Here is a 71,321-nt window from a genome sequence, read left to right on the forward strand (position 1 = left end):
TGAAGGAAGGGAGATACAGAGAAGAATCATAGTTTAGACTATTGGGATTAACCCACATATCTCATATTCCCCATAATATCCCTTCTCCTGGTCAGGTAAAACGCTGGAAGCTAATGGGTTAGCGCAGTGCTGCCATTGCCATGTCCATTACACATCTACTGTATGACTCAGTGGGTTCTTTTTGCTGCTTCTCAGAGTGTCAATGAACAAGAGCTCTGGGGGACTATGGAGGGCCATTACTGACATCTCTATTGGATTTTATTGGTGCGCTATTGGATTACGTGTGATTTGTAAATGATTTCATGGGCTCCATTTTATCAACCCTAACGGAATGGTAAATCTGAGCGCAGGCGGGAGCGCTATATGTTCAGGGATGTGTCAGAAATATTTTTGCTATTTTCACTATCACAATTATCTGTGCACTCTCTGCCGTTGCCGCGAAAGGCCTGGGTTTTGATGAATAAACAAGTTGTGGGTGTGTGGAAGCCTGGCCCCTCACCGTCCAACCAGAACGTGCTCCATAAGAAATATGTGGTTGCTTCAAGTTGTGTATTTACGGCCTTTTTAGTTTGTTAAATGGCTTACAGAAACGAAATAACAACATGTAAACCTATCTTTCCTAGACATATTAACTTAAACCTATTTGCCGTCCACATTGCTGTAAGCAAGCGAATGGCTTCAACAGCGTTCACACTGATAAATGGGCTTAGCCTGTTGTAAATTGCATTATGGCTTAGCATGGCCATGCCAAATATAGGGAATAAGCAATATTAAAGTAACTGTTGATAAGGACTAAAAAGATAATGAATAATTATAATCAAATTCTAAACAAACAATTTCTTATCATATTAAATAAAACAACGCAGACTATGGAGCGTTTTACGCATGTCCAAATCTTTCACAGTAACTGGACAACGATCCATCCAATATAAAGAGAAATGGAGAATGACCACTCACCGTTATACTGCTCCCAAATAGGCCTATGTTTTATGAACATAATCGGAAACCATTTTACAGATCAGATCGCATTCACACATCTCCATAAGTTGCATTGCAAGCGCGCCATGGACATTGTCACCATAAAACCAGTAAGGTGAATCATTCTAATACGTTTGGTTGTAATAAAATTAAACGGAAAAACAAGCCGTTTTTTTAAACAACAATAAATGCATTTAAAATGTAAAGATATCATAATAAAAAAAGACAAACATTGCTGTTGAACCAGCCTTTCTTAAAGTAGGCCTAACGGAGGGCTTGGGTTTTGAACATATGAAACCGAAAATAAGCACTTATTACAGGTTACAGATAAAGTCTAAATAGGAGCTTCGCCGGTATTCACCGAGGTTCTCATCGCTCGTTTCATGATGGCCATGGATATGTAGCCTTCATTATGGAGGGGGTTTTACACAAGTCCAAAACGGGACCTGCATGTCTAAAATAATGTGGGCCTGCCTACAAGGGATAGATACAAAGGGGATGTCAGCTCACTGTTTTACTCCTCTCAAACTTGATGTTTTAATAAAGCTTTGGTGTCCAAGTGATCTCAGGAACCAAACCCTTATTCGACAGACTATTTTGGATTTCATTGGGCAGACAAAGAGGAGGGGAGGCTATGCTTGGAAAAAATAAAGAAATGAGAAGAAACATAGTTTTTTTATGTTTCTAAATACGAAGTATATAGGCACCAAAAGCATATTGGGCTACTGTTGTTCCTTGAGCATATGGGCAGTGTGCGTCCCGGCTGGATAGGCTGCCTTCCCGCTGTCAAAATTCATGCCTTAACCGACTGCTAAAACCAGCTTTTGGTTGGTCTTTTCAGCGCTGCCTGAAATTAGGATTTTGGATCATGTTTTTAAGGACACTCCTCAAATAGTTCCACCCGCCCATCGGAGCGCAAGAGAGTTTATATAAATTGCAGAACTTGGCGTTAGGGCTGGGAAATGGCAGTGCGCCATTTTTTACATAACACAATTGCAAACTAACATGCATTTGACAGTAGTGCCGCCTTAACTCCTGCCGAAAATAGAGCCCCATATCGTTCTTATAATAGACATGATCAAATGCATTATGTGTTATTAAGGTGAATTGGATGGTTAATAGAGGGAAATCCGTCATCATAATCAGGTTTCTGAGTTGAAATGGTCAGTCGTGGTGCATTGTTTTTATCCTTGTTGGTACTAAAAACATTGCCCAACAAAGATTCACAGAGACCTTATCCATTCACTTGTGTTTATTACATTTTCAAAGAGCAAAGACAAAGAACGAAAAATTATTTAAAAATCTATTTGTACCTACTGCATCACAATAGAAGCTTTCAGGGCAACTGTTTTTTTTTCTGCCAGTCGCCTTATTATCGGAGCATTTTGTCTTGCAGCTGCTGCAAAATCACCTACGCATCTGTCTGTACATATGAATCGGAGCTTAATGTTTCATATTTATTACATTTCAAGTTCCTGTTGTATTTTGCTCATCGGGTGTTGCATGATATTCATGTTCTAATGTCTACAATGAGTCTCTCTTTCGCTGTCTCTTCTTTTCACTTTCATTCTCTCCTCACTGACCACTAGAGAGAAGCAGAGTAGCAGATGTAGTATGTACACTGAGTGTACAAAACATTAGGAACACCTGCTCTTTCCATGACATAGACTGACCAGGTGAATCCAGGTGGAAGCTATGATCCCTTATTGATGTCACTTGTTAAATCCACAAATCAGTGTAGATGAAGGGGAGGAGACAGTTCAACATTTTTGCCTAAAATTACATACCCAAATCTAACTTCCTGTAGCTCAGAACCTGAAGCAAGGATATGCATATTCTTGATATCATTTGAAAGGAAATACTTTGAAGTTTGTGTAAATGTGAATTTAATGTAGGAGAATATAACACATTAGATCTGGTAAAAAATAATCAAACGAAAAAAACAAGCGTTTTTGGTTGTTTTTTTGTACCATTGTCTTTGAAATGCAAGACAAAGGCCATAATGTATTATTCCAGCGCAGGCGCAATTTAGATTTTGGCCACTAGATGGCAGCAGTGTATGTGCAAAGTTTTAGACTGATCCAATGAACCATTGTATATCTGTTCAAAATGTTGTATCAAGACTGCCAAATGTGCCTAATTGGTTTATTAATACATTTTCATGTTCATAATTGTGCACTCTCCTGAAACAATAGCATGGTGTTATTTCACTGTAGTATCTACTGTAAATTGGACAGTGCAGTTAGATTAACAAGAATTTAAGCTTTCTGCCCATGTCAGATAGGTCTATGTCCTGGGATTATTTGTTGTTGTTACTTACAACCTCATGCTAATCACATTAGCCTACGTTAGCTCAACCGTCCCGCGTGGGGGACACCGATCCCGTAGAGATTAAAGAAGGATTTTTAAGCCTTGAGACAATTGAGACATGGATTGTGTATGTGTGCCATTCAGAGAGTTAATGGGCAAGTCAAAATATTTAAGTGCCTTTGAACGGGGTATGGTAGTAGGTGCCAGACACACCGATTTGTGTCAAGAACTTCAACGCTGCTGGGTTTTTCACGCTCAACAGTTTCCCGTGTGTATCAAGAATGGTCCACCACCCAAAGGGCATCCAGCCAACTTTATCACAACTGTGGGAAGCATTGGAGTCAACATGGGCCAGTATCCATTTGGAACGCTTTCAACACCATGTGGAGTCCATACCTCGACAAATTTAGACTGTTCTGAGGGGAAAAGGGCGTGCAACTCAATATTAGGAAGGTGTTCCTAATGTTTTGTCCACTCAGTCCATGTCCGTATACTGGCTTCTGCTATGAATCAAAATAGCTCTTCACTTCTCTGTCTACTTCTGTCTATCTGTGCAGTGTTAAGTTGTTGCATTAACATATTGCTTGTAATAACAAAACCTGCCTTTCTTGTTCTCCATAAACCCTTCACACATGGCTCATAGAAACAGAAGTGTGCTGAACTGCCATGTAGTGCTCCAGATGGGATCGACCACACACACACACACACACACCACGCATGCACGACACATACACACACACATGCACACACACCTTCCCTCACCTTGATGCTGGCGACACAGAGGACACCTAAATTGATCTCTCGTTCCTTCTCTATCTGACACAGCCGGAGTTCTGCGCCTCATCGTAACCTTCTTCCTGGTCACCATTTCCTCGCTCTCTTCCCAACTAATCACATTTCCACGGGTTCCTTTAGCTAGCTTCTGGTTGAGCTTTGAATCTTCATTGACCCATCGTGCAGCCGTGGACTGTGGAGACAGTCCTAACATAAGGGAAGTTATCTATAGTATTGACCCCTGTTCTCTCCAACATGTTTGTATCCTTGGTGTACCTCAAGGTAATACGTGTGTGTGTGTGTGTGTGTGTGTGTGTGTGTGTGTGTGTGTGTGTGTGTGTGTGTGTGTGTGTGTGTGTGTGTGTGTGTGTGTGTATGTGTGAGAATACTGTGCTGTATCCTTGTTGATAGGTCATGGATATGTCACGATGTAGTGTGACAGGCATCACTTGAACTGCTGTCTTTCCCATCACTATGACACTATCCCATCAAACATGAAGAACAACAACTATGAAAGGTTTGGAGACAGGGGAGAGCCTTGATGACTGGGGCTGTAAAACATGGCTATTTATAATGTGTCATTTAACATGTGAGAGTTGACTTCATGTTGATGAATTAAGTGTCCCCAAAGCTGCAGCAGTTGTTCCTCTAATCTCTCTCACCCTGATCTTATCAGCACGGGCACAGAACAACAAGAACAGAACAAGAACATAGATATTAGATTAGACCATTTCTGCTGTAGAAGGATGTTCTTTCTCAGAATTCAGTAGGAAACACGTGTCGGTGAGGAGGTAATTCACAGTAATGGTTTACATTGTGTCCCTTTCATGTTGAGCGTCCACTTATAAATCCAGATCACATGTTTGTTACAGACCAAGAACAGGTTGTTCTTAGCCAGTTGCGCTGATCTTCTGTTTGGCAAGGATGATTTTCTTTTAACATTTAAAGCTAGAGTCCTTTAATTGAAACAATAGCAAAGCGGTCACTCTCGCCTCTGTTTTGGTCAAAAGCTGAGGAAAGGGCCTGGAGAAATGTAAACCCTCTCAAATGCATAGACATACACTACTTGACCAAAAGTATGTGGACACCTGCTCATCAAACATCTCATTCCAAAATTAATGGGCATTAATATGTAGTTGGTCCCCCCTTTACTGCTATAACAGCCTCCACTCTTCTGGGAAGGCTTTCCCGCTAGATGTTGGAACATTGCTGCGGGGACTTGCTTCCATTCAGCCACAAGAGCATTAGTGAGGTGATGTTGGGTGATAAGGCCTGGCTCGCAGTCGGCGATCCAATTCATCCCAAAGGTGTTCGATGGGGTTGAGGTCAGGGCTCTGTGCAGGCCAGTCAAGTTCTTCCACACCGACAAACCATTTCTGTATGGACCTCGCCATACACAGGGGCATTGTCATTTTGAAACAGGAAAGGTTCTTCCCAAAACTGTTGCCACAAAGTTGGAAGCACAGAATCGTCTAGAATGTCATTGAATGCTGTAGCTTTAATATTTTCCTTCACTGTAACTAAGGGGCCTAACTCGAACCATGAAAAACAGCCCCAGATCATTATTCCTCATCCACCAAACTTTACAGGGGCTCCCGAGTGGCTTTAGGGCGACGCACAATTGGCCCAGTGTCGTCCGGGTTAGGGTTTCGCCGGGGTAGGCCGTCATTGTTAATGAGAATTTGTTCTTAACTGACTTGCCTAGTTAAATAAAGGTTAAATAAAAAATGAATACAGTTGGTACTATGCATTGGGGCAAGCAGCGTTCTCCTGGCATCTGCCAAACCCAGATTCTTCCGTCGGGCTGGCAGATGGTGACGCATGAATCAACACTCCAGAGAACGTGTTTCCACTGCTCCAGAGTCCAATGGCGGCGAGTTTTACACCACTCCAGCTGATGCTTGGCATTGCACATGGGAATATTAGGCTTGTGTGCGGCTGCACGGCCATGGAAATCCATTTCATGAAGCTCCAGATGAAGAGTTATTGTGCTGACGTTGCTTCCAGAGGCAGTTTGGAACTTGGTAGTGAGTGTTGCAACCCAGGACAGATGATTTTTAGGCACTACACGCTTCAGAACTCGGCAGTCCCGTTCTGAGCTTGTGTGGCCTACCACTTTGCGGCTGAGCTGTTAGACGTTTCCACTTCACAATGACAGCACTTACAGTTGACCGGGGCAGCTCTAGCAGGGCAGAAATTTGATGAACTGACTTGTTAGAACTGTGGCATCCTATGACGGTGCCACATTGAAAGTCACTGAGATCTTCAGTAAGGCCATTCTACTGCCAATGATTGTCTATGGAGATTGCATGGCTGTGTGCTAGATTTTTATACTCCTGTCAGCAACAAGTGTGGCTGAAATAGCTGAATCCACTAATTTGAAGGTGTGTCGACATACTTTTGTATACAGTTGAAGTCAGAAGTTTACATACACTTAGGTTGGAGTCATTAAAACTTGTTTTTCAACCACTCCACACATTTCTTGTGAACAAAATATAGTTTTGGCAAGTCGGTTAGGACATCTACTTTGTGCATGACACAAGTAATTTTTCCAACAATTGTTTACAGACAGATTATTTCACTTATAATTCACTGTATCACAATTCCAGTGGGTCAGAAGTTTACATACACTAAGTTGACAGTGCCTTTAAACAGCTTGGAAAATTCCAGAAAATTATGTCATGGCTTTAGAAGCTTCTGATTAGCTAATTGACATCATTTGAGTCAATTGGAGGTGTACCTGTTGATGTACACTGCTCAAAAAAATAAAGGGAACACTTAAACAACACAATGTAACTCCAAGTCAATCACACTTCTGTGAAATCAAACTATCCACTTAGGAAGCAACACTGATTGACAATACATTTCACATGCTGTTGTGCAAATGGTATAGACAACAGGTGGAAATTATAGGCAATTTGCAAGACACCCCCAATAAAGGAGTGGTTCTGCAGGTGGGGACCACAGACCATTTCTCAGTTCCTATGCTTCCTGGCTGATGTTTTGGTCACTTTTGAATGCTGGCGGTGCTTTCACTCTAGTGGTAGCATGAGACGGAGTCTACAACCCACACAAGTGGCTCAGGTAGTGCAGCTCATCCAGGATGGCACATCAATGCGAGCTGTGGCAAGAAGGTTTGCTGTGTCTGTCAGCGTAGTGTCCAGATCATGGAGGTGCTACCAGGAGACAGGCCAGTACATCAGGAGACGTGGAGGAGGCCGTAGGAGGGCGACAACCCAGCAGCAGGACCGCTACCTCCGCCTTTGTGCAAGGAGGAGCAGGATGAGCACTGCCAGAGCCCTGCAAAATGACCTCCAGCAGGCCACAAATGTGCATGTGTCTGCTCAAACGGTCAGAAACAGACTCCATGAGGGTGGTATGAGGGCCTGACGTCCACAGGTGGGGGTTGTGCTTACAGCCCAAGACCGTGCAGGAAGTTTGGCATTTGCCAGAGAACAGCAAGATTGGCAAATTCGCCACTGGCGCCCTGTGCTCTTCACAGATGAAAGCAGGTTCACACTGAGCACGTGACAGACGTGACAGAGTCTGGAGATGCCGTGGAGAACGTTCTGCTGCCTGCAACACCCTCCAGCATGACCGGTTTGGCGGTGGGTTAGTCATGGTGTGGGGTGGCATTTCTTTCGGGGGCTGCACAGCCCTCCATTTGCTTGCCAGAGGTAGCCTGACTGCGATTAGGTACCGAGATGAGATCCTCAGACCCCTTGTGAGACCATATGCTGGTGCGGTTGGCCCTGGGTTCCTCATAATGCAAGACAATGCTAGACCTCATGTGGCTGGAGTGTGTCAGCATTTCCTGCAAGAGGAAGGCATTGATGCTATGGACTGGCCCGCCCGTTCCCCAGACCTGAATCCAATTGAGCACATCTGGGACATCATGTCTCGCTCCATCCACCAACGCCACATTGCACCACAGACTGTCCAGGAGTTGGCGGATGCTTTAGTCCAGGTCTGGGAGGAGATCCCTCAGGAGACCGTCCGCCACCTCATCAGGAGCATGCCCAGGCGTTGTAGGGAGGTCATACAGGCACATGGAGGCCACACACACTACTGAGCCTCATTTCGACTTGTTTTAAGGACATTACATCAACGTTGGATCAGCCTGTAGTGTGGTTTTCCACTTTCATTTTGATTGTGACTCCAAATCCAGACCTCCATGGGTTGATAAATTGGATTTCCATTGATTATTTTTGTGTGATTTTGTTGTCAGCACATTCAACTATGTAAAGAAAAAAGTATTTAATAAGATTATTTCATTCATTCAGATCTAGGATGTGTTATTTTAGTGTTCCCTTTTTTTTTTTGAGCAGTATATTTCAAGGCCTACCTTCAAACTCAGTGCCTCTTTGCTTGCCATCATGGGGAAATCAAGAGAAATCAGCCAAGACCTCAGAAAAAAAAGTGTGGACCTCCACAAGTCTGGTTCATCCTTGGGAGCAATTTACAAAAGCCTGAAGGTACCACGTTCATCTGTACAAACAATAGTATGCAAGTGTAAACACCATGGGACCACGCAGCTGACATATTGCTCTGGAAGGAGACGCGTTCTGTCTCCTAGAGATGAACGTACTTTGGTGCCAAAAGTGCAAATCAATCCCAGAACAACAGCAAAGGCCCTTGTGAAGATGCTGGAGGAAACAGGTACAAAAGTATCTATATCCACATTAAAACAAGTCCTATATCGACATAACCTGAAAGGCCGCTCAGCAAGGAAGAAGCCACTGCTCCAAAACCACCATGAAAAAATCCAGACTACAGTCTGCAACTGCACATGGGGACAAAGATCGTACTTTTTGGAAAAATGTCCTCTGGTCTGATGAAACAAAAATAGAAATGTTTGGCCATAATGACCATCATTATGTTTGGAGGAAAAAGGGGGAGGCTTGCAAGCCGACGAACATCATCCCAACCGTGAAGCACGGGGGTGGCCGCATCATGTTGTGGGGGTGCTTTGCTACAGGAGGGACTGGTGCACTTCACAAAATAGATGGCTTCATGATGAAGGAAAATGATGTGGATATATTAAAGCAACATCTCAAGACATCAGTCAGGAAGTTAAAGCTTGGTGGCAAATGGATCTTCCAAATGGACAATGACCCCAAGCATACTTCCAAAGTTGTGGCAAAATGGCTTAAGGACAACAAAGTCAAGGTATTGGAGTGGCCATCACAAAGCCCTGACCTCAATCCTATAGAAAATGTGTGGGCAAAATTGAAAAAGTGTGTGCGAGCAAGGAGACCCAAGTTAAACAATTTAAAGGCAATGCTACCAAATACTAATTGAGTGTATGTAAACTTCTGACCCACTGGGAATGTGATGAAAGAAATTAAAGCTGAAATTAATCAATCTCTCTTCTATTATTCTGACATTTCACATTCTTAAAATAAAGTGGTGATCCTAACTGACCTAAGACAGGGAATTTTTACTAGGATTAAATGTCAGGAATTGTGAAAAACTTAGTTTAAATGTATTTGGCTAAGGTGTATGTAAACTTCCAACTTCAACTGTTTATAGTGTAGCTATGGATAACATCCATCCAATTTTTTGACATTTATTTTACTAGGCAAGTCAGTTAAGAACAAATTCTTATTTTACAATGACGGCCTATCCCGGTAAAACCCAGACGACGCTGGGCCAATTGTGCGCCGCCCTATGGGACTCCCGATCATGGCCGGTTGTGATACAGCCTGAAATCGAACCAGGATCTGTAGTGAGGCCTCTATCACTGAGATGCAATGCCTGCTCCACTCAGGAACCTAATATCAATATCAATATTCTATATCAATATTCTGTTTTTAACCATTTTTTGAGGCTATACAGTGTTTGTTTACATTTAAATTGTTTACAAACATTGGCGTAAAACAAGCTTATATTTTGGAAACTGATGGAGTATGACAGTCGAACTAAGCTTATGAGGCATTTATTAGTTACACTATATATGCAAAGTATATGGACACCTCTTTAAATTATTTTATAATAAGAAAAATATAATTTCATTTAGCTGAATTTAATAGAAATTAAATTTTTCCCATTCCGGAGCTAGTGCACATAGGATGTGGCTAAGTTGAGTGTAAAAATTATAATTTGAAATAGTAAATTTAGAGTTATTTGGCAACTTTTGTAATGACACAAACCTCAGAATGCCTTAGAAATCAAAAGATACTGTATATAGGCCACATTATGCGGCTATACGCTATTGATGATTTGAGAAGGTTGCCTCAGGCTGCACAGCTGTTCTCTCAAGTGATCATATTTTCACCCATCAGACTATTCTCAATTTAATCTTATGTTTACTAATATGTAAAAAAAAAAAAAAATTTTAAGATTTAAAATGGCCCATTATCAAAAGAGCAAGAACAGGGGCATGGGAAAAAGACATCTTTATGCACCGGAATAGCGTATGGAGGACACACTTTCCCGCAGGGCGGTTTTTCAATGATACTGGGTAGGCTACTTCGGGTTTATAGTGAAGCATGTGCTTAATATGAGTAGCTGAGAAATAAATATAAGAGAACTTATTTCACTCCACGCATCATCACTGTTTGAGGAGCATGCTCTCGCTGCCTGACAGGTGATATTCCACCCCATACTCTGTATGCCATGGGCTCTCCAACCATGTTCCTGCAGCTACCCAGTGCTTCATTTGGGAAACCAAGTGAAATGTGTTAAGAAACATTGATAGTAACATGTTTGTGCAACTTAACGTATTTCACTAAACTGTTGCCAGCCCCTCTGCATGCTGGAGAAAGGAAAAAAGGAGAGAGAGCAGGAGATTAGAAACACATGGAGGTGAGAGATTATGTATAGCTAAAGGTAATGTGTCACTCAATTAATTAAGAAAATATAAACAATTCCCTATTAATAGGCTATTCAACATCAAATACAAATTCACCATAATTGTAGGCTAACTGTAAGCCACCCGGCACAATCAATGAACCAACAGCATCGCCTAGGGCTATACGTTTTCTCCCAGACTCATGGATAGACATTTTGGAGCGTAGCATAAGGTAACCAGTCCATACAGTATGCATAACAATACAGTCCACACTACTCAAATTTGTTTAATTTTGGAGTATAGGCTAGCCCAATTATGCACCAAAGACATCTTAAATCAGTTGTATTTTTTTTTTTTGGGGGGGGGGGGGGGGGGTCTGCCGTGCATAATATGCGGTAGGCTAATTATTGTACAGCAGCACAATCATAATTTGAATTCAGGTCATTTTAGGGGGGCTTGTGCCCATATAAGCCTATTCATATGCATAAGCTCTAAGATGCATATGGATGTTTTGAATTAATTATCACCTTAGAAAAGCTGTCCATTTTGTTGTGTTAGGCTTTGAAACAACATCCACAACGACCATGTTTTACGTTCAGTTTCAACTTCTTTCTTCAAATTGATCACAGTGAGGTGTGTTTGAAATGGACCATACCGTTTTGATGTGATTTTGATTGCATTTTCATTCATGTCAGAGTGGTTGGAGGGACAATAGAGCCCTGAGTGCCAGGTCATTAGGACCTGTTGGTCATTATCAAGTTTGGTACTACCAATGCATGTCCAGAGTGCATAAGAGGAGATTACCATGACTCACTGGTCATGTGGAATTGTACTGCGGTCATGACTCATGACTGCCGGTGTGGCGGTAATACAGTCTCCGTAACAGCTATACTCACCAGACATATCGCCCATTGAGCACGTTTGGGATGCTCTAGATCAACGTCTATGACAGCGTGTTCCAGTTCCTGCCTCATATCCAGCGACTTTGCACAGTCACAATCAACAGCCTGATCAACTCTATGCGAAGGAGATGTGTCGCGCTGCATGAGGCGAATGGTGGTCACACCAGATACTGAATAGTTTTCTGATCCACACACCTACTTTTTTTTAAGGTATCTGTGTCCAACAAATGCACATCTGTATTCCCAGTCATGTGAAATATTTCTTTATTCAATATTAGAGCCTAATGAATTGATTTCAATTGACTGATTTCCTTACATGAACTGTAACTCAGTCAAATCCTTGAAATTATTGCATGTTGCATTTATATTTTTGTTCAGTGTAGCAACTAAGGATTCTAGCTTTAACAGGTCATTTTATTTTTTGTATCATTTGTTAGTGCTTTGAACTCTCTAAAAAATCCAAGTGATATCTATCCTCAATGTATGAGCATCAGCCACAGGAAGACTGAAAGACGTCTATTGTTGTTTCTGTGCAATTTATAACTCTGGAAAGACGTAAGAGATGTGCCAATGTAGGATTCTGGAAAATGTATGTATAGCTAGCTGGTCATTGGTTCAAACTGACACATAAGGATGTTTGTTTTCCTCCAGTTCCGTGAAATCCATGAAACACAACGAGGTTGGTTATATCACCGTTTCATAGAAAATACATTTGGTAAGTGACATCCTGCTGGTAGACATCAATGGCTCACCACATGTCTGTCTCACACAATGCCACAGAAAACAGGTTGACTCCTCTGTCTCCTCTCTGTCTCCTCTCTCTCTCTCTCCTCTCTGTCTCCTCTCTCTCTCTCCTCTGTCTCCTCTCCTCTGTCTCCTCTCCTCTGTCTCCTCTCCTCTCTCTACTCTCTCTCTCTCCTCTCCTCTGTCTCCTCTCCTCTGTCTCCTCTGTCTCCTCTCTCTCCTCTCTGCCTCCTCTCTCTCCTCTGTCTCCTCTCCTCTCCCCAAATTCCTATCTCTTCTATTCTAATGGGGGGGCGGGGGGGATATTTGGTTATTTTAAAGAAAATGTATGTGTGACAATTTTCCCTTTAACTTCAATATTGTTTCTCAGCCTATCAAAAATAACAGAGAGTTTGTGATGTCATGTTGCAGCATTCCTATCAATGATTTGTTCCTGTTCTGAACGAATGAATGTCCGTCCCGTATTGCTCTTAGAGCATATATGTGATCATATTTTTGTTGAGAACAGTCAGGTACATTCATACAGGTACATTCATACAGGTCAACATTTCTGTTGAACACAGACAGGTACACCATTCAGAGGGTGACTACCTGGAGGGGTTGGAGACAATCACACAAACACATCATTTTTCTACACTGTTTGGACAAAAAAAAAGGCTTAATGCTTTAACGGCAGACAAATCCCTAGGATACACGTACACAGAGTGACGTAAGTAAAATTGGCTTCTGGTGAAGAGTCCACTGTAAAAAGTTCATATAATGTAAATAATAGTTAATGTTGTTGATTGGGTCCAGATGTTCAGAAGAGGCTGTAATAGGTTAAAGTGGTACTTCTGACTATTCAAAGCAGATTCAAAACTCTTCAACAGCTCCTTGATGGTACTGGCTGATCAGGGTAGATATTCCTTACACGCAATGACTACATCAAGCTTGTGACTCTACAAACTCGTTGGATGAATTTGCAGGTTGTTTTTTATGTGTTTTGGGTTCTGTTTTGCCCAATAGTAACTGAATGGTGAATGATGACTTCAGTCATTTTCTTTCTAAGTGAGTAGATAAGATGTTTGTGAACACTTCTAAATTCATCCTGATAATGCCATGATTAAGAAAAATCCTGAATGAATGCTGAATAATGATGAGTTAGATGCCATTCAGAGGTTACAACAAAACATGTTTTGAGGGTATGATGTGCCTCTGTAACTTTCTCACTTATCATAATTCACGATTCATTCATGATTACCCATAGTTGTGGTAGCATCCACATGAATTTAGAAGTATTCAGAAACATATTCTATTCTTACTTACATAAAAAGGACTCCAAAATGGCACCATTCAGTTCCTATTGGGAAAAGCACAACCAAAACAAATGCATTTAACACATTTGTAGAGTCACAAGCTTGATGTAGTCATTGCCTGCAAGGAATATGGGACTACTAAACTTTTGACTACTTTAATACACTATAAATACCAAATACCGATGACTTCAAATGTGGGGACTAGATACACGAAGTGCTTTCATTTCTAAACAGTAAAACAGATACGTATGAAAATTCCCTCAGATAAAAGGTGACATTCTGTACTGTACCTCATATGAAACATCTCAAATCTCAAATCCTGGAGCATAGAGCAGAATTAAAAGATTTAGCTTCACTGTCCAAATACACACACACGCACACACACACACACACACACACACACACACACACACACACACACACACACACACACACACACACACACACACACACACACACACACACACACACACACACACACACACACACACACACACACACATCATAAATCCACCTGGAGACATTATGGAATCAGTAATATTATCAGAGATATTGAGGCTACATTCTACCACATACGACCACTAGGTAGGAGTTAGCAGGACACTTTTTATCAGAGAAACATTGGTGTAGTACGCCAGCTTTATTATGTACAGTACCTGAGCTAATTACAGCCTGGTAATAAACAAGGGTTGATCGAGAAGTGTTATTTTACCGCAACTCTCTCAACCTGCCCCCACTTTTACCTCTGTTCTCTTTAAAAAATATCTTCTTTTTTTTTACTCAATCTCTTCATCTACCCCTCTCTTTCTGTCTCCCTCCATCAACACAATCGTCCAATAACAGTGCTCAGGGATAGGAAATGGAGGGTGATGCTATATTTAGAATCAGGGAAGGAGGGCAGACTGAGGGAGAGAGGGAAGGAGAGAGAGAGGGAGGAGATAAATCTGCAGTCTACTGCTGCCTCAGGACAGACACAGTCAGAGACAGTTAGAGCCACAGAGCGCGCTCAGAGACCAGCGTCGCTGCTTCTCTTTTTTTAAAGCTACTCAGCCAGATCTTATCTGCACAGACGTTCATTCACAGATTCTCCTGAAGAGTTAACGAGAGAAGCCAATCGCTACAGGAGCAGAGAAAAGACTTGGATATATACTACACCTTTTATTACAGGTGAGTCTGCAAAGCAGTTGTGCTAAATACCATTAAACTTATAGGTTTAACTACTGTATTAGGTTATACACATGATGCTAATATACAGGTAACTGCCAAAATAATGGAAACACTTCAGTAAATGAGAGTTCTGGCGGCTCTGTTATGGTGGATTTTCTTTGCATGGTCACTCAGCCCCTACAAGGACATGGTAAACGCCAATAAATACACAGCCATTCTGAGTGATCACCGCTGCTCCTGAGTGGCACAGCGGTCTAAGGGACTGCATCTCAGTGCTAGAGGTGTCACTACAGACCCTGGTTTGATTCCAGACTGTATCACAACTGGCCGTGATTGGGAGTCCCATAGGGCGGCGCACAATTGGCCCAGCGTTGTCCGTGTTAGGATTTGGCCAGGGTTGGCCCGTCATTGTAAATAAGAATTTGTTCTTAACTGACTTGCCTAGTTAAATGAAGGTTAAATAAACAATTAATAAATAAAATCACCTTCAACCTATGGTGAAGCACTTCTATCCTGATGGGAGTGGATGACAATGCCTCCGTCCACATGGCATGAGTCATCACTGAATGGTTTGATGAGCATGAAAACTATGTAAACCATATGCCATGGCCGTCTCAGTCACCAGATCTCAACCCAAATGAACACGTAAGGGAGATTCTGGAGCGGCACCTGAGACAGTGTTTCCCACCAACATTAACAAATCACAAAATTATGGAATTTCTCATGGAAGAACAGTGTGGCATCCCCCCAATAGAGTTCCAGACACTTGTAGAATCTATACCATGCTGCAATGAAGCTGCTCTGGCTCGTGGTGGCCCAATGCCCTATTAAGACACTTTACGTTGGTGTTTCCATTATTTTGGCAATTACCTGTATCTTTGCTATGTATAGGAAGGATGCTAGTATGGTTCAGAGTCACTGTATACCAGCTAGGTGTGGTTCTATATTTAGCAGTTGTTCCAACTTGAAGGATACTGACAGAGGCTGGCTTTAGGGTTTGGCTGGAGCTATTTTTGACATTGAGGTTGGTATTGAAGTACTCTCTGGGCTGCATTTAGGGCTGAAACAATATGGGTGGCATAAGAAAATATAGGCTACAGTATGTGGTTCTGGCTGGCTCTGGCAGGTTCTGGCTGGCTGGTCTGGTATCTATGGTATTTATATACCAGTGTGTTTATGTAGCTATGGTCATGGTGTGTTTGTCTCACAGATCTATTTACACAGCTCCTTCTGAGAAAACAGAGGAGAGAAGAGGAGAGCGGGGATAAGTGTAAAGAAATAGAAGGATCTGTGGGGCTTAGGTTACCAGGTATAGAATGGTGTTAGTTACCAGGTATAGAATGGTTTTAGGTTACCAGGTATAGAATGGTGTTAGGTTACCAGGTATAGAATGGTGTTAGGTTACCAGGTATAGAATGGTGTTAGGTTACCAGGTATAGAATAATGTTAGGTTACCAGGTATAGAATGGTGTTAGATTACCAGGTATAGAATAGTGTTGCATAAGATCTTATTGCATAAAATACCCATTTCCCAAATGTCAGACCCCACGTCCATGAGGACAGTCACTCCGATATTATTCAAATATTATCTCTAGGTGACTAACGTATTTCTATGTCCGTCTCTCCCAGCAGCCAAGAGTCCCATGTCCAAACCGGTGTCCCAGAAGAGGAGATTACAGCTGCCCACTATCAGCGAGGGCTACGAGGACCTGGTCAGAGACATGAACCAGACGAACCAGTCCAACACCCTTCACTCTGCCCGGCCTACCGCCCACCCAGGGCCCTGTCCACACACCCTCTCCTCAGAGGACTACCTGCTGTCCATCTGCCACCTGGCTCACCCCACCTTCCTTCACACCAATGACATCATCAACCCTCGCCAGCAGGTATCGCTGCACCAGAGGCCAAGGCTGCCAAGGCTCGCTGTGCAAGATGAAAACTCTCCAAAGACCACTGCACTTAGTCACAGGGAAAAGTCCCATGGGAAGGATAGGCCTGGGATGTACTCTGACTTCATCACTGTATGCGGCAGACAGGGGAAAGATTCCAACTGCGATGACCCTGAGTTTGGTTGCCTTGGTGCGTCAGACCCCTTAGAGTTCCTGTATGGCAGCCCCGCCCACTCCACCTGTCAATCAGGGAATTGGGTTTAAGGAGACATGGGGTGGTGTCTGAGGGCCAGTCCCACCCACGGGCACACAGTTACCCCTGCTCTTGCCTCTCTGACCTGCCCTCTGACTTCCAGCAGAATCGTAAGAGCAGCTGCCCTGAGTTCAGTGACACAGCAACCCCTGACTGTGGCCGCTACCCCTCTGACCTCACCACACAGCCCCCACAGACATGCACACCTACAAAGGGATCTGCAGAACAGCTACAGGCTAGGATAAGTAGCCTATTATTAAACTAAAAAAATAACTGGGACCAAGAGAGGGAGAGAGGGAGTAAGGAGGAGAGAGAGAGGGAGAGCTCTACGGTCAAAACTTCTCTGATCTCTCAGTGGATCTCAGATTGTTGCTGTGTCTGGAAGGAGGCCCGTGTACGAGTTTGCATCCTCGCAGGTATATAGAGCTACCAGACACTGAACTTCATCAACAGACTATAGATCTATATGACAGGAGATGTGCAATGACAAGACACCACAGTTTCACTATAACAGTAGATGCCTGCTGAATCGACACAATGGCAAATAGATGCTGATCTATGACAAATGGCACTGAATTATAGATATAGATCTAGCCAACAGACTGTTCATTCACCATAATATGTGAGATTGAGCCAAGAAAACAACATGATTATGTATTGTTATTCTTGAAAATTACTGTATTTTCTCATCTATGGTGTGCTTAAGGGCATTTTCGTGTTGCTGTATACAATTAATACATGACTGATCATACCTGCACACTTTTTTATACCTCTCTGTGTATCTGTATAGTGAATTGATAAAAAAATATGTTTTTAATAAACCTAAGACTGTTTTCAGTGCGTGATCATTTGTTTGTGGGAACGTGTCAGAAACCCAATATTCTCTGGTTTCTATGGCAATGGCTGAGTGATTCCGAAGAGGCAAACAGAGGCATTTTGATTCCAAGAGTGAAGAGGACAAACAACGTCTTGCTATATCAAAATACAGACAAAAAGGCACAAAATAATTTGGAAAAGGGGTTATTTCAGATTAAATAATGCAAACAAAACTCTCTTTACATCAGTGATGATCAATCTATAAGTGTGTGCCTGCTTTAGTGTTAGGGTTATGGCTAGTGTTAGAGTTAGGGTAATGACTAATGTTAGTGTTAGGGTTAGGTTGTTGTTCGGTGGAGCAAACAAAGAGACAGACACGCACGCAGGAAGGCAGGAGAAAGAAGCTATGAACAGCAGACGAAGACGTGACTGTGGGCTTTGTTCCAAGCTGAATATCGTGCGGATAGACCGACATTTCAAGTCTGTCCATGCACTTAAGTCTGATACTATAGAATGGAAGCGTGCTATGCAATCTAGCCGGCGTTCGACTGAGAGACAGCAGCCCGAATCAGGGCAGTATATGCAGCCTAACAACGGTGTTGTACCGCGGCTGGAGCCCTGGGAGAACCCTGGGTTTTTGCAGTGTGTTGAAAGTGAGTTGTCCGTGGAGCAGCAGCTGGTGGACGAGGGTGAGCAGGTGGCGGTGACTGCGGCGGTGCAGCCAACCAGTCAGATCCGTGGTGAACCGAGGCTGTCGGGGAGACTTCCACGGAGAGCGAGAGTGATGAAGGCGGCGGTGTGTCAACCAGAATTGAAGATTGGGGGAATGGAATTTTGACTGAATATGAACACTTTGCTATGGGTAAAAACCCTTCAGTTAAATGAATTGACAATAGTCGCACCAGTCTATCCCGTGTACGGGAATTTATTTGAAATTCACCCTTGTTTTTGTGTGTCATTTGGTCACGGTTGAGAATGTATGGAGGCCTGGGGGTCTGAATGACCAGGGTGTTATAGGGTACCAGGTGTACCGAGCTGAAGTGACAGCCCGAGATAGAGGGCAGGCAGGTGGGCAGGCAGGGCAGAGAGAGTAAACCCAGAGGCATGGAGATATGGAGCTCCCTTGGTAACCAGTTCAATCACCAGGTACACATGCTGGACTTAGTGCAATGAGAGAAAAGTATGACCCCATTACATTAAAACCTCCATAAATCACTAATGCCGGCCCCCATTGACTTGGGTCCGTAGTAGGGTGCTCGCATAGCGGGCATGGAGTTCTGGATGCCCCCTAAATGCATTTTTAAACCATTTTGAAAATCTAGTCTTGGTTACCCTAAAATTAATACCAGGCCCACAGTCAAACATAACCTGATTTCTGAGAGGTGGGGACTTAGAAGTCTTTCAGACTTTTTTTCCCAAACCTCCATAAATCACTAATGTTTTTCGGCACCTGGTATTATTTTTGGGTTTACAGGACCAAATTTTCAAAATGGTTTTAAATGCATTCAGGGGGCATCCAGACCTCAATGCCCACTCTGTGACCACCATACTACGGGCCCAAGTCAATGGGGGACGGCATTAGTGATTTATGGAGGTTTGAAAAATCAAATGTGTGTCCACCACTGTGTGGGCCTGGTGATTGAAAAGTAACAACATTTTCAAAATGGTTTTAAATGCATTTAGGGGGCATCCAGACCTCCATGCCTACTCTAGGACCACCATACTACGGGCCCAAGTCAATGGGGGCCGGCATTAGTGATTTATGGAGGTTTGAAAAAAACATAGTCTGTCAGTGTCCACATACTTTTGTAGGCCTGGTGATTGAATGGTAACTACATTTTCAAAATGGTTTTAAATGCATTTAGGGGGCATCCAGACCTCCATGCCCGCTATGGGACCACCATACTACGGGCCATTGAGTGCAATGAACAGAGAAGTGGGGACTTAGTCGTTTTTCTGAAGATTTTTTCAAACCTCCATAAATCACTAATGCTGTCCCCCATTGACTTGGGCCCGTAGTAGGGTGGTCCCATAGCGGGTATGGAGGTCTGGAATCCCCTTAAATGCATTTAAAACCGTTTTTAAAATCTTGGCCTGGTTACCCAAAAATAAAACATAGTGCGATTTCTGAGAAGTTGGGACTTATACGTTTTTCTGACTTTTTTTTCAAACCTACATAAATCACTAATGCCAGCCCCCATTGACTTGGGCCGTAGTAGGGTGGTCCCATAGCGGGCATGGAGGTCTGTATGCCCCCTAAATGCATTTAAAACCGTTTTGAAAATTTCGGCCTGGAATCCCAAAACATATACCAGGTGCCCGAAAAACAATGCAATGAACAGAGAAGTGGGGACTTAGTCATTTTTCTGAAGATTTTTTTCAAACCTACATAAATCACTCAGGCTGGCCCCCATTGACTTGGGTCCGTAGTAGGGTGCTCCCATAATGGTCATTGAGGTCTGGATGCCCCCTAAATGCATTTAAAACCGTTTTGAAAATTTGGGCTTGGTAACTCAAAATAATACCAGGACCACAGTTGGACTTAGTCTCTGGAGCGAAAGGAAAAAGTGGGCACTTTGTCACATTTTCGACCAATTTCTGAAATGTTCAAATAATGATTAAAAATACTTCCCGAGGGGCTAGAGGTCCCAGAGGTCCCAGAGGTCCCAGGCTCATACACTCTCCCTTTTACCCCCTGTTTAAAAAAGTTTGCATCCATAGGAAGCTATTTTTTCCGCCACCTACACTTTTTTCACCAACTTAAAAAACGATTTTCTATTATACATTTTTATTGAAAAACGGTTTTAATTAGATGGAAATGCTCATCTATGTGTGCCCTTTCGTGCAAACAAACCCATCCAGATTGGAGTTGTACTTTTTGATTTATTAAAGGTTAAAGTTTATTTTGGTGTACCGGATTTTGTCCCCTGACAGCGGAGTACACTTGAAACAGTGTGAGTGACAGAGTAAAGATCGGTAATTCTACCTGTCCGGGGTTTACACACTCAGGCCCGGGTGGACCAGGCGTGTACCGGCACAAAATCAGAAACCTGGTTTTTGACAACAAGACTTCCATGTCCTAGAAAGACGGGGGCGGTGGCAAACTACTCAGCTGGTATAGAAAATGAGAAACGGACACTTCTGAGGGTTGTGGGCCCCTCAGAACCATGGTACTTTGGACCATATCCCTTCGGCGACCGATTGGTGGTTTGACCAGCCCCTTCGGCGACCGATTGGTGGTTACTACTCAGCCCGTATAGCAAGTGATATATGGAAACTTTTGAGGGTTGTGGGCCCCTCAGAACCATGGTACTTTGGGCCATATCCCTTCGGCACCCGATTTGTCCTAACTTTTGATCCGAGTTTCCCAGCTTAGTGGTGGGAGGATATTGAGCTCTGTCCTGGGCAGGTGCTCTATCCCAGCTATCACCTTGTGGGTTTGGGTCCTCCATGACCATGGTTCTAGTCCTATCAAGGTGCCCGTCCCTTCGGCAACCGATCGGTGGTCGTTTATCCCCGGTAAGGGCTGGCTCTCTCAGGGCCTCCCGCTGGGCGCATGGCGGATTGTACCAGGGCCTCCTCCCCTGACGGGATAGGACCGGTCCCTGGTCGTTCTTCGCTTAGTGTGCCCAGGTACAACCTCTATGTTGTGAGTGGCTACCTGGTTAATCCTGCCAGTAGCATATGCTTGTCTCAAAGATTAAGCCATGCAAGACTAAGTATACACGGCCGGTACAGTGAAACTGCGAAATGCTCATTAAATCAGTTATGGTTCCTTTGATCGCTTCAATGTTACTTGGATAACTGTGGCAATTCTAGAGCTAATACATGCAGACAAGCGCTGACCTCCGGGGATGTGTGCATTTATCAGACCCAAAACCCATGCGGGCCAATCTCGGTTGCCCCGGCCGCTTTGGTGACTCTAGATAACCTCGAGCCGATCGCACGCCCTTTGTGGCGGTGACGTCTCATTCGAATGTCTGCCCTATCAACTTTCAATGGTACAATAACAGGTCTGTGATGCCCTTAGATGTCAGGGGCTGCACGCGCGCCACACTGAGCGGATCAGCGTGTGTCTACCCTTTGCCGAGAGGCGTGGGTAACCCGCTGAACCCCACTTGTGATAGGGATTGGGGATTGCAATTATTTCCCATGAACAAGGAATTCCCAGTAAGCGCGGGTCATAAGCTCGCTTTAATTAAGTCCCTGCCCTTTGTACACACCGCTCGTCGCTACTACCGATTGGATGGTTTAGTGAGGTCCTCGGATCGGCCCCGCCGAGGTCGGTCACGGCCCTGGCGGAGCGCCGAGAAGACGATCTACTTGGATACGGTGGACCCGAGGAGGGAAGCGTGTGCGCCCACCGAATCAAATGATCGCGAAAACCGAGTGGAACGTACTTACGACCCACTGGACACTGAGGAGGAGTAGGCTCCGTCCGTAACGCCCGCTCGATGTCCGTGTCCACCTCCCAGACCACCGGTGCCACCAGGCTGGAGGCTGGAAGTATGGGAGTGGGATCGGTGGACCGTTCCTCGGTGTCATGGAGACGAGACAGTGCGTCGGCCTTAGTGTGGAACCTGAGATATACGAGATTGTAAACTGAAATCTAGTAAAGAACATCGCCCACCTGGCTTGACGCGGGTTCAGTCTCCTCACCGCCCAGATGTACTCCAGATTACGGTGGTCAGTCCAGATGAGAAAAGGGTGACGCGCCCCCTCAAGCCAATGTCTTGACACCTTCAGGGCTCTGACCACAGCCAGCAACTCCCTGTCTCCCACATCATAGTTACGCTCCGCCGGACTCAATTTCCTAGAGAAGGCACAGGGGCGGAGCTTGGGGGGGGTGCCCGAGCGCTGGGATAGCACGGCTCCTACCCCAGCCTCGGACGCGTCCACCTCCACTATGAAGGGCAAAGAGGGATCCGGATGCGCCAGCACTGGAGCGTCGGTGAACAAAACCTTCAGACGACTAAAGGCCCTGTCCGCCTCAGCTGACCACCGCAACCGCACCGGGCCCCTCTTCATCAGTGAGGTAACGGGAGCCGCCACCTGCCCAAAGCCCCGGATAAACCTCCGGTAGTAATTGGCAAATCCCAAATACCGCTGCACCTCCTTCACCGTGGTAGGAGTCGGCCAATTACGCACGGCTGATATGCGGTCACATTCCATCACTACCTCGGATGTGGAAATGCAATACCCCAAAAAGGAGACGGCTGGCTTGGAAAACTCACATTTCTCAGCCTTGACGTATAGGTCATGCTCCACCAGTCGCCCAAGCACTTTACGCACCAGAGACACATGCTCGGCGCGTGTAGCGGAGTAGATCAGAATATCATCGATGTACACCACTACACCCTGACCGAGCAGGTCCCGGAGAATCTCGTCCACAAAGGATTGGAAGACTGCGGGAGCATTCTTTAACCCATACGGCATGACGAGGTACTCATAATGGCCAGATGTGGTACTAAATGCAGTTTTCCACTCGTCCCCTCCTCGGATACGCACCAAATTATATGCACTCCTGAGATCTAATTTTGTGAAGAAGCGCGCCCCGTGAAATGACTCTATCGCCGATGCGATGAGAGGTAGTGGGTAACTGAAACCCACTGTGATGGCATTTAGACCTCTATAGTCAATGCACGGGCGCAGACCTCCCTCCTTCTTCTTCACAAAAAAGAAGCTCGAGGAGACGGGTGAGTTAGATGGCCGAATGTATCCCTGCCTCAAAGACTCAGTGACGTATGTTTCTATAGCCACTGTCTCTTCCTGAGACAGGGGATAAACGTGACTACGAGGAAGTGCAGCGCCCACCTGGAGGTTTATCGCACAGTCTCCTCGTCGATGAGGGGGTAATTGGGTCGCCTTCGTTTTACTGAAGGCGATAGCCAAATCGGCATACTCTGAGGGAATGTGCACGGTAGAGACTTGGTCTGGACTCTCCACCGTAGTCGCACCGATGGAAACTCCTATGCACCTGCCCGAGCACTCCTTTGACCACCCCTTAAGAGCCCTCTGTCCCCACGAAATCTTAGGGTTGTGAGTGGCTAGCCAGGGAATCCCTAGAACCACTGGAAACGCTGGGGAATCAATGAGGAAGAGACTAATACGCTCCTCATGACCCCCCTGCATTACCATGACCAGTGACACAGTGACCTCCCTGACCAGCCCTGACCCTAGTGGTCGACTGTCTAGGGTGTGCACAGGGAAGGGTTGGTCCAACTGGACCAGGGGAATCCCTAACTTAGCCGCAACCCCACAGTCCATAAAACTCCCCGCCGCGCCTGAATCGACTAGCGCCTTAAGCCGGGAGTGAGGAGAGAAACAAGGAAAATACACTGACACATACATGTGACTGACAGGGGGCTCTGGGTGAGGCTGGTGCTGACTCACCTGAGGTGTCAAAGGAGTGCGCTGCCTGCCTTCTGGACTCCCGGGTGAGCTTCTCCAGCACCGGTCCACAGTGTGCCATCTGCGACCACATGAGGTGCAGGAGCGAACTCTCCCTCCAGTCTTCCTGCCTGCAGCCTCCCCATCTCCATAGGCGTGGGAGCAGGAGGGCAGGAAGGTGGAATGAGCAGGGCCCGGTTCAGACGCCCGTGGACGGCCAGCAGATTGTCCAGTCGGATGGACAGGTCAACCAGTTGGTCCAGGGTGATGGTCGTGTCCCGACAGGCTAACTCCCGGCGGACGTCCTCCCTCAGACTACATCGGTAGTGATCTATAAGGGCCCTCTCATTCCACCCTGCTCCCGCGGCCAGGATCCGGAACTCTAGAGCAAAGACCTGCGCGCTCCTCATCTCCTGTCTCAGGTAAAATAGCCGCTCACCCGCCGCTCTCCCCTGCGGGGGATGATCGAACACTGCCCAGAAACGGCGGTGAACTCCGGGTAGTTGTCCCTGGCTGAGTCTGGACTGTCCCACACGGCGTTGGCCCATTCCAGGGCCCACGAGGACGCTGACGCTCTCCTCCCCCCGAGGGAGGGGGGCGAACGGTCGCCAGGTATAACTCCAACTGGAGTAAGAAGCCCTTACACCCAGCGGCCGTCCCATCGTACTCCCTGGGGGGGCGAGTTTCACCCCACTGGTACTGGGTGCTGTGGGTGCTGGTTGGGGCGCAGGCTGTCGACCTGCCGCGTTCGTGGGGCCGAGAGCGCTTCGGTCCCAGCTCTCCATGCGCGCCAACACCTGATCCATGGCGGTACCCAGACGGTGGTGCAGGGTGGAGTGTTGGGCAACTCTTTCCTCCATGGACGGGGTTGGCGCTGAAGCTCCTGCTGACTTCATCAATTGGGGTGCGTGATTCTGTCAAGGCTGGCTCAAGGAAGCAGGAGAGGTAGAGTCAAGCGCAGGAGACAGTAAATTCTTGAACACACTTTTAATCCGTATGCACAAAAATAAAGAAAGTCCAAACACGGCAGGGCAGGGCGCCAAACAGATACCACGCTCCAAAACTCTTATTAGACGTCCAAAATAGGGACGCAGCCCATAAATACCTCTGCGATGATAAAACACAAAACAACCACAGGCAGAGGGGAAAAAAAACACACGTTCCTCAAGATTCCACAAACCTGACAAGGAACAATCACGCACAAACACAGACATACCTCGCTAGACTAAATAACCCCCCTACTAATAACTAAACCAAAACAGGTGCGTGCCTAACCTAGACCTAACCAACAGAAAGTGAAACAGAGGATCGATGGCAGCTAGTAGGCCGGCGACGACGACCGCCGAGCGCCGCCCGGTCGAGGAGGGGCGCCACCATCCGTCGGTGTCGTGACACTGACGAAGAACAGCAAAGGTAATCCAATTTTTCTAATAGTAATTCTGAGTTTAGGCTGCCCCGATGTTGGCGTGTCTGAATAGCTAGCCTTGATGGCCGAGCTTTGTACTCAGAATATTGCAAAATGTGCTTTCGCCGAAAAGCTAAGGAGTGTGTAACAACTCACCTGCCGAATCAACTAGCCCTGAAAATGGCTGGCGCTGGAGCGTCGGGCCCATACCCGGCCGTTGCCGGCCACGAGAGCCTCGAGGGCTATGCCGCGACGAGTTGTGATTTTCCGGTCACAACTTGCAGACTTGTTTACGTGCTGCTGTGCGTTTTGTTGCCAACCTTACTTTGCTAACTGACAACTTTACGGTTTTTACTTTTTAATTACCATTTATATTTTTAGTTTTTCCCTCACTCAACTTTTTTTCATTCAGCTTTTTCACTCCGGATGTTTTATCTGGACATGGTTCGTCAGGACTTCCAACAGCCGAAGCTAAGTAGTAACATTAACATGATGCCTTCTAATTGCAGTCGCTGTACTCATAATATACAGGAGAACGATCGTCTTACGGCGAGGATAGCTGTGCTGCAAGCCCAGCTTCAGACGCAATCGTTAGGCAAGGGTAATTTCAGTGTAGGAAATAATAGTAAATTTCACTGCTATGCGGATGACACACAGCTGTACATTTCAATGAAACATGGTGAAGCCCCAAAATTGCCCTCGCTAGAAGCCTGTGTTTCAGACATAAGGAAGTGGATGGCTGCAAACTTTCTACTTTTAAACTCGGACAAAACAGAGATGCTTGTTCTAGGTCCCAAGAAACAAAGAGATCTTCTGTTGAATCTGACAATTAATCTGGATGGTTGTACAGTCGTCTCAAATAAAGCTGTGAATCCCCTCGGCGTTACTCTGGACCCTGATCTCTCTTTTGAAGAACATATCAAGACTGTTTCAAGGACAGCTTTTTTCCATCTACGTAACATTGCAAAAAATCAGAAACTTTCTGTCCAAAAATGATGCAGAAAAATTAATCCATGCTTTTGTTACTTCTAGATTGGACTACTGCAATGCTCTACTTTCCGGCTACCCGGATAAAGCACTAAATAAACTTCAGCTAGTGCTAAATACGGCTGCTAGAATCCTGACTATAACCAAAAAATGTGATCATATTACTCCAGTACTAGCCTCCCTACACTGGCTTCCTGTTAAGGCAAGGGCTGATTTCAAGGTTTTACTGCTAACCTACAAAGCATTACATGGGCTTGCTCCTAGCTATCTTTCCGATTTGGTCCTGCCGTACATACCTACACATACGCTATGGTCACAAGACGCAGGCCTCCTAATTGTCCCTAGAATTTCTAAGCAAACAGCTGGAGGCAGGGCTTTCTCCTATAGAGCTCCATTTTTATGGAGTGGTCTGCCTACCCATGTGAGAGATGCAGACTCGGTCTCAACCTTTAACCTCTTACATCTAGATGTTCCGCTAGCAGAACACCGCTCCAATATCCAATGATAGGGCGTGGCGCGAATTACAAATTCCTCGAAAATCCGAAAACTTCAATTTTTCAAACATATGACTATTTTACACCATTTTAAAGACAAGACTCTCCTTTATCTAACCATACTGTCCGATTTCAAAAAGGCTTTACAACGAAAGCAAAACATTAGATTATGTCAGGAGAGTATCCAGCCAGAAATAATCAGACACCCATTTTTCAAGCTAGCATATAATGTCACAAAAACCAAAACCACAGCTAAATGCAGCACTAACCTTTGATGATCTTCATCAGATGACACTCCTAGGACATTATGTTATACAATACATGCATGTTTTGTTCAATCAAGTTCATATTTATATCAAAAAACTGCTTTTTACATTAGCATGTGATGTTCAGAACTAGCATAACCACCGAAAACTTCCGGTGAATTTACTAAATTACTCACGATAAACGTTGACAAAATACATAACAATTATTTTAAGAATTATAGATACAGAACTCCTTTATGCAATCGCCGTGTCAGATTTTAAAATAGCTTTTCGGCGAAAGCACATTTTGCAATATTCTGAGTACATAGCTCGGCCATCACGGCTAGCTATTTTGACACCAACCAAGTTTGGGGCTCACTAAACTCAGAATTACTATTAGAAAAATTGGATTACCTTTGCTGTTCTTCGTCAGAATGCACTCCCAGGACTTCTACTTCAACAACAAATGTTGGTTTGGTTCCAAATAATCCATAGTTATTTCAAATAGCTCCGTTTTGTTCGTGCGTTCAGGTCACTATCCGAAAAAATGTCAAAATATTCCATTACCGTACTTAGAAGCATGTAAAACGCTGATTAAAATCAATTTTTATGCGATTTTTCTCGTAAAATAGCGATAATATTCCAACCGGGCAACGTTGTATTCATTCAAAGGCTGAAAGAAAAAAATGGAGTAGTCTGGTGACCGCGCATCTCAGTCTCACTGTCCCCAGGCTGACCACTCACAAACTCTGCTGCTGTTCTTTGCCCAGAGACAGACTTTCTGGCAGCTTTAGAGAGCCAATGGAAGCCTTAGAAAATGTCACGTTACAGCACAGATGCTGTATTTTCGATAGAGATGCAACAGAAGGACAACAAATTGTCTGACAGGGCACTTCCTGTATGGAATCTTCTCAGGTTTTGGCCTGCCATATGAGTTTTGTTATACTCACAGACACCATTAGAGTGTTTTCTATCCAAATCTACTAATTATATGCATATTCTCGTTTCTGGGCAAGAGTAGTAACCAGTTTAAATCGGGTACGTTTTTTATCCGGCCGTGCAAATACTGCCCCCTAGCCCCAACAAGTTAATTAAAACAAAGCATTGCGAAGGCCCAAGGTGGGTGTTGACGCGATGTGATTTCTGCCCAGTGCTCTGAATATCAAAGTGAAGAAATTCAATGAAGCGCGGGTAAACGGCGGGAGTAACTATGACTCTCTTAAGGAATCGTTAGCCCCGAACTCTAGGGGTTATTACGTCTCTGTATGAGGATCAGTCGCAGAAGGGCGTTACCCAATCCGACATGTCGTCCCTTGAGGGCAGGGACAGTGAAGCAATAATCACATCTCGCTAATTGGGGCGGGGGAGGAAAGTGGAGAAAAGTCGAAGAAGGCTTGTAGAGGAAGGGCTCTCCCAACTCCTACCCTGTGTGACACCCGTAAAAAGGTGACCCCAATAGCGAACAAATAGACAGAAGGCCGGAGGAAAAAACTGAGTCAGAGATGGGTATTCCCAACCATACATTGGTATAATGTGCAAGTTGCGAGTCTCGTTTTAGCGGCTGGAGGAATTTCTCCTGCCAGGTTAGTGTGGGGTGGTAAGGGGGGGCCCTCCAGTAGGGCCTCCCCAACCCCTCCTTATATGACACCTGGTAGGGTGATAGATCTAACTCCGACGGTGGGGTATGGGGAGGTAAGGGGGGGCCCTCTAGCAGGGCCTCCCCAACCCCTCCTTGTATTACTGCTGGCGGGGTTGGATCAAAATGTCCTTGGCAGGCTAGTGCGAGGGGGTAAGGGAGGGGCCCTCTAGTAGGGCCTCTTCAGCCCCTCCTGACAGAACGTCTGACAGGGCCAAATCGTGCGTTCCCGGGCAGGACGGTATGGGGAGGTAAGGGGGGGGGCCCTTTTGACAGCCAATTGAAGCCTTAGGAAGTGCAACGTGACTCCACAGACACTGTAGTTTCAATAGAGATTCAAAAGAAGAACTACAATTCTCAGACTTTCCACTTCCTGGTTGGATTTTTCTCAGGTTTTTGCCTGCCATATGAGTTCCGTTATACTCACAAACAGTTTTAGAAACTTCAGAGTGTTTTCTAGCCAAATATACTAATAATATGCATATTCTAGTTACTGGGCCAGAGTAGTAACCAGTTTAATTTGGATACGTTTTTCATCCGGCCGTGAAAATACTGCCCCCTACACCTTAACAGGTTATTAACCATAAATAATACCAGGCCCACAGCTGGACATAGTCTCTGGAGAGAAAGTTGAACATAGTGCGATTTCTGAGAAGTTTGGACTTAATCACTTTTCAGCAAAGCTCTGTCACTAACTTACATTGATGCTTAAAATCAGCTTAAAATGTCCAGTGGCGCCCTCTTGTGGACAATCCCGGGTTGGGGGGGGGGGGGCACCTATAGGGTGCTCCCTACCCGGGCATGGACCTCCATCACCCCCCTGAAGCCATTAACCTGTTATGGCTAGGGGGCAGTATTTTCACGGCCGGATAAAAAACGTACCCGATTTAATCTGATTATTACTCCTGCCCAGAAACTAGAATATGCATATAATTATTAGCTTTGGATAGAAAACACTCCAAAGTTTCTAAAACTGTTTGAATGGTGTCTGTGAGTATAAGAGAACTCATTTGGCAGGCCAAAACCTGAGAAGATTCCATGCAGGAAGTGCCCTGTCTAACAATTTCTTGCCCTTCTTGATTATCTCTATCCAATACAGGGGATCTCTGCTGTTACGTGACACTTCCTACGGCTCCCATGGGCTCTCAGAAGGCGGCAAAAAGCTGAATCGTGGCTTTGCAGGCTCTGGCTGAAAAAAAGTAGCGCGTTTGGATAGTGGCTGGTCACAGTACTGTGAGACTCAGGCTCGTGCACGAGGGGATCCCCTGCTTTTATTTTCTCTCTCTTTGTACGTATACACGCTTTCCCGGTCGGAATATTATCGCTTTTTTACGAGAAAAATGGCATAAAAATTGATTTTAAACAGCGGTTGACATGCTTCGAAGTACGGTAATGGAATATTTAGAAATCTTTTGTCACGAAATGCGCCATGCTCGTGACCCTTATTTACACTTCGGATAGTGTCTTGAACGCACGAACAAAACGCCGCTATTTGGATATAACAATGGATTATTTTGAACCAAACCAACATTTGTTATTGAAGTAGCAGTCCTGGGAGTGCATTCTGACGAAGAACACCAAAGGTAATCAAACTTTTCTAATAGTAAATCGGAGTTTGGTCAGGGCTAAACTTGGTGGGTGTCTAAATAGCTAGCCGTGATGGCTGGGCTATCTACTCAGAATATTGCAAAATGTGCTTTCACCGAAAAGCTATTTTAAAATCGGACACCTCGATTGCACAAAGGAGTTCTGTATCTATAATTCTTAAAATAATTATGTTTTTTGTGAACGTTTATCGTGAGTAATTTAGTAAATTCACCGGAGGTTTGCGGGGGGTATGCTAGTTCTGAACGTCACATGCTAATGTAAAAAGCTGGTTTTTTATATAAATATGAACTTGATTGAACAAAACATGCATGTATTGTATAACATAATGTCCTAGGTGTGTCATCTGATGAAGATCATCAAAGGTTAGTGCTGCATTTAGCTCTGGTTTTGGTTTTTGTGACATTATATGCTAGCTTGAAAAATGGGTGTCTGATTATTTCTGGCTGGGTACTCTGCTGACATAATGTAATGTTTTGCTTTCGCTGTAAAGCCTTTTTGAAATCGGACAGTGTGGTTAGATAAAGGAGAGTCTTCTCTTTAAAATGCTGTAAAATAGTCATATGTTTGAAAAATTGAAGTTTTTGTATTTTTGAGGAATTTGTAATTCGCGCCACGCCTATCATTGGATATTGGAGCAGGTGTTCCGCTAGCGGAACGTCTAGATGTAAGAGGTTAAGAACCATCTCAAAATATAGACATGGTGCCCCATCAATGAAGCGCGGGTAAAAGGTGTGAGTAACTGGGACTCTCTTAAGGTAGGGAAGGGATTTTTTTCAAACCTCCATAAATCACACGATTGACTTGGGCCCGTAGTATGGTGGTCCCATAGTGGGCATGGAGGTCTGGATGCCCCCTGAATGCATTTAAAACCCTTTTGAAAATCGGGTCTTGGTGACCAAAAAATAACACCAGGACCACAGCCAAACAAAAAGTGCAATGAACAGAGATGTCTGTCAATTTTCTGAAGATTTTTTAAAAACCTCCATAAATCACTAGGGGCAGCCCCCATTGATTTGGGCCCGTAGTGGGGTGCTCCCATGGTGGGCAGTGAGGCCTGGATCCCCCCTAAATGATTTTAAAACGTTTTTGAAAATCGGGTAACCCAAAAATAAGACATAGTGCAATTTTTGAGAAGTATAACAAAGCCTGAATTGAAGACTTAGAGTGACATTTGGAGATTTTGTGAAAACCTCCATAAATAGACCAATGGCGCCCTCAAGTGACTTTTCCCAGTACTGACATGCTCCCATAGTGGGCATGGAGGTCTGGAACCCCCCTATATGGATGAAATATCATTTAAAAAAATCATTTTAAAAAACACAGCCAGTTGTTTTGGGGCCTTTTACCTTTAAGGGTGTAAGCCATTCTCTGAATCCCAATCAAAGTGCCTCTTGTCCGGCATAATGTCTTGCCCTGTATGCCCATGAATGATCCAGGGCAGAGCTGGGCCTTTTTGGGCCTTTGGGCCTTTGGGCCTTTGGGAGCCTTTGGGCCTTTCTGGGCCGTTGGGCCTTTGGGCCTTTTTGAGCCTTTGGGCCTTTCTGGGCCGGGGTGTGGACATGAAGCTAGGATCAAGGTTGAGCCGGGGTGTGGACATGAAGCTAGGATCAAGGTTGAGCCGGGGTGTGGACATGAAGCTAGGATCAAGGTTGAGCCGGGGTGTGGACATGAAGCTAGTGTCAAGGTTGAACAGGGGTGTGGACATGAAGCTAGTGTCAAGGTTGAGCCAGGGTGTGGACATAAAGCTAGGGTCAAGGTTGAACAGGGGTGTGGACATGAAGCTAGGGTCAATGTTGAGCCGGGGTGTGGACATGAGGCTAGGATCAAGGTTGAGCCGGGGTGTGGACATGAGGCTAGGGTCAAGGTTGAACCGGGGTGTGGACATGAGGCTAGGGTCAAGGTTGAGCCAGGGTGTGGACATGAAGCTAGGGTCAAGGTTGAACAGGGGTGTGGACATGAAGCTAGGGTCAATGTTGAGCCGGGGTGTGGACATGAAGCTAGTGTCAAGGTTGAACAGGGGTGTGGACATGAGGCTAGGGTCAAGGTTGAACAGGGGTGTGGACATGAGGCTAGGGTCAAGGTTGAGCCGGGGTGTGGACATGAGGCTAGGGTCAAGGTTGAGCCGGGGTGTGGACATGAGGCTAGGGTCAAGGTTGAGCCGGGGTGTGGACATGAGGCTAGGGTCAAGGTTGAGCCGGGGTGTGGACATGAGGCTAGGGTTAGGGTTATGGCTAACCTCTCAGGATCTGCCATGGCCAAGCCTGGTAAGAATGAACCAACATAGGTTAGCCTGAGGACTCCTGATAAGATAAGAGACATAACACTCAGACAGGTTCATTAACCAACCCTGGTAAGAATGAACCAACAGAGGTTAGCCTGAGGACTCCTGATAAGATAAGAGACATAACACTCAGACAGGCTCATTAATGATGCTACAGTTATGATGATACTTAGTAAATGGTCTCTACAAGCAGATTTATGGCTCTACATTTATTCACTGTATATACAAAGCAAATGGCTCCACTTGTAGTCAGAGAGACGCAGGACAAAACTATTTTCTCCACAGAATGAGAAGAGGAGTATTACACATGCACAAGCACACACAGGCTAAGCATACACCACAGACAACAACTGCCCTGGCAGGCATACGCACACGCACACACACACTGTTTGTGCAACCTGATCAACCCCGTCCAAAAAAAGGAATGAGATAAGGTGACTGACGTACATTATGTTTGTGTTTTGACTGACCTTGTGTTTTTGGTCATTTGTTATCTATTAGATGAAAACACACATTTCAGTCCAGTTCTTTTTATTGGTATTTTCTTTCACAGTTACAGTAAACAATGCTTGAAGTACAGTACATTGCACATGTGGTTTAATACATTCGATATACCATGGGAACATGCTTTTTGAATGAGGTAGGAATGTATATGTCTATACGAAAATATAAAATACTTAAGTAATACTTTCATAATACAGTGAATCGCTTACACAGTCACATCCATAATTAGAGCAATAATAATCTGCCCTCTCCTTACTGGTCTGTGGGGGAAGAGATGATGACGCTCTAGCTAAGTGTTCCTCTGTGTTTACATTCTCTGTGGTTTCTGTATAGGAAGAGGGCTTTTGCTGTGTAGTGGTTTGGATTGGAGCTGTGGTCAGCTTTATACTGATGATGCTGATACTGATATCCTGCTTTTGTTTTGAGCTAGGTGAGTGTCACGTGTCAAATGTCAAGTGACATTTAAGACGTTTCCAATGACAGCAGACAGTTACCTATATGGTATTAGTCCAAAAAGATAATAGACACTTTAAAAACATCACTGTTTTAGTTTGACGTGTATGCCTTTTTGAAAATGATTATTGTTCTTGATATGGCACTGCAATACAAATGAAGCAAACAATTTCTAAGTATGACCTCATCCTCCTTTTGAAATGTTTCTCCCCTCTCTCATCAGAATGAGACAGCAGGAGCATCGTGTACCTTTGCTCATCTATAACTGGCGGGCCGGATACGTACACTTTGCATCGCTATAAAAGAAAAACATGAAATATTCACTGGTATCTAACATAGAAGTGTAACCTGACAGAAGGCAGCCTACAGTGGAGAAAGAGAAAGAGCAGGGTTAGCTACGACTACATCTGCCCACAGCAACTCTCTAAGGCCTTTTCTATCTGAATGGAAAACCAAGTCGGGATGAAAAACCAAACTACATGAGATTTGAGAGATATGACACACACATACCCTCAAATCATGCATGCTGTCTCTACTGTAGCTTTAATGGAAAGTGCGTCAAATACACTTTTGTTCATAGCACTGCTTTTTAAGAGCAATGTGAACATTTTGAACATTCAAGGCAGGAAGCAGCTGTCAGCGTCTAAAGCCTAATTCCAAATCAAAACCCCCTATAGGTGGTCATTATGAAGTGCTTTTACATCATGATGAAGTGCCTCTAGAGCATATGAGAGGCCCTAATTATCTTAAATGTATAAAGGCAGTGTGTGGCTAGTGGCTAAACTTACTTCACCACAGGCCTCCTCAGTCAGAATGGGCTTTGTTTAGGTATTTTCCCTGCCAATGACGTGGATGTCGATTAAGGCAGCCCCCCCGCACCTCTCTGATTCAGAGGAGTTGGGTTAAATGTGAAAGACACATTTCAGTTGAATGCATTCAGTTGTACAACTGACTAGGTATCCCCTTTTCCTTTCCTTTCCAGTGTTGACCATGTGGAGATGTCATTCTCATCTCATTCCAATGTCTCAGTTGGTCAAATCACGGTGCTTGCGTACGTCACCAAAGTTATGGGTTTGATCTTGCATACACATACACTGAAACCAACAATCTGTGTTATATGTGAAGCTTTGAATAAAAGTGCCTGCTAAATGACCTTAATGTTTACTTTAACATTGCGCTATATCAGCTGGCCATAAGTCTCTTTCCCCACTCTCCCATAACCTTGGTGTTGGTTGACTTCCAGAGACATTAGGCATCTCATTTGACTTTCTCTAAACTGTCATGTCACTTCCTGTGAAACTCCATCTACACTTCACTTCCCATAGCGTGTTCCAGACTTCTTTTCACCCAGGATGGCACCAAAAAAGGCATTCCTTTTTAGTCCTGAACTGCGCTCACTCTGCAACTACAGACCAAAAACAGGACCTGAAACTAATTCATTCCCCATCTTTCTGGGGATATTATCTCTACATTTGTGACAGTATAACTTTTACCAAAAACTTTTTTTAAAGAGACAGGGAGAATAAAGAATGAATGAAGACCGAAAGACAAGAGTCTCTTCATCGTAGCTCCAAGTCATTAACATTAATGTGCATAACTTGTCAGCAGCATACCACCCTGCATCCCACTACTTGCTTGCCTCTGAAGCTAAGCAGGGTTGGTCCCTGGATGGGAGACCAGATGTTGCTTGGAAGTGCTGTTGGAGGGCCAGTAGGAGGCACTCTTGCCCCAGATTGCCCTGTGTAGGGTGCTGGGATGTTATAGGGTGTCCTGACTTGCTGTGGACACCAAAGACCCCATGGCACTTACTGTAAGAGTAGGGATGTTAACCCTGATGTCCTGGCTAAATTCCTAATCAGACCATCATGGCCACCTAATTGCTTCCAAATGACTCATTCATCCCCCTTTAACTATTCCCCAGGTTGTTGCTGTGAATGTGATCTCAGTCAAAAAGATAATTAGTCTCAAAATACTCTGCAATGGATTGAAACACAATTACAATGAATCAATCATACACACAATGTGAGCTCGAGGCAAAGTTCTGTTTGTCAACTGACCTTAACCCAGAAAATATACTCTTGGTGTAAAAATGCATGTCACACGAGGTTTCACATTTTTTGAGAGGGAATAGAAAGGTGAGAATTGTAAAGCTTTTCACGCAGGAAAGAGCCACAGCTTCAGAGACACTAGAGGTGTTAACCACACTGGCTCTGTTGACTAGTGGTCTGATGAGAGCAGCGCTGCAAAGAACTGGACTGGCTGATACCAAACTCAAAGTCTTCCTGACTTCAGTGTCTGGAAAGGGAGTTTTGATTTTGTCGGCACGATGCGTTGACAATGAATGTGGCTGTGTTTTTACTGGTTGGTTCTCCTCCAGTCTTTCTCACTCAAACACCCCCATGGACAACCACACACAGCTCCTGAGTGCTGCCTCCTTCCATTACAATGGTTGGATTTTCAATTCTTAACAAGGATTAGTGACATTTGTTCAAACTGTTGTGTGGATTAGTGACAGAGAATTTTTTTTACAAAATCAAGGTCCTTATGGGAAACTTGTTTCTCACGAGGAGATGCATATGTGTAAAACATTTCATGACAGTAGCTCAAACAAGACAGGAGATAGGAATTTTCAACGTTTGGAATTTCAGTTGATTACTAGAGAGCCCCTCTTGGGCCAATCAGAGTATTTTTGTAAATACCTGGATCTCTCCGGCAAAATGCATAATTCACCCAAGTTTCATCAAAATCTGTCCAGTGGCGTCTGAGACGTACGAACCGACCGAGACGGATCCATAGTCCCCCTCCAATTTCACCGTGGAGGACAACAACAAGACGTCTCAACCCAGCAGATAAAAATAATCATAAAAAAAACACTTGAGAGAACTGAGTTAACAAACGGACTCCTTTCCAGACCAGTGAGTAACAGCTCTTCCTCGCTGTATGGTCATGTCAGCCAGGCTAGCTAAGACCACCATCACAATGGAACGTTCTAAAACACCGACCTCCTCACAGCCATGAAAACATGCAAGGCACGCACGCAACAAACACAAAACTTTCTAACACCCACATCCCAGACAAAAAAGTATGACATTAAATATAATGCATATGATAATTGAAAATACTGTACATCCCATTCATAGACATAGTAGTTCTAGCGGTTGAGATTATATTTATATTCATTAAGTTCCTAATTTATTCTATTCAGTCACTTAACAGACTAAATTAACATCACTGTAATACTGAGAAATTAGAAAGAATCAATAAAAATATTATATATTAAGACATATACGTATATGCACTGAGTGGACAAAACATTAAGAACAATATTAATATCCTAATATTGAGTTGCACCCCTTCTTGCCCTCAGAACAGCCTCAATTCGTTAGGGCATGGACTCCTTTGGGTGGTGTACCATTCTTGATACACACGGGAAACTGTTGAAAAACCCAGCAGCGTTGCAGTTCTTGACACAAACCAGTACGCCTGGCACCTACTACCAAACCCTGTTCAAAGGCACTTAAATCTTTTGTCTTGCCCATTCACCCTCTGAACGGCACACAAACACAATCCATGTCTCAATTGTCTCAAGGCTTAAAAATACTTCTTTAACCTGTCTCCTCCCCTTCATCTACACTGATTGAAGTGGATTTAACAGGTGACATCAATAAGGGATCATTTGCTTTCACCTGGATTCACCTTGTCAGTCTTTGTCATGGAAAGAGCAGGTGTTCCTAGTGTTTTGTAACTTCCCAGTACCTGATATTAGGGATATGAACCACATCAACAAGGGCAATTTGTTCCTTTCATCTAACTAAACACTATATTCAACTAGGATTTAAAGTGACTCAAAGCCAAATTAACTCCTATAAATCCTAAAAAAAAGAATCATTATTATTATCCACCCTAAAACTTGATAATAAGTGAGGTTGCAGAGTGAGGAGTGAAGTCGGTGTATAAGAAAGGGGGCCTTTTCTTGCTCTTGCTAGTTTCAGTTTGTCACATCTGCTCCTGCCACACCCTCTAGTGCTCATCCGGTGTCTCCTTGATCTGCCGCCACTCCCCCAGTGCTCTCTCCCTCTCTCTCTGTGTGTGTGTGTGTGTGTGTGTGTGTGTGTGTGTGTGTGTGTGTGTGGTGTGTGTGAGATTGTGTGGGCGGAGACAGGTGTGCTGGAGTCAGAGCAGATCCCCACCAGGTGCAACCTGTTCCATAATCAAGACCTCTACAAATACTCAGTCCTGCCACTTCCACATGGCCAGATCGTACTGTTTTGTGGAGTGGAACCCAAGAGCAGACTGGGCTGAAGTAACCAAGGTATTTATTGACACACAGGGGGAGATGGAGTGCAGGTCAGGGGAAGCTTGGGTGGGTTGCTGGAAACTAGGTACGGAGACTGAGGCTGGAGCGAGAGGGGTTGAGACAGGGTAAGCAGGTCCAGCGGGGAAGCCAAGGAACTATTAAAGTGGGGAATCCAGGACAGTAGCAGGATGACGATATTTGGGACTGGAGACAGGAACCAGAGTCAGTGGGCAGAACTGTAGCGGAGAGAAAGTGTCAGGCAAGGAAAACAAGCACAGGATCTGAATAGTAAAACAGCTAGAAACGTAGACTGACTGAGCAGAGATTGCAATCTGGCTGTGTGGAAGTGGCAGGACTGAGTATTTGTAGACGTCTTGATTATGAAATAGGTTGCAGCTGGTGGGGATCTGCGCTGACTCCAACACACCTGTCTCCGCCCACACAATCACACACACAGAGGGAGAGAGTACTAGGGGAGTGGTGGCAGGCCAAGGAGACACCGAATGAGCAGTAGGGGGCGTGGTAGGAGCAGATATGACAGTTTCCATTAAAGAGGGTAATTTCCTCAACACAAAGGCTTTTGAGATGTGTATATGATGCCACTTCTCTCAAATCCTCACTCTTCACATCAGACACTCATCTCTACCAACAGTTGTACTGTACCAGCAGAGAAGACCAAAGCTTGAACACATGACCACCAGAATCCTCCTGCTCCTTGCTGTCATCTGCAGCACAGTTGCCCAGCATGAGTCTACATCTCTTTATCATAACTACCATTACTGTGTTTACTAAATGTGAATAGAATATACCAATTTTGGGAGCAGGCTAATTGTTTGTATTGCTATTTAGTCACTTCAATTAACTCAACTTGAATTTAAAATGATTCTATGTATAGGTTCTGTGAGCCAGCGCTGTTTGTCGGAAGGTGCGGAACAGCTTTGGCCGCACCACAGCTGTTGAGGACATCCAGGTCCAACTACCTCTTGTGACAGGTTTGAGTTCATGTGAGAACTGATAAGATCAGTTAAGATTATGACCAAATCTGCTTAAACCATTGCAAAGTAAATGTGAAAAGTGCATGGACTTATCTCACCATATTGTCCCATTGGTTAATTCACAGGAAGAGGCGTGCTGTCCCCAGTCAGAATGAGGCCTGCGATCTCTGCTGGTATCTGACTCCCTGTCTCAGATTCCCTCTGAGTCCATATGGGACCAGCTCGGAGTCAGGACTCATGCACTGTTATAAGGTCTGATGTCCCTTCACTCATTGTTAAACACCAAGTCGATGTCAAAGCAGTCTAATGAACAACCACAGGGCACACACTGGTTGAATCAATGTTTCCATGTCATTTCAATGAAATTTGGGACAAGTCTCTGAATGTCCTTGAGTGGCCCAGCCAGAGCACAGACTTGAACCCGATCGACCATCTCTGGAGAGACCTGAAAATAGCTGTGCAGCACTGCTCCCCATCCAACCTGACACAGCTTGAGAGGATCTGCAGAGAAGAATGGGAGAAACTCCCCAAATACAGGTGTGCCAAGCTTGAAGCAACATAACCAATAAGACTCGAGGCTGTAATCACTGCTGCTGAGTAAAGGGTCTGAGGGGGTTTCAATATAAATTTACACACATTTCTAAAAACCGGGTTTTACTTTGTCATTATGGGGTATTGTATGTAGCCTGATCAGAAGAAAAAATACATTTAATCAATTATAGAATAAGGCTGTAATGTAAAAATATTTGGGAAAAGTCAAGGGAACTGAATACTTTCTGAATGCACTGTATATCTCAGAAAGGCAAATGACGTTGGTGAGGTTGTGGAAGTTATATCTTGTGACTACTTCTGACGCAAGTCTAGCAGATACAGTAAAGCTGTGTACCAAATTGTACCCCATTCCCTATTTAGTACACTACTTTTGACCAGGGCCCACTCGTCAAAGGTATAGGGTTTCATTTGGAACGTAGACACGATCATACAGAATGCAGATGCCCTTTCCAATATCCAATAAATCTGTGTTCTCTCCGTCTTGTACAGACGTTCCTCTGCCTGAGGACTATCACATGCCATGGTCCTAGACGCTCCTACCCATGCTCACAAATATCACAGGGAACCTGATCCAGTGAGAAGGACCGACCGTCGGGGTGCTGTGGTTATTTTGGATTTGATATTAACAATGTTGAGAATGTGTTCCCATTCCATGGTGTAAGGGTTAGGGTTAGGAACTCTGAGTTGACTTTACACCCCATGGCCCTCAGATACAGATAATACACTAATAGACTAATGTAGTCTCCTCACTTTCTAATGTAGTCTCCTCGCTTTCTAATGTAGTCTCCTCACTTTCTAATGTAGTCTCTAATGTAGTCTCCTCTCTTTCTAATGTAGTCTCTAATGTAGTCTCCTCGCTTTCTAATGTAGTCTCCTTGCTTTCTAATGTAGTCTCTAATGTAGTCTCCTCGCTTTCTAATGTAGTCTCCTCGCTTTCTAATGTAGTCTCCTCTCTTTCTAATGTAGTCTCTAATGTAGTCTCCTCACATTCTAATGTAGTCTCCTCACTTTCAATGTAGTCTCCTCACTTTTTAATGCAGTCACCTCACTTTCTGGTGCAAATCGGTTGCAATCTTAGAGACTGAAGTTATCTTGTCCATTCCACACTGATATCATGCATAATGGAAAATAACTTTCATTGCATCCTCCAAAGCTAGAGCTGAATTTATTGCTACTGTACACCCTACACCCTTAGAAAAAAAGGGTTCTTTGGCTATCCCCATAGGAGAACCCTTTTTGCTTCCAGGGAGAAGCATTTTTGTTTCCACATAGAACAATTTTGGGTTCCATGTAGAACCCTCTGTGGAAAGGGTCCTACATGGAACCCAATAGCACCTTTTTGTAATGTGTACTGTGGGGTTCAATCAAAGTTTTGACAGGTTATAACAGCGTTTCCCAAACTCTGTCCTCAGGAACCCAAGGGGTGAATGTTTTGTTTTTTGCCCTAGCACTACACAGTTGATTCAAATGATCAAAGCTTGATGATGAGTTAATTATATGAATCAGCTGTGTAGCGCTAGAGCAAAAACCAAAACGTGCTCCCCTTGGTGTCCCGAGGACCGAGTTTGGGAAACCCTGAGTTATAATGTCACCTGGATTCCTTGCAGTAAACTAAGAGGAGGGTGTTCATCATTTAAATATGTAGAAGCAGTAATTTTGTAGTAGCAAGTTGACTTTGAAAGGGTAAAAGAGGAGATTTGACTTTCAGGATCCAGTCAAGGTAATAGTTCTAATACAGAGCTTTGAGGTTCAAGTGGTCATGTGAAAATGCAAAAGGCCTGATGGTAAAAAGGCAAGTACAGTGAGGGAAAAAAGTATTTGATCCCCTGCTGATTTTGTACGTTTGCCGACTGACAAAGAAATGATCAGTCTATAATTTTAATGGTAGGTTTATCTGAACAGTGAGAGACAGAACAACAACAAAAAAATCCTGAAAAACGCATGTCAAAAATGTTATAAATTGATTTGCATTTTAATGAGGGAAATAAGTATTTGACCCCCTCTGCAAAACATGACTTAGTACTTAGGGCAAAACCCTTGTTGGCAATCACAGAGGTCAGATGTTTTTTGTAGTTGGCCACCAGGTTTGCACACATCTCAGGAGGGATTTTGACCCACTCCTCTTTGCAGAACTTCTCCAAGTCATTAAGGTTTCGAGGCTGACGTTTGGCAACCTTCAGCTCCCTCCACAGATTTTCTATGGGATTAAGGTCTGGAGACTGGCTAGGCCACTCCAGGACCTTAATGTGCTTCTTCTTGAGCCACTCCTTTGTTGCCTTGGCCGTGTGTTTTGGGTCATTGTCATGCTGGAATACCCATCCACGACCCATTTTCAATGCCCTGGCTGAGGGAAGGAGGTTCTCACCCAAGATTTGACGGTACATGGCCCCGTCCATCGTCCCTTTGATGCGGTGAAGTTGTACTGTCCCCTTAGCAGAAAAACACCCCCAAAGCATGTTTCCACCTCCATGTTTGACGGTGAGGATGGGTGTTCTTGGGGTCATAGGCAGTATTCCTCCTCCTCCAAACACGGAGAGTTGAGTTGATGCCAAAGAGCTCCATTTTGGTCTCATCTGACCACAACACTTTCACCCAGTTGTCCTCTGAATCATTCAGATGTTCATTGGCAAACTTCAGACGGCATGTATATGTGCTTTCTTGAGCAGGGGAACCTTGCGGGCTCTGCAGGATTTCAGTCCTTCACGGCGTAGTGTTACCAATTGTTTTCTTGGTGACTATGGTCCCAGCTGCCTTGAGATCATTGACAAGATCCTCCCGTGTAGTTCTGGGCTGATTCCTCACTGTTCTCATGATCATTGCAACTCCACGAGGTGAGATCTTGCATGGAGCCCCAGGCCGAGGGAGATTGACAGCTCTTTTGTGTTTCTTCCATTTACGAATAATTGCACCAACTGTTGTCACCTTCTCACCAAGCTGCTTGGCGATGGTCTTGTAGCCCATTCCAGCCTTGTGTAGGTCTACAATCTTGTCCCTGACATCCTTGGAGAGGTCTTTGATCTTCTGTGGACAGGTATCTTTTATACAGGTAACAAGCTGAGATTAGAAACACTTCCTTTAAGAGTGTGCTCCTAATCTCAGCTCGTTACCTGTATAAAAGACACCTGGGAGCCAGAAATCTTTCTGATTGAGAGGGGGTCAAATACTTATTTCCCTCCTTAAAATGCAAATCAATTTATTACATTTTTGACATGCGTTTTTATGGATTTTTTTGTTATTCTGTCTCTCACTGTTCAAATAAACCTACCATTAAAATTATAGACTGATCATTTCTTTCTCAGTGGGCAAACGTACAAAATCAGCAGGGGATCAAATACTTTTTTCCCTCACTGTAGCTAAAAAAGCCAAGGCCAATAGCATGTTGTTAGAGCATGTCTTTAAAAGGCATGGCTCAAAGGCACAAATTATTCTACTGAATCTCAACATTACATAGTCATTCTGAATTACCTATACATGCATCATCACAGACATTTGTCCATATGAACCTGAGACAACTTTCAATTGAACAATGAGAACAGTGAGGCATCGGCTACTTTGGGTACAGAGTGAAATTCAACAGTCTAGCAAGTTCAAGATTGGATTGTCAGTTCCCGAGGCCTATAATTCTGTGTCCTGACATCTGATACATAGATCAATGGGGGAAAAAACGTGTAGACCTTTACTTCAGAACATTTTAAGTTATGTGTAAGTAATTAAGCAGACTAATCATATTATGATTATTCTATTCGAGAATATATGAGGATGTGGTGGTCGTCGATCTTGTTCATCGTCAGGCATCTGGCTGGCCCCCTATATGTCTAAACCCCTATTTGCATTGGGGAAACTATGCTATTGTGTGACTGTGTGTGCTGCCATCATTAAAGTTATGTAATAGTGGTAGAGAGTCTAAAGTAAACTTTACAGAACTTCAACCACGTGATGTGCACACTCAAGAGGAAGTAAGTTGGTTTTCTGGTCAATGCATTGTATGTGTGAATGTATGGGTGAATGTATGGGTAAATGTATGGCGGGATACAACAAAGCAAGTTGTAATGTGTATAATAACATGTTTACTATGCATTCAAATATATACATATAATTGTAATAATTGGGATGTTGCTGTGAGGTGTGACCATTGTACAAAATAAAATGCATTTCAAAACGTCTCTCTGGTCTCTGCATCATGTCTAGAATCAAGACAGACAAACCCATGCACCAGGGAGGAGTCAAAACTTTCATTTTTAGAATTCCCATTCCAGCATGATCACTTCCGTTATTTTTCAGAATGCTCATTCATTGGTCCGGTGCTTGACCGCTTGTCACTGCACTTGTAAATGTGCGTGCCCATCGTAAAGTCGTTGTCTGCTTGTTCACCAAAATCGGTTCAAACACAGCGCAGTTACGACAGTGAGTGGACTTTATTGAGGTATAGCAGGTACATCGTCATCATAGGTGAGAAATCTCTATAATTTATAACTGCATCTTGTCATGTTTCTGTTTTTGTAATAACCAATATGATCAATACATGTTTTTTATTGCGTCGGTGGTTGGGTTATAGCCTATGTGTAATTATATTTTAATAGCCTACAGCAATAGTAGCCTACCTTAATATCAAGATAATTATATATTTGTATTATAAGTAGGCCTATAATATTCATGGTTTATCAATATATATATATTTTTAAGGCGCATGTAGCCGATCGTATGAATTTAATTCCAGTATTCTGCCTGCCTTTCACGTAATCTTTTAGTGATTGGGAGTTGACTCTTTTTACTGACTCGGATCTTGTCGACTCGTTCAGTCAAATGAACAAATCTTTCGACTCATTTCGTTCATTTGAGACAGTAGGCCTAATGCCCTGCGCACGCAGGAACCCCTATCGGCGAACGATGAACTAAAAACTCGAAAGAATCATGATTCTACAAGCCATCTCGTTCACCATAGGGCGCTTATTGGAGCTGTCATATGTGACAGAAATATGTGACAGCTGCAAACAATGTACATTTGTGATTGCTAGGCATATGAATACGATTATTTATTGATACCTTTGAAACGAGGTCTAGTTGCGGCCGCAACCGGACTAGATTAAGAACGACCCTTGGCAGAATATAACTGTTTGACAGCCGCGGGGGAGATTAGCCAATGTCCATTTTCTTCTTGAAAGTTTTATGGCAGACTACACCTACTGGGTAATGTAACAAAAAATATTCCATGGGAGGACGATAAATCAAACAACCTTCCCACTCCTTCCGTCACAGTTCAAATCACATCCATACACAGCCTCAGGTGCCTGGGAGGACCGAGCATTCAACGACAGAATTCATTGTAATGCCTCTGCAGAAAAATCCACGAGTCCCCCCAAAAAATGCTCAGCCGCATTCACAATGCTTATTTTCTCCGCTGCGCTGTGCAGTTGATAAAGCAATAAACGCTACAAAGTCCACCTTCTTAACATACAACATGTCAGGATCCCTCTGTTGACGAGGGACATCATCAAATCAAATTCAAATCAAATTTATTTTTATATAGCCCTTCGTACATCAGCTGATATCTCAAAGTGCTGTACAGAAACCCAGCCTAAAACCCCAAACAGCAAGCAAAGCATGTGAAAGAAGCACGGTGGCTAGGAAAAACTCCCTAGAAAGGCCAAAAACCTAGGAAGAAACCTAGAGAGGAACCAGGCTATGAGGGGTGGCCAGTCCTCTTCTGGCTGTGCAGGGTGGATATTATAACAGAACATGGTCAAGATGTTAAAATGTTAAAATGTTCATAAATGACCAGCATGGTCAAATAATAATAATCATAGTAGTTGTCGAGGGTGCAACAAGCACGTCCGGTGAACAGGTCAGGGTTCCATAGCCGCAGGCAGAACAGTTGAAACTGGAGCAGCAGCACGGCCAGGTGGACTGGGGACAGCAAGGAGTCATCATACCAGGTAGTCCTGAGGCATGGTCCTAGGGCTCAGGTCCTCCGAGAGAAAGACAGAAAGAGTGTCTTTACTGCTACTAGCATTACTTCTTCACTTTTTTTCTGCCACTCTTCTCACCGCCTCTGGTTTTACACATTCTGGTCAGCCCTTATTCTTGCCGCATCTGTTTCCTTCACCCTGCCTAACAGGACAATTCAGAAATTCGGGTGCATGTTCACAAACCACAATTGCAGCATTTAGGCTCAGCAGGCATATAATACTCCTCCCGTCTACATACACTTGACACATGATCAAGTAATTTACATTTGTCACACTGCATGGGTTTGTATACTGCAAGATTTTGCTCCAACTGATCAATTAACTCAGTTGGTCAGGTGTGGTGCACACCTCTGGACGGTATACTGTATTTTCCGATATACCAGTATTGATGCAAGGAGCGGTTTAAGTTATTACTTTACCTTCGATAACGGTCTTTGAATGTTTGGTTTGTTAAATGTGATACGATATGTGTAATGTCGATTTAGTTTACTTTACTTGAGTAATCTCTCTCCGCTCTCACTCTCCATGCCGCTTTCCACACAGACCTAGCCCAGCCCGTCACTCATGGAGCGCATTGGTTGTTCCTCGACCACTACTAGACACTTGCATTCGGTCTGCATGGTCAATGCAACACATGTATCAATGTTGATGAACAACGATGCTGTTTTCACTTTGCTTCTTAATATAAATTCACTAGTGTTCTATAATGGCACTGTTAATTTGTGTTTCTTACACCTGCAAACAGCTAATTAGCAAATTGGTCCTAATTCTTGTTAGCCGCTAATGGTAATCGGGGTTAGCTGGCTGGCTTGGCTGGCTAACGTTAGCTAGCTAGCTAATAAATGTACTGAGTCAGAGCAAACGTAGTTAGCTATACAGCCTGATAATACCAGTGATGGTGTAGACCTAAATGAGCATGTTGTTAATGTATCTGCTTTGTATCTTCAAAATCAAAGACTAATATGCGAAGCATGAATATGTTCACTACATGAAGTAGCTAAGAGAAAATATTCAATGTAGCCAAAGATTATAGGGTCCCCTAGGACCCACTTATCAACACTGGTTCCTACCTTGTCACAATAACTCCTCCCTGGTATTTTCATTCGTTGTCATGTCAAACAACACTTATTCAAAGTGCCCACTATATATTCTAACTATATAATTACAATAATCATAATCCATGATTCCAACAGTTAACACAAGTGTTTTGCTATAAATCGCAAATCAAATTTCAATTGCAACACTTGGTTAAAAATAAGGCCTAGATTGTTTGTCCATATCATATATGTGGCAGAAATGGATGTAAATGCTGAAAATTATTTTTGCTTTAAGTTGAATTGTATAAAACAATTAGAATGGAGAAAGACCCCTCGACCTTCTAGCCCGAAGTCCAGCGCGCTATTGACTGTGCTGCAAAAGCATGCTCGAGCGGCAGAGTCGATATCCGCGTTTATAAACCCAGGGTTGTTACAATATAAACTTTTTTTTTTTCAAAAACATAAAATACTGTGATATCACATTTTGGCCATATCGCCCAGTCCTACCTGACTAACGTATTTGTTCAGTGATTGCCTAAATTCAACACACCTGCATGGTCTTCCAGGTCAGTTAACTCAAAAACAGGACCAGGGTTGGCTATCGTTCGAGAACTGCAGCAGCCACACAGACGATTCGCTCTCCGAGTTCGAGTGTTGAGCAGAAGGTTGTGTGTGTTTTGGTTCCACAAAGCTGTGTCCAATAACATTCAATAATCAAATGATTGCATTAATAAATGATTTCACAATGCAATAATTTGACAGTTATTTTCCTTCTCTATGATGACTGTAACAAGATTTTTCTGCTGTGCACATGATGGACTGTTGGTTGTCGTCTCTTGGAGCCGCTGAAGCGCGTATTGATCCTGCTTTGAATTAATTGCGGCCAGGCCGGCCAGCAGGTCGAACATACGACCAAAATGAACGAGTCACTCGGAGAAAAGAATTATGACTCTCGAATCAGTGAAAAGAGTCGTTCAAAAAGAACGAATCGTTTGCGAACTTCACATCAATATTGTATTTGTGCAAGTCACTGTCCAGCTGGCAAGTGCTGCTGCTGACGTTGTCATTTTCAGTATAGGTTCAAACTATGTTGTCTTGACTTTCACAATCGTGACAATCGCATGTTTCTCATGTTCTGCAAATACCTTTTACCCCCTATTACTGCTTTTCCTTTCCATTTCTGACCTTTTAAACAGCAGCCTGCTATGGTAGGCTATACATGTCTTCTCCATGGTGTCTCCACGATTCAGGAATTTCATTTCATAGAATCTTGGGAATGGGGTTAAAAGAATTGCATTTGTTACTGATCTGTTGATAAGATTGGTGATAGATGAAGGAGAGTTCAGGCCACAAAGTACCAGGATAATTGTTATAGGAGTGTATGTTGTGCAAACAGCATTGGTCTGTTGCAACTTGCAATAACAAAACAAAGTAAATTGATTAATATTCTTGCATAAAAGCCTACAAATATACATTGAAACATTGCTTCACCTTCACCATCTGGTGTGGACACTGTAACATGGTTGTGTGACGTGTGTGACTTCCTGTCTTTCTGCAACCTGACTCTCTGATGTTGTGACCTTTTGTAACATAGGCTTCTGGTAACGAGACTCATGTCTATTTCGGGGTCAGAATCCCTCCCAGGACAGTGTACTCTTCCCAAAATAAACATAAAACCAAACCTTTATTAATTATTGTGTTGAACCTCAGTGATTCTCACATCACATTGTATTATTGTATGACATTATTCATAAAGCATTTTTTGTTGTTGTATCAGGACCCGTATCCACAAAGCGTGTCAGAGTTCTGATCTATGATCAGGTCCCCATCTGTCCATATCATTTGATTCTTTATGATCTAAAAGGCAATACTGATCATAGATCAGCACTCCTACTCTGAAGATGCCTTGTGGATACGGGCCCAGGCCTCTGGAACTCTGCCCCGTTATTAACTCACATTGGGTTTTATGCTGACCTCTGCAGGTTAGGAAGCCGGTCAAGATCTCCACATTCACCTTCATTCTCATAGATAACCTGGTCCTCCATAGCGCACTGCAGAATGGGATCCAGACAGGGTGATATACCAGGTAATACATTATGAACATCCTCCTTCATTGATCACGTGTGATACACATCATCAAAGATGAAAGCAAATGGAATTGATGACTAGTACCATTTCTTTGATTCCCAACACAATAAGATAGTCAATGTGATGGTGTGCTTCTTCATTTGACACACAAACGGTCAACTAGCGATCAAATAAATTAGGCAAGGGCATTAAATGTTGCTCTGTTTCTCTTATCGTTGTCTCCAATTCCAGCACTGGAGTCTGGTGTATCGGGGGGATTCTTTGGGGGGTTCTCGTCCCCCATTGGTATGTCCAGACGAGCCTTTAGCTATGACGAGGCCCTGGACGCTCCCATGCACTCCCCTCCCTCTGACATGTGTGTCAACAACCCATGGAAGGACCCTCTCATCCCACAGAGGAAGTTCAAGAGGATTGTTGAGGTACAGAACCTAAATATCTCCTAGTTAGGCCTGACTAAGATAAGATATACTTTATCTATCCTGTTACTACATACAGTATAGAAGTGTATAAGTTGTGTAATAGTACTTGTTGTGTAACGGCAACTGTAACGCTCAATGTCCAACCTTGCCGAGGTTATCACTGTAGAGTTTAATGAACCGTTGCTGGGAGAGTGACCACCCATAAAGCACATAGTATTGTGTTCATATTAAACCCATTGGCCTGTTGTTATGTCCAGGAGGACGAGAGTGGCACTGAGAAGACACTGAACTTCTCTGCCAGTCAGTTTAACGTGGCAACAGCAGCAGTACCGGTCAAGCCCCCTGTCCCTGTTGTCAAGGCCAAAGCCTCCTCTCTCATGAACACACTCAGGATCAGTAAGTAGGAAAACAAACAAACTCACATGGTCAAATGTACAATGTATCTACACATTCAACATGCTAACACGGTGAGACACTTGACAACTTTACAATGTATCTACACATCCAACATCGTAACACAGTGAGACACTTGATAACTTTACAATGTGTCTACACCTTTAACATCAAATCAAACTTTATTTGTCACATGCGGCGAATACAACAAGTGTAGAGCTTACCATGAAATGCTTACTTACAAGCCCCTGACCAACAATGCAGTTCAAGAAGAGTTAAGAAAATATTTACCAAATAAGCTAAAGTAAAAAATAATAAAAGTTACACAATAACATTAACGAGGCTATACTGTATACAGGGGGTACCGGTACTGAGTCAGTGTGTGGGGGTACAGGTTAGAGGTAATTTGTACATGTACGTAGGGGTGAAGTGACTATGCATAGATAATAAACAGCGAGTAGTGTTCAAAACACTGCTGCTACTCCGGTGGCCATTAGTCCGGTGGCTGTTTGATTAATTGTTCAGCAGTCTTATGGCTTGGGGGTAGAAGCTGCTAAGGAAACTTTTGGTCCTAGACTTGGTGCTCCGGTACCGCTTGCCGTGTGGTAACATGTTAACATAGTGAGATACCTGTCAACTTTACAAAGTAACTAGACATCCAACATGCTAACACAGTAAGACATCCCAAATCCTGATTCACTCTGATCATACTACATGGAATATTATAGAAATATCAGAATAGATGGTATACAGTTGAAGTCGGAAGTTAGAATACACCTTTGCCAAATACATTTAAACTCAGTTTTTCACAATTACTGACATTTAATCCAAGTAAAAATTCCCTGTCTTAGGTCTTAGTTAGGATCACTACTTTATTTTAAGAATGTGAAATGTCAGATTAATAGTAGAGAGAATTACAAATTTCAGCTTTAATTTCTTTTATCACATTCCCAGTGGTTCAGAAGTTTACATACACTCAATTAGTATTTGGTAGCATTGCCTTTAAGTTGTTTAACTTGGGTCAAATGTTTCGGGTAGCCTTCCACAAGTTTCCCACAATAAGTTGGGTGAATTTTGGCCCAATCCTCCTGACAGAGCTGGTGTAACTGAGTCAGGTTTGTAGGCCTCGCTCGCACATGCTTTTTCAGTTCTGCCCACAAATCTTCTATAGGATTGAGGTCAGGGCTTTGTGATGGCCACTCCAATACTTGATTTTGTTGTCCTTAAGCCATTTTGCCACAACTTTGGAAATATGCTTGGGGTCATTGTCCATTTGGAAGACCCATTTGTGACCAAGCTTTAACTTCTTGACTGATGTCTTGAGATGTTGCTTCAATATATCCACATCATTTTCCATCCTTGTGATGCCATCTATTTTGTGAAGTGGCCCAGTCCCTCCTGCAGCAACGCGTACTATTGTTTGTACAGATGAACGTGGTACCTTCAGGCATTTGGAAATTGCTCCCAATGATGAACCAGTCTTGTGGAGGTCTACAATTTTTTTCCCTGAGTTCTTGGCTGATTTATTTTGATTTTCCCATGATGTCAAGCAAAGAGGCACTGAGTTTGAAGGTAGGCCTTGAAATACATCCACAGGTACCCCTCCAATTGACTCAAATTATGTAAATTAGCCTATCAGAAGCTTCTAAAGCCATGACATAATTTTCCGGAATTTTCTAAGCTGTTTAAAGGCACAGTCAACTTAGTGTATGTAAACTTCTGACCCACTGGAATTGTGATACAGTGAATTATAAGTGAAATAATCTATCTGTCAACAATTGTTGGAAATATTACTTGTGTCATGCACAAAGTAGATGTCCTAACCGACATGCCAAAATTATAGTTTGTTAACAAGAAATTTGTGGAGTGGTTGAAAAATGAGTTTTAATGACTCCAACCTAAGTGTATGTTAACTTCCGACTTCAAGTGTATATATTGCACTGTTTAGATCAGGGATGGGCAACTTGCAAATAATAGAATACCCAAGGTCTCTCAATTAGAAAACACAGTCACTCAATTAGCCCATGTCAGCTACATGTTTTGAGATTGGTAAGTTAGTCTATTGACCAGCTATTTAAACTTGTAGTAAGCATGGTCCCATGACTGACCAGAGCGGGGCCCATTGATCATCAATTTTCATATTAAACACTGCAAACATTTGCCTCCACCCTGTGGCAAAATGGGTAGAATTGCAGGAAATAAGCTGTAAAACTGAACATTCTTCTCTCATGGCAAAATTATTAGAATTGTATGAAATTAGTTATAAAATTACAAAATCTTCTCTCCACCCCATGGCAAAATGTGTAGAATTGCAGTAAATTAACTTTAAAACTTAAAATGTTTATCTTCACTGTCACGATGGGGGCCGCTAAAATGATTTGCTCGCAGGGGGGGTGGGGGGGAGTTCAGTTTTTGTTGTTGTCCCCACCCCCATCAAAGTTGCCCGTCCCTGCTCTAGATGATAGGAATGACATAGATAGCTATATGGCATAGGATGGATGACATAATATCATTGCATTCAACATTGTTGCGCTAGACTAGTACCCCACACTAGGTTTGTATGTCCTACTGTTGACTGTGAACCCATCCCTGGTCCTTCAGAGCACAGCCAGGAGAGCCTCCAGAGGTTTGAGCTCCAGGCAGGGCTAACAGAAGCTGGCTACACCCCCCACAAGGGCCTCTCTGCAGAGGAAACACGATTCCACCGCCTGGCTGAGGGGCATATGCCTGTGAGTATGACAGGGACTGGAGGATTGACTGTTGGCACTGATACAAGATCAGCTTACCCTTGGAAAAAGCATAACCCTGTCCATTGGAGGGGTGGGGGGGGGGGTGTAATGCTAAACCTTCCATCAATGCATAAGTTAATATCAGTGCAGACTCATGCTATCTGACATACCATTTTGTATTCACTGATGACATTTGCATTTAAAGTTTAGCAAAAGGTGGGCTAAGATACGCAAGTCAGGTACTAAGGCAAGAAAATGATCAGAAGTTCTGTAAATGTATTTGAGAATTTGATCATAGCTGTTCTGCTATTGTTACTGTATGTTTCAATGCAGAACCAAAAAATGCTTGTGCGCGATTGAGAAAAACTGTAATGTTTGTAAATAGTTGCTGTAATTCCAGTCCTTTGATCAGTGCAGACTCATGCTATCTGAGTCATGCTACCTGACATACCATATGTGGATGGGAGCAGGAGATAGTGTTATATAAGAGCAATCAATCTCGAAGAACTAGAAACATGCTGTCTTCCTCTAGAGTGTGCTTGGATCTTTTTTCATTTTTTTTAAGACCAGTATAATATAAATCTTGAATGTAACCCTCATGTGTGTGTCTGCCTGCCTGTGCAGTTGTTGTTTCTGTGGTGTATGATTAGGCTTGGGCCAGGGGTCAATGAGACTGTCCAAAGGTGTTGCATACAAGTGTCAACAGGTTGGATTCCATAGACCCATTTCCAGGCTGCATCATCAAAGTGGCTTGTTTATGTTGAAGTGAACACGACAACATCCAATTTCAGATGTAGATGGTTATCGTCTACTACAACATTGCAGATGTCATCATGGAATTGATTACCTAGCAAACTAGCAAGCCAGCGAGGCAAGGTAAAATATTACAAACAGCGCTAGATAAAGCCAGAACAATAATATACATGTTGGACATAGCTATAGCCACCAGTCTGGTTTATTTTCATAGTCATCACTCACACGCTGTTAACTTTGATGCGAGGATGGGTGCGCATAGCTCGAATGTGCCGTTTGATTGTAAACAAAATATGTCTCTATAGAGCCAACCGATCGCATGCTATTCTTGAATATGCACGTATAGTATGTTACATATAAGCTTAGCTTCCCCTATTGCATGCAGCACCTATGCATATATACAGTACGTACTGAACTTGTACACATGTACATAAATAGAGTACATTGCTTTAGAACATGTAGGTCATGTTTGCATGTAAATATCTGACTGGATAAAATCTCCAACAGTGGCCATGGGTATATCGTCATGACTGCAAGGTGTCCAGATATCTTTTCCAACTGTCCATTATTTGGTTTTAATGCCCATTCTAGAATGCCCTTCTAGCCAATCAGAAACAAGTATTTAACAATGCTGTGGTATAATTATGAAATAAGGCCTGAGGGTATGAGGCCAATATATTGTACTATGGCTAAGGGCTGTTCTTATGCACAACGCTGTAGTATATTGGTCATATATCACACATGCCTGAGGTGCCATATTGGTATTATAAACCGGTTACCAATATAATTAGACCAGTAAACAAGTAGTTTTGCGTCATACCCTTGGTATATTTAAGCAATAAGGCACTAGGCGGTGTGGTATATGGCCAATATACCACGGCTAAGGGCTGTTACGCACGACGCAACACGGTGTGCCTGGATACCGCCCGTAGCCATGTATATTGGCCATATACCACAAACCCCCGAGGTGCCTTATCGCTATTATAAACTGGTTACCAATGTAATTAGAACAGTAAAAATAAATGTTTTGTCCTTCCCTGTCAGCCAATCAGCATCCAGGAGCCAAACTACCCAGTTTATATTGACATGTAAAGTCATCCAATCAATCTGAATACAAAAACATTAAAATATTTTTTTCTAAAGTAGCAAGTAGAATTATAACCAACCCTGTTACATATATGAATTCAATCAATATCCACTCATGTTACACAGTCATTTTAGTTCTATAATCATAATCTATATTCAGTTATTTTATAGGTGAATGGTATCCACATATATGGTGGACTCATTTTCATCAACACATATAATGGCTCGACAATAGCTTATATACATTTTACCCTTTGTGTAAAACAAACAGCACTAATACATTTTATGAAAATGCTACTGGATATAGAAATTGTCACCGACAATAAAGCAGGGCTATTTCCTTGTGTGATGTATTTGTTTTTAGATCATCTGATTTGTTGCCAGGTTCTCGATTCGTTTTCGGGGTTCTATGTTCTTTTGACACTTGTAGTAAACCATAGCTAATGCCGTATGTTCCACTGAGGTATAATAAGAATGAGTCTGTTCTAGAATTTATTTCTCTGTGCTTTGCATGTTGCCAGGCAACACCCTTAAAATGACACGAAAGCCCATATTTTCCTGAAACAGCCAATCAGAAAGCCTGTTACAAAGGGGATTTTTTTTCTTCCGGTTTGTAGCTAATTTAGCTAGCTACATATCATTGTACCTCCGTCTCCGTGCTTTATTTGTCAATTAAACTTGAATACAAAATACGAATAATGGATAAAATGACAGAGTGGATCGTACTGGAAAGTCAAAGGAATCTTCTCATGAAAAGGTATTTCATTAGATTTATGTTTAATTGTTCCTTGACAATATCCTGTATGTCGAGGCCTAACGTTCGCTAAATTAACCTAACAATAAAATAAACGGAGGCCTACCGTACGTTAGCAACCAAAAAAAAGCTGAAACGAAGGTAATTTAACATACAGTATATACACAATGACTAGTCATATAGCTGATTGGGTACTAATTATTAACTTCTGGCTGACGTTATACCGGCAACAGAAACATTTACATTTAAGTCATTTAGCAGAAACGGGGACACTTTGTGCTTGCGAACTAACGTTAGCTAACAAAACTACTGTCGCTTGCTATCTAACGTTGTTTGGTGAGGTCCGGCTTAAACAAACAGTTGATCAGGCTAGAGCCAGTTTCTGCCAGTCTGGCCCTAGCGTGTGTTGACGAACCTTCGACTCCGTAGCACATCGATACAATATATACGACGTTTTTGTTGTTGGTTTCAACAGCGCGTACAACCATATTTTCTCCTAATCAATGAGTGATTGATAGATTGTCACTTGTAAACAAGTAACGTTAAAATTGTTACTTTTGCTGCACATGTATGTGTACCCTGACTATACAAAACATTATGAACACCTTCGTAATACGTTTATAAGAACAGCACTAATTCGTCGGGGCATGGACTCTACAAGGTGTATAAAGCATTTCATAGTGATGTCGGCCCATGTAGACTACAATGCTTCCCACAGTTTTGGGTGGTGTACAATTCTTAATACACACGGGAAACTGTTTTTAACCCATCTACACCGATTTTGAAGTGGATTTAACAGGTGACATCAATAAGGGATCATAGCGTTCACATGGTCAGTCTGTTATGGAGTATTCTTAATGTTTTGTATACTCAGCGTAGAAAACATTTTATGTTTTCAGTATATCACAAACTGTTTCTCCGTATTGGTTTTTGATTAGGACAAGTTAAAGCTGTGTTTTGACATTTGGCTATTTATCAAAATGTCTTGTCAACAAGGAAGCAGTGACAGCATCATTTTCAACTTAAGTTTTAGGATTATAAATTGATCTTTCCAATGGTATTGTACTTAATCATGTAAAAACTGTGGAATGAGTCTGAAATTGTGCTGCAATTATTTATTTTGATGATATACCAAAAATCACAATCGAGTTTGCCCTTCCTACTAAAAGGGTGTGCTCTATCAATGTCACATGGTCAGGGATTTACCCCCCTCCTGGGTCTTTGACAGGTACATGGGTGTGACATAAACATGTGGTCTCTGACCAACCGGCTGGAGCCGTGGTCAACACCAGATTTGGATTCAACAGGCAGGGTTCCAAAAGGTTATGTTTCGGTCAGGTGCTGAAACCCTAGAGGAAACCCCTAGATAGAATGTTAGGAGCAGAGAAAACCACGAGGGGACAGACAGTGCATCAGCCACCTTTAAATGATGAGCAGAACACAAGAGCAAGGATTGCAAACTGGAGAACAGACAGAGAGAATGCAGAAGCATAGTACACACAGAGGTACGGGATATTCATCCCAATATTCCTCGACAGAATGGAGGATGATGAACATTGAGAATATCGTTCCAGAGATGGTAGTAACCAAAATCCACAGACTCAAAATGGTAAGATTGGAGTGGAATTGGCTGGGAAACTCTCTCTAGATTGCCTAATCTTCTGTGAATATTGCTACCTAGCTGGGGAACCATATGGGCAGGGTTATCCTGCTATGGATAATATGGTTAATAGGGATGTTTGGTGACAGGTCTTGATGGTGGTTTGGTTTCTTTCTGGGTGGGTGCAGGACAGGTGGTTTGCCTGTCTTGTTTGACCTAGGAAGAACACTCCCTTGCTTGATGCGTTTGAGTTATACACATAATAAAAAATACTTGATATGCAGTGAGCTTCTAATTTTGGACTGATGGGAATGGGATCCCTGCATAGAGAGGGGTATTAGAAGGCCATTTGTCCTTGTGCCGGTCCAGTGGACTTTGTAGCCTGTTGGCCCACCAGAGAATCTTCAACCCTTCTGTTCAGTGCCCCCTGAGTGGCTATCTCTCCCATTGACTGAGGTTAAGGGCGGTCAACGGTTTCCAATAACCCTTAGTTTGACACAGAAACAAATGGGGGGGGCAGCCCAAACTGGGCTTTGGTTTGTGTGTTTGTGGCCAGCCATCATTTGACTCGCCTCAATGTCACAATCCTGCTGTGTCTTCTTGTCATGTGTGTTGTCTGTAAATGTCTTGCAAAACACACACCTCTCTCTCCCTCATGGGCTGCAGACAGGGAGCTACTGAACAACATCTCTAAGCTGCATCTTTCTACCTCTTTGTCTCTGCAGAAGCTGAGAATGCCAAGCGGGGACTTCAAGGAGGACAGGCTTTCGACATCAGCGCAATCCACCCCTTCCGGGACCCCCTCCGTTACCCCCAGCGTCAGTCCCCACGCCTCACCGATACTCAACCGCAGGTATGTAGTTGAATAGAACTTCTCCACTGATACTCAACCCCAGGTATGTAGTAGAATAGAACTTCTTCACTTTCCTCAGAATAAGCAATAGATGCAAAGATTAATTTCAGATGGCACTTTTGTGTACAACTGTTCCATGTCTCTAAAATCGTTAATGTGTGTGGGGGCACAGGAGCTGGTTCAACAGCCTGAGTCCAGCACCGTTTCTCACCACATCGGAGCTCGGCAGTCCTAACTTCAGCCCAGAAATGGGAGGCAATGAGGGAGGAGGAGCAGGAGGGGAGAGGTGGAGCTTCTTTGGAACTTCTCGCCCAGTAGTACAGAAGTCCTCTACTGACCCTGGTTCAGAAACCAACACAGGTGAGAAATCAGTCCCTCAGGAGTCTCTATTATTATGACTGTTGGCTGAGCTGTCATTGTGGACTTTGTGTTCCCGAGAGAGAATGCTTTTAAAAATAACTTGGAATGTAATGGATGTTGCCGTTTTTGCTATATTGATTATATACCTTTCTGTCAGTTGAGTAACATCCTTGTCTCTGCTGTCCCTCAGGCTTCACACAACAGTCGTACTTTGGCGTGCCAAAGTCCAACACCACGGAAGGCATTAAGACCCAGGTCAACCTCATGGTGGATGACCCCGCCAAGTTCAACCCCCCCAAGATCGAGATCAGCGGCATCGAGGGCAAGAGACCCCCCCAGACTCGCCCACACAAACTCAAACCCCGGGACATGAACGTCCTGACGCCATCAGGATTCTGATACCCCCAGGAGCCCCTTCTCCTGAATTCTACCAACCCTCGCCCCCTGTCGGCCAGTAGCTGGTCTACTACCCTCCTCTGTCTTCTCGGCCTCTATGGAAGCCCTGAGACGGAGAAAATGGAGAAGCTACAGAACTATCCCCCTATTCCCTAAACCTTACTCTTCTACCTGATCCTATTCCTGCTGATGGTGAACCTATTATAGACATCTCCCTCTTTAGTGCCAACCCTCCTTGGTCCAATTAAAGCACCAAACAAAGTATTTCCAACCACCTCGCCTCAAGAGGGTCACTTCTTCAGTTTCTGGGTACTTTGGCATATGGAGCCCGGTTGCCATTGTCATCTGCGATGTCATGAGATTGAAATGGTGGTTTTGATGTCTCATGAGTCACTGAACCAGTACCTGGGCTTGAGGAGACCGTGAATATGATGAGATCTTCTCTGACGCTCAGGATCCTTCAAGTCAATGTCCCATTAACCGGCTCTGCAAATGTTATGTCAAAATCCATTCGGTACTCACCACAATATGGCGTTTCGCAAAGCAACTATCGTCGTTACTGCCGTTACACATGGCGTTTACCTCCTAAAAATGTGTTTCGGGATACTGTACTGCTGCTGGATCAGCCGACCTGTGCGTGGCAGTAATGAGTCATTGGATTTGACGCATGCGCATTTGGTTAAAAACAATATAAAAAATTTTTTTTTTTTTTTTTGGAAAGTACATACTGTGCGTAACGGCAGTATGAAGATAGTTGCTCTGTGAAACGTGATATTGTGGTGAGTACTGAATGTATTTTGACATAACATTTGCAGAGCCGGTTAATGGGACTTTGAATTGAAGGATCCCGTGCGTCAGAGGAGATCTTGTCATATTGTCTCCTTAAGCCCAGGTACTGGTTCAATCTGTCCCCTGCTCTGACTAACAAAAACCGCCATGGTTCATTATATTGAACTCCCTCTCGCTAAAAGCACTGTACAGGCCCCAGCCAATGCAATTTCACTCAACTAGACTCCATCACCTCTGACAGTCTTATGCTTTTGTAGTTTGATAGTTTTGTATAGTTATTTTGTGGGTCTTCCTGATGTTGTGCCTAAGCTTGCTTCTGACATCTGCAATATCAGACTTTTTATTTGACAGTCTTAGTACTATTACTTAAGTTAGTTATTGGATGAGAGCGTGGCTACTGCTAACCTGGAATTAAAATAAATAAATAATATAAAATCCAGATATTATGTTATTGGTATTAAATGGTGTGTTATGATGATATTTCCATATACAAGTCTGTAATGCTTTAAGAATATATTGATATGAAGGCCTATGCATTGAAGTAGTCATTTGAAATGTGTTTTTTATATGAACTATTATTTTAGAATCAATACTGATTTTGCAAGATGTTTATGAATTCCAATAGTTCGTTGCACAAGGGATAGCTTATCCCACTGAATTCAGCTGTAAATAAACTCAACACAAACAAAATTACTCCCAATGTTTCTGGTCTGAATGTTATTTCTCTTAAAGGTTAACTCTAAAGGGCTGGGAAGACCCCCACCCCACCATATAAAAGGACAGGGCAGACTTTGTTTATGAAACAGCTTCAGTCGATTTAAAGACTAACATTTTGGGGGGGAATGGGGTTGCTAACTAGTGTATTTTATGTTGCATGATTGTCTAACATCCCACAGTCTTAAAATCCTCCATTAGGGTGCACTGTTAGCTTAAATATTTAAGTTGTGAAACTTTTGCTGATTTCACAGTTGCATCTCATGGACGCTAGATGGCACAAGGCTCAGAGTGAAATTATGAGTAGTGCAAAGCTCTACAGTGCCTCCATATGTATTCACAGCCCTGAATCAATACTTTGTAGAAGCACCTTTGGCAGTGATTAATTACAACTGAGTCTTTCTGGGTAAGTGTCTAAAGAGCTTTCCACACCTGGATTGTGGCACATTTGCCCATTTTTATTTTCAAAATTCTTCAAGCTCTGAAATAGGTTTTTAATCATTGCTAGACATCCATTTTCAGATCTTGCCGTAGATTTAAGTCAGACCTGTAACTTGGCCACTCAGAACATTCACTGTCTTCTTGGTAAGCAACTCCAGTATAGATTTGGCCTTGTATTTGGTGGAAAGCAGACAACCAGGTTTTCCTCTAGTTGGCTCCATTTAGTTATTTTTTTTTTATCCTGAAAAGCTCCCCAGTGCTTAATGATTAAAAGCATACCCATAACATGATGCAGGCCACCACTATGCTTGAAAGTATGGAGAGTGGTGCTCAGTAATGTATTGTATTTGCCATAAACAATACGCTTTGTATTCAGGGCAAAAAGTTAATTCCTTTACCACATTTTTTGCTCTATTACTTTAGTGCCTTGTTGCAAACAAAATGCATGTTTTGGAAAAAATGTATTCTGTACAGCAGAGTTCTTCAACCCTGAGATTTACCTTCTTGGAGATTTACCTTCAACAAGCTAATTAATTATTAGAATCGGGTGTGCTAGATTAGGGTTGGAGCGAAAACCTACCGGACAATTAGGTTAGTTTTGTGGAGTAACTACAATGTTGTTGATCCAGCACGGCTGGCCCTTAAATGTACACGGAGAGCCAACATTAATAATAGACATGTCAGTCTATCAGGACTCAAAGTGGAGGAGAGATTGACTTCATCACTGCTTGTCTTTGTAAGAGGGTTTGACAAGCTGAATGCACCGAGCTGTCTGTTTAAACTACTCGGACACCCATTGATGCCCCTCCTTGCTCGGGTGGTGTACGGCGGTCGACGTCACCGGTCTTCTAGCGATCATTGATCAGTTTTTCATTTTCCATTGGTCTTGTCTTGTTTTCCTACACACCTGTTTCCAATCCCATTAATTACATGTGTATTTAACCCTCTGTTTCCCCTCATGTCCTTGTCGTGATTGTTTTTGTTATGTGTGTTTTATATCGGTGTGCGACGGGTATATGTTACCCAGATTATTTTGTACTTTGGTTGTGCAGTTTTTTCAAACACCTGAAACAGATTTTTCCTGCAATCTTTAGCCATAATCATAATGCCTAATTCTATGTAAAAAATATGTGTATTTTTCTGCATAGGTTATCTAAGCGTACCTCTTTATCTGTTCAATTGTGATTTTAATTGATTCTTTAAGAACCTTTAAGCCTTAGGAGGTTAGTACAAATGCCACACTGGTATATAGTATCATAACCCAATAATTAAAGCCATTTTAGTGTTTTCTAAAGTCTACCAACCTTGCCAGCAGGTATGCCAGCTAAGATAATTCAACAAGCTAGCTAAATCTACCTTGATTGATAGCCTGAAGTAGCTTGGTAGCTAGTTATGAGGTTAGGAGATTGCGAATAGATCTAGTTGGCCAGGTGAACTGTCCCGTGCTGCTGCTCCAGTTCCAACTGTTCTGCCTGCAGCTATGGAACCCTGACCTGTTCACCGGACGTGCTACCTGTCCCAGACCTGCAAGGAGTCATCAAGCCAGGTAGTCCTGAGGCATGGTCCTAGGGCTCAGGTCCTCCGAGAGAGAGAAAGAAAGAAAGAGAAAGAGAGAATTAGAGAGAGCATATTTAAATTCACACAGGACACCGGAAAAGACAAGAGAAATACTCCAGATGTGACAGACTGACCCTAGCCCCCCGACACATAAACTACTGCAGCATAAATACTGGAGGCTGAGACAGGAGGGGTCAGGAGAAACTGTGGCCCCATCTGATGAAACCCCCGGACAGGGCCAAAAAGGTAGGATATAACCCCACCCACTTTGCCAAAGCACAGCCTCCACACCACTGGAGGGATATCTCCAACCACCAACATACCATCCCGGGACAAGGCCGAGTATAGCCCACAAAGATCTCCGCCACGGCACAGCCCAAGGGGGGGCGCCAACCCAGACAGGAAGACCACGTCAGTGACTCAACCCACTCAAGTGACGCACCCCTCCCAGGGACGGCATGGAAGAACACCAGTAAGCCAGTGACTCAGCCCCCGTAATAGGGGTAGAGGTAGAGAATCCCAGTGGAAAGAGGGGAAACTGGCCAGGCAGAGACAGCAAGGGCGGTTCGTTGCTCCAGCCTTTCCGTTCACCTTCACACCCCTGGGCCAGACTACACTTAATCATAGGACCTACTGAAGAGATATGTCTTCAGTAAAGACTTAAAGGTTGAGACTGAGTCTGCGTCTCTCACATGGGTAGGCAGACTATTCCATCAAAATTGAGCTCTATAGGCGAAAGCCCTGCCTCCAGCTGTTTGCTTAGAAATTCTAGGAACAATTAGGAGGCCCGCGTCTTGTGACCGTAGCGTACGTGTAGGTATGTATGGCAGGACCAAATCGGAAAGATAGGTAGGAGCAAGCCCATATAATGCTTTGTAGGTTAGCAGTAAAACCTTGAAATCAGCCCTTGCCTTAACAGGAAGCCAGTGTAGGGAGGCTAGCACTGGAGTAATATGATCAATTTTTTTGGTTCTAGTCAGGATTCTAGCAGCCGTATTTAGCACTAACTGAAGTTTATTTAGTGCTTTATCCGGGTAGCCGGAAAGTAGAGCATTGCAGTAGTCCAACCTAGAAGTAACAAAGGCATGGATTAATTTTTCTGCGTCATTTTTGGACAGAAAGTTTCTGATTTTTGCAATGTTACATAGATGGAAAAAAGCTGTCCTTGAAACAGTCTTGATATGTTTTTCAAAAGAGAGATCAGGGTCCAGAGTAACGCCGAGGTCCTTCACAGTTTTATTTGAGACGACTGTACAACCATCCAGATTAATTGTCAGATTCAACAGAAGATCTCTTTGTTTCTTGGGACCTAGAACAAGCATCTCTGTTTTGTCCGAGTTTAAGAGTAGAAAGTTTGCAGCCATCCACTTCCTTATGTCTAAGACACAGGCTTCTAGCGAGGGAAAATTTTGGGGCGTCACCATGTTTCATTGAAATGTACAGCTGTGTGTCATCTGCATAGCAGTGAAATTTAACATTATGTTTTCGAATGACATCCCCAAGTGGTAAAATATATAGTGAAAACAATAGTGGTCCTAAAACGGAACCTTGAGGAACACCGACATTTACAGTTGATTTGTCAGAGGACAAACCATTCACAGAGACAAACTGATATCTTTCCGACAGATAAGACCTAAACCAGGCCAGAACTTGTCCATGTAGACCAATTTGGGTTTCCAATCTCTCCAAAAGAATGTGGTGATCGATGGTATCAAAAGCAGCACTAAGATCTTGGAGCACGAGGACAGACGCAGAACCTCGGTCTGACGTCATTAAAAGGTCATTTACCACCTTCACAAGTGCAGTCTCAGTGCTATGATGGGGTCTAAAACCAGACTGAAGCGTTTCATGTACATTGTTTGTCTTCAGGAAGGCAGTGAGTTGCTGCGCAACAGCTTTTTCTAACAATTTTGAGAGGAATAGAAGATTTGATATAGGCCGATTGTTTTTTAAATAATTTCTGGGTCAAGATTTGGCTTCTTCAAGAGAGGCTTTATTACTGCCACTTTTAGTGAGTTTGGTAGACATCCGGTGGATAGAGAGCCGTTTATTATGTTCAACATAGGAGGGCCAAGCACAGAAAGCAGCTCTTTCAGTATTTTAGTTGGAATAGGGTCCAGTATGCAGCTTGAAGGTTTAGAGGCCATGATTATTTTCATCATTGTGTCAAGAGATATAGTACTAAAACACTTTAGTGTCTCCCTTGATCCTAGGTCCTGGCAGGGTTGTGCAGACTCAGGACAACGGAGCTTTGGAAGAATACGCAGATTTAAAGAGGAGTCTGTAATTTGCTTTCTAATAATCATGATCTTTTCCTCAAAGAAGTTCATGAATTCATTACTGCTGAAGTGAGAGCCATCCTCTCCTGGGGAATGCTGCTTTTTAGTTAACTTTGCGACAGTATCAAAAAGAAATTTCGGATTGTTCTTATTTTCCTCAATTAAGTTGGAAAAATAGGACGATCGAGCAGCAGTGAGGGCTCTTCGATACTGCACAGTACTGTCTTTCCAAGCTAGTCGGAAGACTTCCAGTTTGGTGTAACGCCATTTCCGTTCCAATTTTCTGAAAGCTTGCTTCAGAGCTCGTGTATTTTCTGTATACCAGGGAGCTAGTTTCTTATGACAAATGTTTTTAGTTTTTAGGGGTGCAACTGCATCTAGGGTATTGCGCAAGGTTAAATTGAGTTCCTCGGTTAGGTGGTTAACTGATTTTTGTCCTCTGACGTCCTTGGGTAGGCAGAGGGAGTCTGGAAGGGTATCAAGGAATCTTTGGGTTGTCTGACAATTTATAGCACGACTTTTAATGCTTCTTGGTTGGGGTCTGAGCAGATTATTTGTTGCGATTGCGAATGTAATAAAATGGTGGTCCGATATTCCAGGATTATGAGGAAAAACATTAAGATCCATAACATTTATTCCATGGGACAAAACTAGGTCCAGAGTATGACTGTGGCAGTGAGTAGGTCCAGAGACATGTTGGACAAAACCCACTGAGTCGATGATGGCTCCGAAAGCCTTTTGGAGTGGGTCTGTGGACTTTTCCATGTGAATATTAAAGTCACCAAAAATTAGAATATTGGAATATGCTCTGTGTGTCACTCGACACTCTCTCTCCTCCTCCACTTACGATACTGTCTGCATGCACTAGAGTATCTAATGTCCTGCCTTTGTTCCGTTATGCACCTTGGAAGGAATTACTTACTAGGGAGAATGTAGGGAGGGGCACTCTTTGCCAAGTCCCGTCAGTGTGCCCCATCCGCAAAATACAGATGACAGATATTTTTTTATAAATAATGATGATGATAAAGTGTGGGCTTAAAAATTAAGTTTAGTAATTAATTTAACATCTGAATAAATATAAAACAGGACAAATCGGAGGGGGCACATGCCCTTGTGCCCCCTATGGACATGACACGTCTGCACACACACACAAGCACACATGCATACCCATACACTCAACTCTCACACACTAACAAGCATGCACACACTTGACATACAAACACACACACACACTGTGCACCCCATACCATGGGGATGTGGTGGAGCTGAGAGTTGCTGGAGGCAGCAAGCTTTAGGCCTCTCCTGTCACTCGTCAGGTTACTGTGGGAAACAGGCGGATGCCACAACACTGGAGGAAAACAAATCCATCCAGCTGAGAATTAGCTGGGGCCTCAGCCTATAACCACCGATGGATTCCCTTAGTTACTTCAGTACCATTAAACCCACACTATCAGCAGGCTAAGGCAAAGAAACACAGGCCAAAGAGAAGGTGAAGGAGAAAAAGAAAAAGAGAGAGCCAGAGAGGAGAGAGAGAGAAAGACATAGGACAGAGACAGATAAATTCAAATAGAGAGAGAAATTCAAAGATAGCAAAGAGAGAGAGCAGAGAGAGAGAGAGAGACATTCAAAGAGAGAGCAGAGAGAGAAAGAGAAAGAGAAAGAGAAAGAGCGGTGGAGTCCCAGTCCAGGACAACCATGACATAATACAGCCTTTTGTTTTCTCCAACAGTACGTTCTGCCTATTCCACGCATTGTGGTCCACACAGATGTGTGACAGCCAGCACCATAAGGCCGCAGCACACAACAACAAAACCATTTAAATCCAGCCTAACTCAGACAACACCCCATGGATGACATCTCAACTATGCATTATTTTAAAAGACGGAGTAACTTGTCCAACCACATTTGTGTCAGAGAGTTCAGAGGAAATGAAAGAGCAATGTCTCTCCACAGGCATCCATCTCTGTTTACAAACTGAGTAGTTTGGATCCTGGATCCTGATTACCTGAAACAGCATTCCAGCCGTGTGTATGTCAGACTATAGGCAACCATGGGTATGACGCAAAAATACTTGTTTACGGTTCTAGCTGAAGTAGTACTACGCTGTTCTTGATATACCACGGCATATGACAAAACAAAAGTCATAAGGCTGTTATTAACATACAGTGCCTTCGGAAAGAATTCAGACCCCTTGACCTTTTCTATAATTTGTTAGGTTACAGCCTTATTGTAAAATTGATTAAATAGCTTTTTCCCACTTATTAATCTACACACAATATCCAATAATGACAATGCAAAACGAGAAATGTGACATTTTTGCTAAATAATATATATTTTTTAAATATAACATTTGCATTCAATCAGTACTTTGTTGAAGCACGTTTGGCAGCGATTACAGCCTTGACTCTTCTCGGGTATGATGCTTCAAGCTTGGCACAGCTTCTCCCATTCTACTCTGCAGATTCTCTCAAGCTCTGTTAGGTTGGATGGGGAGCGTTGCTGTCTCTCCAGAGATGTTCGATCGGGTTCAAGTCCGGTTTCTGGCTGGGCCACACAAGGACATTCAGAGATTTGTACCAAAGCCACTCGTGCATTGTCTTGGCTGTGTGCTTAGGGTCGTTGTCGTGTTGGAAGGTGAACCTTCGCCCCATTCTGAGGTCCTGAGAGCTCTGGAGAAGGTTTTCATCAAGGATCTCTCTGTACTTTGCTCTGTTCATCTTTGCCTCGATCCTGACTAGTCTCCCAGTCCCTGCCACTGAAAAACATTCCCACAGCATGATTCTGCCACCACCATACTTCACCGAAAGGATGGTGCCAGGTTTCCTCCAGATGTGACGCTTGGCATTCAGGCCAAAGAGTTCAATCTTGGTTTCATCAGACCAGAGAATCTTGTTTCTCATGGTCTGAGAGTCTTTAGGTGCCTTTTGGCAAACGCCAAGCGGGCTGTCATGCGCCTTTTACTAAGGAGTGGCATCTGTCTGGCCACTCTACCATAAAGGCCTGATTGGTGGAGTGCTGCAGAGATGGTTGTCCTTCTGGAAGGTTCTCCCATCTACACAAAGGAACTCTAGAGCTCTGTCAGAGTGACAATCGGGTTATTGATCACCTCCCTGATCAAGGCCCTTCTCCCCCGATTGCTCAGTTTGGCCGGGTGACCAGCTCTAGAAAGAGTCTTGGTGGTTCCAAACTTCTTCTATTTAAGAATGATGGAGGCCACTGTGTTCTTGGGGACCTTCAATCCTGCAGACATTTTTTGGTACCCTTCCCCAGATCTGTTTCTCGACACAATCCTGTCTCGGTGTTCTACGGACAATTACTTCGACCTCATGGCTTGGTTTTTACTCTGACAGGCACTGTCAACTGTGGGACCTTATATAGACAGGTGTGTGCCTTTCCAAGTCATATCCAATCAACTGAATTTACCACAGGTGGACTCCAATCAAGTTGTAGAAACATCTCAAGGATGATCAATGGAAACAGGATGCACCTGAGCTCAATTTCGAGTCTCATAGCAAAGGGTCTGAATACTCATGTAAATAAGGTATTTCTGTTTTTAATTTGTAATAAATTTGCAAACATTTCTAAAAACCTGTTTTTGCTTTGTCATTGTGGGGTATTGTGTGTAGATTGCTGAGTATTCATATTTATTTAATCCATTTTAGAGTAAGGCTGTAAGGTAAAAAGGAATAAGTAAAAGGGTCTGAATACTCTCCGAAGGCGCTGTATAACATAACACTCAATTTCACGTTGTGCCTAAGAGCAGCCCTTAGCAGTGGTATATTGGTCAGCTACCACACCCCCTCGGCCTTATTGCTTAAATAATGCCCTATTGGAGAGGGCTGGAGATGTTACCTGGATTCATTAGCCATAATGCTAGTTTATTTAGTAAATAGTTTCTTAACTCTTATTTTCTGAAAACTGAATTGTTGTTTAAGTAAGCATTTCACGGTAAGGTCTACACCAGTAGTCCATATACAATAGTCTACATAGAGTAGTCCACATACAGTAGTCCACATAGAGTAGTCCACATAGCGTAGTCTACATACAGTCATCCACATACAGTAGTCTACATCCAGTGGTCCACATACAGTAGTCTACATACATAGTCCACATACAGTAGTCCACATACAGAAGACCATTTATGGCACTTGAGCCTGCTTTGAGAATTGTTTTATTGAAAACCAACCAAAATACTAAAAATGACAGTACTGATGTTTCACAGGAACCAATCGAAGGTGACACTCATTCACAAGAACCAATCAAAGGTGGCACTCATTCACAAGAACCAATTAAAGGTGAATCTCATTCACAAAAAAACAATAAAAAAATGACACTAATTCAAAGGAACCAATCAAAGGTTGCAACCATTCACAGGAACCAATCAAAGGTGCCACTCATCCACAGGAACCAATCAAAGGTGGAAATCATTCACAGGAACCAACCAAAGATGACACTTATTTGCAGAAACAACTAGTGATAGTCATAGAGAAAGGCAATCATTTTTACACCCTTGCAAAAACAACTAGTGACGCTGGTTGACAAGAGGGCTGGTTCAACATGTGTTAGGAGGTGGTGTAGTGTGGAGAAGTGTGCGTGGTGTGATCTGTGACTTCATAGCCACATCTGTGTGTGATTCAGGCAGCCTGTCTTGGAGCCTGGAGGTGACCCTGTCCCCTGAGGGGAGGGTTATGCTACACTGAGAGGGGCACTGAGTTAGGGATAGAAGGGTTGTCCTTTTTAACTGTGGAATGAAAACTTTTTTTGAAACCAATCCAGAGGAACTCCATCAGGAACACCTGTTCAAATCCAGTGGTTGTATGTGTGTATGGATGTGCATGTACAGGGCATTCGGAAAGTATTCAGACACCTTCACTTTTTCCACATTTTGTTACATTACAGACTTATTCTCTTTTTCTTTTTTTTCCCACCTCCACAATCTACACACAATTCCCCATAATGACAAAGCAAAAACAGTTTTTTAGAAATGTGTGGGGGGGGGACAAATGTATTAACCTCAGACTGGGGAGAAGGTTCACCTTCCAACAGGTCATCGACCCCAAGCACACAGCCAAGACAACAGAGGAGTGGCTTCGGGACAAGTCTTTGAATGTCCTTGAGTGGCCCAGCCAGAGCCCTTGCAAATAGCTTTGCATCAGCGCTCCCCATCCAACATGATAGAGCTTGAGAGGATCTGCAGAGAAGAATGGGAGACCTCCCTAAATACAGGTGTGCCAAGCTTGTAGAGTCATACCCAAGAAGACTCAAGGCTGTCAAAGGTGCTTCAACAAAGTACTGAGTAAAGGGTCTGAATACTTATGTAAATGTGATATTTCATTTTTTTCTAAAAAGCTGTTTGTTTGCTTTGTCATTATGGGGCATTGTGTGTAGATTGATGAGGGTAAAAAACGATCTAATCAATATTAAAATAAGGCTGTAATGTAACAAAATGTGGAAAAATGGGTCTGAATACTTTCCAAATGCACCGTAAACTGGTTAGCCTAGCTAGCCTGTAGCCTCGAATGGAGGATGCTAATAAACATTTTCAAAGCTGCAGGAGCTGTGTTTATTTTGCTCTATTTCGGGACAATGTGGACCACCCGGACTTTCAACGTTGCAACTGTGTGCTTGCAGAGGACTACAGGGGCAAAGTGGCTACTCCTAACAAACAAGTATTGAACTTACACAAGCTACTGGGGAATCCACGCCCGCCTACTTTTTCTTTCTACTCTACCCCAGTAGCCGGATGCCACTCTGGCCTGGTGGAAGTGTCACCGCCGTGTTGGCTCTCCACAGCAGGCTAGCCGGTGCTCTGCAGCCGACTGGCCGGTGCTCTGCAGGGATCCCTCCCCGAAGTGGTTTCCCCCTTCCTTGGATAACGGAGTTAGTAGGTTGCTTCCGGATGACTTGGTGGATGTTCCTGTTCTCGATCCTGCAAACCAGCCATGGAGATATGTCACTCGCCGTGGAAGTCGAAAGCAGCGACCTCTGGCAATGGGGGCCTCCTTGGCAATGGTAAGCCCGGACTGGACACAGACTAGAAACCCCTGGATCCAGAGGTTCTAACGCCTTCTACCCTGAGTGCTTCCAATTCGAGATCAGATCGGGAGTTACATGCGCCTTCGATCTTTGTTCTGTCTTCCTCTCCGGTGGCTTCAACCTTGGGTTCATATCCTCTGAGCTCCCTCTCATCGGACCGTGAGGCTGTCTGAGACTCCGGGCCCATTCAGCATCCACGATAGATACTACAGCTGGCTCGTGTCCATCGGGTCTGACCGCCCTTAGGTCCTCAAAAAGTTTGCAAAACCACTCGAGGCGAAAGAACGGCCGGACCTCCTCAGCCATTGCACCAGCTGTCGTCATCGGCAGCTCTATGGTAAGAAAGATCTCGGTTCACGGGGCAAAAACCCTGTGCTATCCTGGAGCATGAGTACAGAACATTACAAAGCTGCTTCAGACCATTCTATGATAGCTGCTGGGAGCTAATGCTGTCATAGTCCATGTGGGGTCAAACGCCATTAGCAGGGCTACCTTGGAACAGCTGAAAATGAACTTTAAAGAACAGATTCTAGCTTTGAAAGATTCCAAAAAGCAGCCAATTATTTCAGGTCCGGTACCATCATTTGGCCGTGGGTGTGAAAGATTCAGCAGGCTACTGGCATTGCACACCTGCCTAGAATATTACTGTAGCTCTGTTGGAATTACAGATAACTTTGACACCTTCTGGAAACAGAAGAAGCTCTACAGGAATGACGGAGCACATCCAAATAATCTTGGCTACTGAAGTCTGTCCACGCGTTTCAAGGCTGCGTTGAGACAATGACTTATCAATGACCCAAGCCCAGGTCAGATAATCCCTGCTACCATTGTGTCGCTGAGCTGTCGTAATACTGCAGAAAATGTACATTATCCCAGGGGCGTTGGCAGTTACAATGTACAGTTGAAGTCGGAAGTTTACATACACTTAGGTTGGAATCATTAAAAGTCATTTTTCAACCACTCCACAAATTTCTTGTTAACAAACTGTAGTTTTGGCAAGTCGGTTAGGATATCTACTTTGTGCATAACACAAGTAATTTTTCCAACAATTGTTTACAGTCAGATTATTTCACTTATAATTCACTGTATCACAATTCCAGTGGGTCAGAAGTTTTTTTTAGCCAAGACCTCAGAAACAAAATTGTAGACCTCCTCAAGGCTGGTTCATCCTTGAGAGCAATTTCCAAATGCCTGAAGGTACCACGTTCATCTGTACAAACAATAGTATGCAAGTATAAACACCATGGAACCACGCAGCGATCATACCGCTCAGGAAGGAGACGCGTTCTGTCTCCTAGAGATG

General features: G+C 43.5%; 2 protein-coding genes across 3 annotated transcripts; both read left to right on the forward strand.

Moving 5' to 3' along the window:
* Positions 1–14,728: 14,728 nt before the first annotated feature.
* On the forward strand, positions 14,729–17,938 carry LOC145857976 (uncharacterized). 2 transcript variants are annotated; one of them, XM_082955575.1, is made up of 2 exons: positions 14,729–14,963; positions 16,593–17,938. In XM_082955575.1, exon 2 carries the CDS (start codon positions 16,607–16,609, stop codon positions 17,114–17,116), a length of 510 nt encoding a protein of 169 aa, XP_082811701.1. In that variant the 5' UTR covers positions 14,729–14,963; positions 16,593–16,606; the 3' UTR covers positions 17,117–17,938. The 2 variants fall into 2 exon arrangements, with proteins under 2 accessions (XP_082811701.1, XP_082811702.1); XM_082955576.1 differs by having other exon boundaries at positions 14,730–14,963; positions 16,596–17,938.
* Positions 17,939–44,040: 26,102 nt separating this feature from the next.
* Positions 44,041–59,684, forward strand: LOC106611948 (putative monooxygenase p33MONOX). Its single transcript, XM_014212650.3, has 8 exons — positions 44,041–44,217; positions 48,754–48,857; positions 49,091–49,278; positions 49,536–49,674; positions 52,273–52,400; positions 57,319–57,446; positions 57,619–57,806; positions 57,997–59,684. The coding sequence occupies exons 2-8, from the start codon at positions 48,830–48,832 to the stop codon at positions 58,203–58,205; spliced, it is 1,008 nt and encodes a 335-aa protein (XP_014068125.3). The 5' UTR covers positions 44,041–44,217; positions 48,754–48,829; the 3' UTR covers positions 58,206–59,684.
* The last annotated feature ends 11,637 nt before the right edge of the window (positions 59,685–71,321 follow it).

This window comes from Salmo salar, chromosome 09, assembly GCF_965601325.2.
Source record: "Salmo salar chromosome 09, fSalSal1, whole genome shotgun sequence".
NCBI classification, from domain to species: domain Eukaryota; kingdom Metazoa; phylum Chordata; class Actinopteri; order Salmoniformes; family Salmonidae; genus Salmo; species Salmo salar.

Bases quoted from the DNA above. Each gene is read 5' to 3' on its own strand.
- LOC145857976 (XM_082955575.1), top strand. From the start codon at position 16,607: ATGTCCAAACCGGTGTCCCAGAAGAGGAGATTACAGCTGCCCACTATC.
- LOC106611948 (XM_014212650.3), top strand. From the start codon at position 48,830: ATGGGATCCAGACAGGGTGATATACCAG. The intron at 49,279-49,535 runs GTACAGAACCTA...TGTTATGTCCAG, and splicing joins AGTTCAAGAGGATTGTTGAG to GAGGACGAGAGTGGCACTGA. The intron at 52,401-57,318 runs GTGAGTATGACA...TTGTCTCTGCAG, and splicing joins TGGCTGAGGGGCATATGCCT to AAGCTGAGAATGCCAAGCGG.